Consider the following 71,884-nt stretch of genomic DNA (forward strand, 5'->3'; position numbering starts at 1 on the left):
AATTTTTTATGATTAGCATTATTGCAAGTTTTATTATTTAACTTGATAGAATTTAGTTCATAAAAAAATTTAAATATATAACATTACTCTAACAAAACACTAATCTGAATTATTAGTGTATATTCACTAAATAATTTAAATTTGTCTTATTTAATATTTATTAATTATAATAAATACTAAATAAGATCATTTTTAACTATTTTTTATTTTTTTTGTTACCAAACATTTTGCTAACTAATTTGGTAATCATCAATAATAAATAATAACATTTGAAAAACAATAAACAAATAGTAAAAAATTAAATGATCTTATTATTTAATATTTATTAATTATTATTAAAATTATTATATAATTTTATATATAATAAAATATTATGTATATAAAATTATAAATATATTTATGTTATATAAAATATAACTTTAGAATTCTCTTTCAGACATTATCGAACGATAAATAAATTTAGTGTCTTTCTCTATTTATAACCTAATCCTAGGAAGGCCTTAATTAATTGTTCCCTCATTAATTGGTAAAAAAACAACACATCCATTTCCCTTCTTATATATTATATATTATGCTCACACACACCTCTATTGAAGAGTCATGCATAATATAGCTAGCTAGGACTACGTACTAATTTTATACATAACAACAAATTTCAAAGGTTAAATTGGTCAATTAAAATTTAGAGCATCAAATTAAGTTTTACTAGACTATTTTACTATGCTAATTAAATTAATATATAGAGTAGTAATAATATTGTATCCTACTAATCTTCTGGATATTCTTTGAAAACCTTTCAGATAAATTACTAATTTCTCAAATATATATAATAAATAAGAAAGCTCAAGGACATTTATATATTATTTAATAACTACAACTTAATTTGGCGTTTCAAACTACACCAAAACACACATATCACATACCCATTCATCTTGTTCAGAAGCTTCTGCATGGTAGTGAATAATGGAAATATTATTTGGATTATTCCAATGAGCATATTTATTATTATTTTCTCTACAAAACTTTATTTTTATCTTTTATAAATCATATACTTGAGGCTTTACAATTCCTTTTCAATTTCCATGGTTGGTTGGTATGTAACTATTGAATGTTTAGCCGTAAATTATTGAGTGCCTAATTAATATTTTATAGTAGTGAAATCTAAGGAGCTCAAGATCAAGTCTTAAGCATTGAGCAATTCAACAATATACATATACATATTTATTATTGCTAAACTCACAATGAAATTTTGATCAATTTTGTTACAAAATAATGGATGCATTTTCATTTTTAAAGTATGAAAATTTGAATAAATTGCTAAATTCGTCTCTAAAAAATTACTCTTTCTTTAAATTGATTTTCGAAATTTTTTTTTAATTAAATTCGTCTTTCGAAAATTTTAAGTTAGTCATGTTAGTCTTTTCGACTTTCGTCACTTCTATTGCTAACAACGTCAAAAATTATTTATGTGACACGTCAAGTAATACTATACATATTACAATACATACTTGACATTTTTAATTAGCTACTAACATAATAAATTTATACAATTAGATTAAATCAATCTTAGATTAATGAGTAATGAAATATATTTTGAAGTATTAAAATTTTTTAATTTAAAATTGATTTGTTCTAATTTCATAAATTTTTCATATTAACAATTAATAATTAGGATAGTCAAGTGCATAATATATAATGTCACTTAATGTCTCATATCAATAAATTTTAATGCCGTAAATAACAAAAATGACAAAAAGAATAATCTGATCAACTTAAATTTTTAAAGACAAAATTTAATTAAGAAAATTTTTAGAAAATCAATATAAAAAATGAATGATTTTTTAAAAATAAATTTAATTATTTACTCATGAAAGTTTAGATTTGTATTCGTATAAAACTTTTGTTTGTTAAATATGTAAATTAATCTGAAGTGCGTTGTTGCGTCCAATAGTGTGTTGTTTTAGACTTTTGGAGAATAGTTTGTGTGCCATTATTTTATTTGTAGCTTCAACATACTAATTGTGTCATTATCTCTCAAATTTCTCTTTCAAATATTTTAGTATAATGGAAGAACACGTGTCCTAATACTCTTTAACATCTCTTTTACTATGAGGGTTGCAAATCTAGAGTAATATAATTGAAAAATATTATATAATTTGTCAATAATAAGTTAAATAAAAATTTAGTTTGTTGAGTTATTTATCTATTAAATTTTTTCTGTTAGCTTAAGTTTTAAAATAAATAAATTTATAATATAGTATTAAAATTTTTATGATTAAAAAAAATCTAAAATTTGATTCTTCTTAAACTATAAAAAAATTTAATATAAAACAAATAAAAACTAAAGCGAGAAATAAATTTTATGCAAATTTTATTAAGAAAAATTATTTCATTGTTATCATTTAAAATATATCTATGAGGAAAAGTTTGAATTTTTCCCCTGAAATTATTAGTTATAAGTTTTTATTTTATTTTGATTTTGATTTGCTATGGATATATACTGCTGTAAAAAGATGCATTTGATTTACTAGTTCTGTTTTTTTTATTAATAATGCTCCATATTCATGTAATTTTCGTAACCAAGTCAATCAAGTTGTTTTTCATTCACGCGCTTCCTTTCTATTAATGTAAAGCTTCTTTCTCAACATAGAACTTTTCTTTCTCAACGTAAATCTTCTCTTTGTTCTTCTATCTCAACGTAAACCTTCTCTTCCTCAACGTAAAGCTCTCGTGTTCTTCTCTATTCTGATTTCTATAACATAAAACTTTGTATTCTTCTTTGATTTCTTCTTCATTTTCTTCTTCGACCTATATTACATTTATCTTCTTCCTATTCTTCTTTATTTTTTTTCGATCTGCATTGTATTTATCTTCTTCATTTTCTTCTTCGTTTTCAGATTTCAGATTTCTTCTTCATTTTCAGATTTCAATAGCATATCAAAACATTGAATGATTCAACTTCAAATAAATTGAATGAGAGCGATTTGGATTATTCTTCTTAATCGAATCAAGCGAACGAGGTTTGAATTATTCAATTTTGAATTGAATTGAATGGAATGCAATCGCTAAATCCAGTTGTTTATGAACACAATTTTCTGTTCATTTGGTATTGTACATTGGTTTTGTGTTGATGGTATTTCTCGGTTCATTCTAGACATATGTGTTCTGAATTTGAATTTATATAATGGACAATGTTCGGTTCATTTAGTATTATACAGTGGTTTCACTTTGATAATATTTTCGGTTTATTCTAAACTCATGGTGTTTCTGAATTCGAATTTATATAATGGACAAATGTTCGGTTCATTTGGTATTATACAATAGTTTCGCTTTAATAATATTTTTGGTTCATTTGCAGTTTAAGTTTGTTGTCGATGAATAATTTGTCCCAATGGTTAGAATGACTTTTAAGATAAATTGAATGGAATGGAATGAAATCTAATACAATTAAATAAAGTGATAATAAATAATTTTATTCTTTTTAGTTAAAAAAAGACTCAATCATCAACAAAAATACATTAAATTTATTTTTAGACCCGAATAAACTTCAATTAAACTAAAGAATGAGCTGAAATTACTTAAAGAATAAAGAATTTAGTCAATACTTTTTAGCAGTATCAACTGAACCTCAATTAATACACAAATGAACTGAAATAAACTAAGAAGAAGAAGAAGAAGAGGAGGAGGAGGAAGAGGAGGGAAAAAGAACCAGCGTGTGCGAAGAAGAAGAACGATTTTCATATTAAAGCGCAAAAAGTAACGTTGGAGATGTTGAACGCGTGTACACACTCTTTTAACGAGTGTAATTTTTGTTAGTGTTAGACATGCTTAATTCAACTTGAATGACAAAAAAATTTGGATGCGTAGCTGATCCGTTTCCTTATATATCAAGAGATTCAAGGCTTCATTAAACTAATTAGAAAAAGAAAAAATAAATAAATGTCAAATTATTTATAAAATATTTTTCTCTATCTTTCTTAAATTGATCTTTAAATTTTATAGTCATATTACACACACATGAAAAATCAACAATCAATAATTAATTATATAGTTCTGAGAATCGGACTGAACCGGTCGATTCGATCAGATTAACTAAAAATCGGTCTTTTTATCGATCTGATTGATGGCAAAAATCGATCTATAAAAAATCGGTCAAATCATTGGTTAACTGGTGAATCGGATGAACTAGTCCGATTTTTTGAGGTGCCGGTTTGCTATTTTTAAATCAAAACTGCACCGTTTTGATTAAAAGAAATTGGGAAAACTGAAAAGAAAGTCCAAACGGACAGAGAGACAGACACCCCCCCTTTTTCCCTTCTCTCTCTCTCTCTCACCAAAATTCAACCCTAAAGCCAAAACTTTGCTAACACACACCAAAGTCGCACTGAAGGAGAAGGCGACGAGAGGCAGAAGACGAAGATAGAGCTCACGTAGTGGGGGACAAAGGAACTCGCAGCTTCAATCTCTGGGAGAGGAAGGGTATGCACCGTCGGAGATGAGGGAGACGATCACGACGGAGCAGAAAAGACGGCAGAGTCTGGAGAAGAACTGGACGCTGGTGGCTTCTGCAGAACGGGACAGTGTTGGCCTTCTGGGAGTGTGGCGGACTGGAGGTGGCGACTGGACAGTGAAGAAGAAAGGGTTTTGATCGAACTGAACTAGGTTACAGGCGAGACGAAAGGTTCGAATTGGTGGCGCTCAGTCGCGAAAAAAAAAAAACAATAAACGGCGGTGAACGATCGCCTCGATCACTGTCGAGTGACCAAATAAATTTGGGGATTAGGATTTCTCTGTCCATCGTTGCCTCTCCCTTTTTCGTTGCTTGCTTCTTCTACGTCGTCGACGGTAAGCTCCTCGAGTGCTTCTTCAATTTGATTTCTGGGAGTTGACTGCTGTTTTTCTGAATATGTTGATCGCAAATTGTTATTTTTCTAGGTTATATGCTTGTTATGTGAGTTAATTTTTTTCATTGTTCATTGTTGTTGTGAAGAGAGCTGGATTGTTGGTATTTGTTCTGACTTTTGGACTATTATTGTTGATTATATATAATGTTTTGAGTTATTTTTGTGTCTGGACTATTATTGTTCTGACTTCTGGTATTTGCTCTGATTCTGAATTAATTTATTAGTTATTGATTTGTTGTTGAGTAAATTATTTAGGAATTTTTTATTTTAAAGATGGAATAATGAGATAGTGATCACCAGTGAAAAATTTTAATATATTTATTTTAATATTTAATTAAATCGATTTAATTACGGTTTAACTATAGTTAACCATTAAATCTTTGAATCAGTACCTCTACCAGTTTATTAACCGGTCCGATTTTCAAAACCTTGATAAATATGTATAAATACATGATAATTAATTTAATAATTCACTCTTTGTTATGCGTAGAAAACATTTAAAAAAAAACTTCAGGGGAAGCAGACATCATGACGATGCTTTAATAGTATTTCAACATACATACATAAACAGATAAACACATATATATTTCAAAGATAAAAGAAATGTTTTATATATAAATATGGGGAGGGAAAAAAATCAATGCAAAAAGACAATAAGGATTCCTGTTTAGTGATTGAGTTATTGGGTCTAAAAACTGTTCAAACATGGTGGCCAGAAATTAAAGCAGTGTTGCTCATTGTTTTTTATTAAACCCCACCAAAAAAAAAATGACGGAAAGTGAATAATTGACGAAGGTGATGATGCCTCTTGTTTTATACAAAAAGGATAATACATAAAATCAACAACTTTATTATGATTATAAAAGCAAAGATTCCACACCAAAATGGAAGGTAGAGATAGCGTACAACTTAATGAAATGATGTATCTATAATATATTTTTTTTTTTCATTTTCTTTTTAAAAAATCTTTTAAGGGTGTGATTAATTATGACCTTTTTCTGTTGTTATTAAGCCTTTTGAAGAATTTGAACGATAGTGCTACTTTACTTATATACTAGAGAATTTGCTTATTGTTTATTAAGATAGTTTTCATAAATTTTATTTTTTTATTTATTTTTTATATATAGAAGATAGGTATAGTATTGTGTTTAAGTTAGACTTTCATTCCTAGTGACATATTAATTTAATTTGAGTCACTCTAATAATTAGTTTATTCATCAATTTAAGTAAATATAAAGAGTTTAAATTTTGTTTTGTATATATAATAATTATTAATCAATAATAAAATTTTTAAATAAAATTCAGATTTACATAAGTTCTTTATCTATATAATAATAATAATAATAATAATAATAATAATAATAATAATAATAATAATAATAATAATAATAATAATAATAATAATAGTAGTAGTAGTAGTAGTAGTATAGTAGTTTTATTTATGTTAAAGTTGTATCATTGATTTGGGACTTGATGACAACCCTTTCAAGTTTTTAGCAAGATTTAAAAAATCTCCGCCTTTGAACTTGCTCAATAATAGTGTGAGTTCTTGATTAAAATACAAATATATAGAAGTTTACGTGACTCATAATATCTATCAAAATATGTGTATGATATACTATATACAAAATTCATTGCGTCTTCTCCCAAAGAAAACGTCAATTTTTGTCATGTAATTTTCTTTGGTGCATGCTTGTGCATGATCGACCATGTCCTTTATATATGTCTGGGTAGGATTGGAAGAAGAAATTTGTTGTAGAGTTATATGAGATTGTAAAAAATATAAATGTGATTAAAGTGATTAGTATTAAGAATTCTTCGTATAGTGTTAGTAGTATTTTTATTCGTAATAATATTACGAAAATAGGAATTTTTTAAAATTATGTTGGTCTTGATATTATAGATTATGATACAAAAAATTTATAGCATTAAATTATTTTTACAAAAAGATTGTAAGGGACAAAGTTTTTGTCGACTAAGAAGACAAGGATTTCTGTAGATAAAAAAAATTGAACAATAAATTTTTTAGTTATTATTTTCATATGAAAGAGTTCAAATTTTTTTACTAATAATTAATTTTAATATTTGTTATCTAAAATTTGAAATAATTTAATATATATACTTTTATATTTGATTAGGTGTTAAATTTGTTGCACAAATAAAAATAATTAATTTTTATACTTACTATTTAAAAATAATATTTTTTACTCTTTATATATAAAAATATAATTAGATATTAACATAAAAAAATTATATTGATAGTTACAAAATTAATTCAAATTTATTTTTTAAAAAATAATTGAATCTTGATTCTAACTTTTATTCACAATATTAGTATTTTCTCTAAATTATATATAATAAATATTAAAAAAAAAGAATTGAAAATACATATTAGAAAGATAAGTAATACAAATTTAAAACTAAATAAAAAATATATATAATAATTTTTTTATTTAAATTATATTATATTGTTAAATTTATTTTGTGTAGAGCAGAAATGTAGAGAAAAATAGAGAATGTGAGAAAAGAGAGAGAAAGATAAAGAAGAAGAATAAGAGAGGGAGTTTGTTAATTTTAAAAGTTAAAAAAATTATTTTAATTATAATAAAAAATATCTGGTGACATATTTTAATTTGTCAGATTACAAATATAAAATATAAATTTTTAATTATATATAGAGTGAGAATGATAGATAGAAATAAAAAAAAGAGAGAGATAGATAGGAGAATGTAAGAAGGAGGTTTATTAATTTTAGAGAGAAATATTTTCTCTAAATTTTAATAAGAGAGTGTCATGTGATACATTTTAGTTATTATATTAGTTAATAATGTATAATATAGCTATATTTGAATTTTAACATTTTAATTTTAATTTTAATTTAATTTAAATACAATTAAAAAATATTATATTATTTATTTTAATTGTTAAATTTATAATTAGTAATTGATAATGATATATAAGAGAAATAGAATGAGTGAAGGAATGAGAGAAATAAAAAAAAAAAGAGAAGATGAAAGAATTTTTTAATTTAAAAATATTTTAATTACAATAAAAAATAACATATAATATATTTTAATTATAAAATTAATAATATATAATAAATATTTGTCCTTTTTATTTTATTTTTTTTGAGTGTTGGATGTATAGTGTTTATTTAGTCTCCAAAGTAAAAGTCGATTTTGAAGGCAATAGCCTCTCTATTGGAAATCTGTTTCCAACGTTGTGGGCTATATGCTGTTAAGAAGAAAAAAACATGGCCCAAAAGGAATGATGGTATGCAAAAAATAAACCAAAAAACATGTAATAAATCCATCCTGACCCAAAAAAAAAAAATCCACCAAATAACTTAAAGGTAGACAAATATTAAATAATACTGCATTTAAAAGAGAAATTGAGATCCGGTCCAAAAAAAAAAAAAGAGAAATTGAGATTAAGATATAGAGACTAAAAGATAAAAATTAAGAGATAGAAATTAAATTAAATATTTGTATTGTATTTAAAATCTATTGAACTGAGTTATAGTTTAGTATTATATTTAATTTATGTTAAATTAAATATAGAAATTAAAGGATTGATTTGAAATTTAAAAAGTTAAATGAGAGTATTTTAAAAAAAATGTTATTTAAGTTTCAGTTATCATTTTTAAATATTTTAGTTCTCTGTGTCTCTATTTTTTAAAAATATTGAAGAGATTGTAATTTTTGTGTCTCAAAACTAAAATTTTAATTTCAGTCTCTAATCATTAAACACAATACTCAATCTCAATCTCCTAATCTTAGTCTTAGGCCCAGTTTGGGTAAATAACTTAAATAAGTTCTTTTGAAAAAAGAGCTTAAAGTACAATGACTTTTATTAATAGTTGCTTATAAATAAGTTATTTTATATTTGAATTTTTAATTATAAAAGTACTTATTTTAAAGTTGTATCGTTTGGATAAATAACTCAAAAAATAATTTTTTTTACAGAAGAGAATGAATATTAAAATAACGATGATAACAAATATTTTTCAATATTAAATGTTGATTTTACATGAAAATAAAAAATAAATATAAAATGTGTGTCAATGTATATTTTGCTGCTATTTTTTATTTTTATTTTTTATTCTTATTAGAACTCCCTTCTCCTTTATTGAGGTCAAGAACTTGCTATAATTAACTATGAAAATAATAACAAGCTATAAAATCACATGTGAAAAAAATAAAATTAAAACTAAAATTTCATACCACAGTTAAATACAAATTTAATAATAAACAATATAGTGATAAAATGATAAAAAAATATTTAGAAGTAATATATGCAATAAGTTGTTCAGATGCAATATTGTCTGAAAATGAAAATGGTGGTGGAGGATCAATACTTCCATCAGATGAATCATTACGTGAAAATGGTGAGATTTGGAACATTGCGTGAAAATTGTGGTGAAGGGTCAGCCAGTATTTTTGATAGAGTCAAGAAGGAAAATAAATTTTTTTGGTTTGAAATTAAATTTTTTTTTAAGAAAGTGATAGAATGACTTATCAAGAAGCAGAAAATCATATATTTCTACTTCTTCAAAAAGCTGTAAATTAATTTTTCGGGAAGTCAAAAGTTTTTTTAAAAATTGTGCCAAACACGCATATTATGACTTTTCATAATCCAAAAATAAAAAAAGTTACTTCTGCTACTTTCCAAACGAACTCTTAATCCCAAAAAACAAACGCAACTTAAATGCCTTTAAACACTAGTAAGAGGAAATAGATGCTTCCTCCATACAAATTAGAATGTCAAAATACAATACATTTATAGAAAAAGAAAATAATAATAAACCATAATATAGGTCAGCTAGCTAAAAAAAGCTTAAAAGTAAATTTGAGATTCTATTTTGTTGATAGCAAAAATTTACATGTAATTATTTTTATATAAAATTGATAATTGAGAATTATTAAAAGATAATTTAATTAAATATATTAAATTATTTAACAATTTTTAATTATCAATTTTTATTAAGACAACTATAATTTAGTGTCTGTTGATGATTATAGAGAGGTATTATTTCTTTTTTTTTTGTGAGATTATTACCCCTGTTATTTCTGCTTTGTAGTATATTTTGTTTTTTTTGGACTTTTAACTGAATTGGTTCGATTGATTTCATAAATTGTCCGATAAATTTAAATTTTTGGTACTTATTTAAATGAAAGAGTGAATTGACTATTCAATCAACTCAAATTAATTAAATAATATTGATGTTGCTCATATATTATTGACTTGTTGCTGATTTTTTGATAATTACTTATGTATAATGATTAGATTAAAAATTATTGAATTTAAATATTTAAAATTAATATTTAATTAAACCGATTGAATTTTCATTAAATTCTGATTAACTATTAAACTAGTGAACTAATTATTTTACTGGTTCATTGATCGGTTTCGTTCTTGCAACCTTCCAACCCTAACAAACTCAGCCACCGTCCCATCGCCGAACTCTTTTCCCCTGGTAGAGGGTGCTGTTGCCGCCAACTAGAACAGACTGTGGGTGCCATTGTTGCCTGTGGAAGGTCTGTTCGCTTCTCCTCAATCCTCTTCTCGTCGACGTCGCACGAAGGCTTGCTCGGAGTTGTTGGAGTTGCCGCCACAAAAGGCTGCTCTGTCGTCCCCTCTGCTCGCCTTTCCGTTCTCCATCGCGAGCAACGTCTGCTTGCTTCTTCGAGTGACGTTGCCGTTCTGTTCGTCTCTCTACTACGATTCTACTTGTTTTACTCTATTCTTTATCACTGTTTTTACTTTTTTTTTTTTTTATGATTTCATTTATTTTATTTTTAAAATTATAGGTTAAACTAAACTCAAATGAATTCGTAATCTTCATTAGTTCGGTTCTCGCAACCTTAATTTTTGTCTCCTTATTTATGATGTATTGTTTTTTTCGTACTAAAATTGGTTTTTGGTTAAAGCCTTTTTTCTTTAGCTTGACTGGTTTGATGCCTGGTCCTGTTTTCAAAACCTTGTTGCTGATACAACCTCTGTGATGAAGGTCGAGGAGACCGCAGTACAAGAACAAGAAGTTGCTGCATTCACCAAATAAACAAGAGGACGACAAGTGTAGAGGAAAACGAAAACCCTGATATTGGTACACCTCACCACCAGACGAACCTAATTGCGTTAAATCTAAATTGAAAAAGAAGAATAAGAAGACTATGGAAGTTGCAGTGAAAGAAGAAAATGCCGAGAATGAACCTAATGGCTCAGAATCAAAATTGAAAGATAAGAAGAAGAGATTGTTGAAGGAAGCAGAGAAAGCGGACAAGCGAGGTGTTTGCTATCTGAGTCGGATCCCCCCTCACATGGACCACGTCAAGCTTCGTCACATTCTCTCTCAATTCGGAGATATACAACGCATCTTTCTTGCCCCTGAAGGTCTTCTTTAATTCATGTTTTCACTTGTTTTTCTCAATTTTTGAAATAATGAAATTAAAGCACTCTAATACTTGAAGCGTTTTTTTTATTTTGATTTTGCAGATTCTAGTGCTCCAGTCTCAACTAAACGGTCGCGGGGTGCACGAGACCAAGCGTACTCAGAAGGGTATTTGTTTTCTTTTTGGCAAAATAGCAAAAAACCCTGCACTTATAGATTTTGGGAAGATATAAATAGCTCATAACATACTACGGCTCTTTGGTTTAAGAAAATGGTGAAGACCATACCAAACAGCCTTGAAAATTAGCGTATTTTGACGAGCTTAGTTTTGTTGAGTTCAAATGTTTGTGTAGATAGTTTTCAAATTGTAGTGAGATTTTCTGTGCATCATTTGTGGTCTGAGCCTCTGCGGGAATTTCTTTTCTTTCACATGTACCTTTTTTCAGTTTATGTTGGTAGGAATTGATCATTGGATCTTTCTCTATAACTGTGTAGGTGGGTTGAATTCAAGAATAAAAGTCTAGCAAAGAGGGTTGCTAATATGTTGAATGGTGAACAGATAGGTACGCATGTATGAATTTGAGTTGTCCTGGCTCTTTGTTCTTGATTCTCAAATGGAAAATCATAATGACTTCTCATTGATTCTATAATATCAGATTCTTTACATTACATCCATTGCTATTATATGATATGGTGTTTAGTTTTACCTATAGTAGATAGTAGTGGAATTATTATATACTTTCTATGGAAATAGGAATTTTGTCCTATCAATGCATGTCCTATCAACCTTATTGGTGATAAGCTTAATAAGGTGGAAAAAGAAAGGAGGTCAAGATTCAATTATACATATGCTTAGACCATGCTGAGTTCAGAGTCCTTAGGTTTTTGGAGTCTGTCTGGTGCTCAGTTCATGGTTTCTTAAAGGACTTTACTATTTCTAATTTATCTAGAAATTGGGCTTCTGTTATCCACTTTATGGAGGACATCTTATCCTCCTGCCTTTATAAGTCTCTTCTTTATAATTAAATTTCTTCAGTAAAAATATACAGGAAATAAATAGTATGCGATGTGTTTATTCTGGTGTTCACTTGTAGTAGCAGGAATATTCATTGAGTGGTTTGTTCCTCATAGATTTGGTTGTCAAGTTTCAATTTTCTGATTTGCATAACTTCATGTTCTTTATCCAGGGGGAAAGAAGAGGTCATCGTTCTACTATGACCTTTGGAATATTAAATACCTAAGTAAATTCAAGTGGGATGATCTCACTGAAGAACTAGGTAGGACTATACAATCCGTATCTTGTTTTCATTTTTTGGTTAACATATCTTGTTTTTATTTAGTAAAAGCTTAAACGAGTCTTGTTACAACAGCATTAAAGAAAGCTATTCGGGAGCAAAAGATAGCTTTAGAACTTTCTGCTGCCAAGAGAGAGAGGGACTTATATCTTTCCAAAGTCGATAAGTCACGTGCTTTGAATGCAATAGAGGAGAGGCTAAAGAAGGTACTCTATCCAGTCCAAATTCTATTGAATACAATTTTGAAGGTTGCATTTGGAAAAAAATTTCATGTATTAATATGTCTGACAAGAAACTTATGTGCTAGTTAAAAACTGATTGGTGAACAATCTCACTAGCAAAAATGAGGATAAAATAAAAGTAAAAAAGAAATATGCTGCTGTCTCTAAACTTCATTTTATAAAAGACTCACACCTTTGCCTTACTTAGTTTGTCGTATACTATTTTCTAGTAGAAGAGTAACTGAAGATTTCCATAAGGAAATAAGTTAGAATTAACTTTTTTTTTTTGGTGACTAAGTTAGTATTAACTTATTTCCTCTTGAATTGTTGCTATGACTGGTCAGAAAAATGAGCCAGCATAAAATATATATTGAAATGGTTGTCCAATAGTTGATGCTTTAAATTGAGCAAGCAATGACGTTCACAACTGGAACTAATTTGAAAGTGTCATGCTGCAACAACAACAGCACAACAACGACAACAAAGCCTTGTCTCACTAGGTGGGGGTCAGCTACATGAATCAAACGACGTTATTGAGTTTTGTCATGTATCATGTCTACAGAGAGACCGTTTATATGTAGATCTTGTTTGACCACCTCATAGATGATTTTCTTAGGTCTTCCTCTATCTTTCACTCATGTCCATCTTCCATCTCATCCATCTTCCGGACTGGGTGTTCTGTCGGTCTTCTTCTCACATGTCCAAATCACGTGAGACGCGATTCTGCCATCTTTTCCACAATGGGTGTTACTCCAACTCTCTTATATCTTCGTTCCTTATTTTATCCAATTGCGTATGACCACTCATCCATCTCAACATCTTCATATCTGCCACACCCAACTTATGTTCGTATTCTCCTTTGGCCGCCTAATACTTCGTACCATAAAGCGTAGCCGATCTTATAACCGAACTTACATTTTATATATTCCATCTTGCTACGGCTTATGTGCAGACCATATACTTCTAGAGCTTCTTTCCATAAGTCTAACTTCTTATTTAGGTTTTTCTTTGACTCTTCCATAAGGACGATATCATCGGCAAAAAGCATGCACCATGACACAGGCTTTTGGATGTGCTCTGTGAGTACTTCTAAGACTAAAGTAAAAAGATATGGACATAAGGATGATCCTTGGTGTAATCCTATACCAATAGAAAATTCATCTGTCACACCACCTTGAATCTTCACACTTGTTGTGACCCTATCATACATGTCTTTAATTGTATGAATATATGCGATCCTTACTCTTCTCTTTTCTAAAACCTTCCATAAGATCTCCCTTGGCACTCTATCGTACGATTTTTCCAAATTAATAAACACCATATGTAGATCCCTTTTATTACTACGATACCTCTCCATCCCTTGAAAGTGTCATGCTGCATAGTAAGAAAAATAAGAAAACCGACTAACCAGGTGTGTCCTCTCCTTTTTGAAAGGAGAGTGAAAATGGAATTGTTGGCTGTATGTTGGCTAAAACCTATTGGTCACTTAGATTTTCCCAATTTGTGATGTCACGTATGTTTCACTCATTTAGGTTGTAATTAAAGTTCCTTGCAAGTTCTGATATTTACTACTTGCCTAAGTTGCCTTTAGTGCTATGCTTATGATTATCAAAGTATTTTCAAACAAATTTCAGACAATTTATGCTTTTTTATTAATTCAAATTCAGATGAATTAAAATATTTTACAAGTATGGAATTCCAATGCTTATATCTCTGTTATTCACAGTAAACTATTTTTTGGATCCGTTGGATTTCTTTGAATTTTGGCTTTTATAACTTATCTTTACGGGGACTATTTAGCTCCATAAAACTAGGGTAGATTTACATGCTGGCTATGATTTTCATTTGTAATGTAAGATCATATTTTGGATTATTGATGTATCTAGTTAGTTTCCTTATCCTTCATCTGTATTTGTGAAGAACAATGTACTTGTGGAAGTTTGTTATTTTCATTGCCATACACGCCATGATCTATAATTTCAAAGGGTAATACTATGGTGAAGAGTGTTTTCGAATGAAGAGGGAAGATAGTTCTTTTTACAGGAGTAAAGGTCAAAAACAAAATAAAGATCATGTGCAATGCACGTGTCCTCTATTAATTTAGTGAGAAACTCTACTCTTGGCCCAATTCTCCTCTTCACCAAAGAAATTTTCAATTTCAAATTCACATTATGATTATATATGGAGGTTAATTTCTGATGCCATTTCAATTGGTCTCAACAGAAGCAGAAGATTCAACAAGACTCTGGACAAGTCGCAAAAGTGATTCGCCATTTCCCCCAAACGAAGCCAATAACCGCTACTGCTAAAGAAAGTAAACCTGGACTCTCTGATGATATACTGGATGCTGTAAGAATCAATGTGATTTTGATTTATAACTAAATAATTCATGTTTTGGTGTATCTCTTTCATTTATTTAGGCCGTAGCTTAATGTCTATTACACCCTTTACAGGTATTTGGTGGTTCGTAATCCATGTATTGATACTTCAACATCAGGAGTTCAGAACCCAAAGAATAGCACTATGCCAATTTTGTAACATGCATATAGCAATTTTCTGTATTCAACTTTTTTTTGGGTAATATCTAGAAGATATTGTTCTTAGTGATTGAAGGTTTTTGACGTGGAAAATTGAAGTAATCTAGAAATATAATAGTGTGTTTTTGTATGTAGTGAATTTTGTTATATTGCTATACGCCTTCTAACGGTTAGTTTTAGCCTTGTAGGCTCCAATTATATTAACTGAAGTTCGATATTTGGATTAATTGTTGGTGGAAATTCAGGTACAGTCAACTTCACGTGAAGTGACGTTGATAATTGAGAGCTGTTAAATGAAAATTTAGTTAAATCATTCAAATTATTTAACGGCTCTCAGCTATCAACTTTACATGAAGTTGACTACACATCAATTTTTACCTTAATTGTTATATTGAATTTTGTTGTGTCATGATTTACATTTTACATGTATACTTCAATTTTACCCTTAATTAATAAACATATCAAATTTGCTTGCTAACATTTGTCGAATAAATTATCAGAAGTTTCTAAATTTCTAAATTTCTAAATTTGTTAATAATAAAAAAATATTTTAAAACGTGACTAACAGTATAGACACTAAAAAAATATGTGACTACAATATCAAACTATTAAATATATATTTTCACAACGATTTTATAAACCAGATTTTAATGTGATGTTTTATAAATATAAACAAAAAAAAATTAGAGAACCAATTACATATTCAATAACTTGAACAACTTTTTAAATTTGGAAAAAAAATTCTAGTAAAAACAAAAAATACCTAAAGAACCAATCTAATCTAATGTTCATACACATTTACAGTACGCGCTGAAAAAAAAAAGCGCAAAAACTCTTGTTTCGCTCTAGCCACGTCTGTGCCCTATCTAGTGTCGGCGTTTGCCGCCACACGTAGTACCATCCATTCCCAAAACGTGACTATAGTATCAAACTATTAAATATTATATTTTCACAACAGTTTTAGAAATCATATTTTAATGTAATGTTTTATAAGTATAAATACAAAAAAAAGAGAAAGTTTAGAAAACTAATTACATGTTCAGCCAACTTGAACAACTTTTTAAATTTTGAAAAAAAATTCAATAAAAATAAAAATCCCTAAAAAACCAATCTAATTTAATGCTCACACACATTCATAGTACGCACTAGAGAAAAGAACCACACAAACCCTTGTCTCTCTCTAGCCACGTCCGTGCCTTACCCAGTGTCGCCGTCTGCTGCCGCACGTAGTGCCATCCATTCCTAAAACCAGTGCCGCCGACCCTGCCGCTAACCACCACGACGTTCATGTAGCACCCTCCCTTCGCGAACGTAGTGCCACTGACCACTGCCGCGTAGCACCGTCGCAGGATCCCCTCGCGAACGCATCACATCCGCCACCGAGGAGACCGCCACATGTCCACTACTGTTGTCGTGTTGAGGTCGCGTCGTTTCTTCTTCTTCTTAGTTTTGGATGCTCCTTTTTACTAATTTTAGATGTTTTTTCTGTTAAATTTCGGATGTTTTTTTATCTTGTTTTGGATATTTCTTTTGTGCTTTAGTGGATGTTTCTTTTTTGTATTGGGAGATTTTTTTTTATGTTATATTTTGGATTTTTCTTTTGTGCTTTTAGTGGATGTTTCTTTTTGGCTCGTTTCGATCTTTCTTTTCTGCATTGGGGGATGTTTCTTTTGTAAGGGCTTATGAATGGCTCAGTTCGCAGGTCAAGTGGTTAGTCGCGATCGACATTAAGTGTGCGGTGGTGCGACGAAAGGTGCGGCATGGAGCGCCGTGCGTGTCACGATGGGAGAAGTCGCTCTACGGATTGGTTTTTTCGCTGGCGCGTGCAATCCTAATTTTTAAAACTTAAAAAACTGAATGATTTTGAAAAGTTGTTCAAGTTAGCAGGTACCCTAGTTGGTTACTCAGAGGCATTGATAAAAAAAGATACTTTATATATACAACTTAGTAATTTTATGTCAAGTAGACGATTTTAAAACAAGGTCAGGAGCGCTAAGGTTGCATTTGTGACAGTTTTTCGCATAGAGCAAAAGTTTGGTTTTGGGCAGGGAGGAGTTGGTCGCGTTCATAGTAAAGACTGTATAAGCAAAAACTTACTTGCTGTTTTGTAATCCTATTTTTAATGAAACAATCCTCTCTAATGAGTTTGTATAGATTTGTAACATTCACTTTCAGTTTAAGAAAACCATTATAGGCTCTAAATTGGTTGAAAAAGGATTCTAGTGAGTTATTGATAGATAAAAAATTTTTCAATGATCATGATTAAAGACTTTAGAAAAGAATGTGAATTTCGTCCTACTTGCGTAATGATATTGATTATGTTATGTCTGGCATTTTGGCAAGGATGACGATTTCATCACGCTTGCTCAATACTATAAGGTAGCGTTTGTTTGCAGAGACTAGAACTGAGACTGGGGGACAAGAAGTCAGTATCATGTTTGTTGTGGTAGAGACTGGCACATAAATTTGTGTCTCTGTCTCAAAAATTTCAGTATTTCAGTACCTCCAAAAAGTAGGGACACTGGAGACTGGAATTTTTAAAGACAGAGACAGAAACTTTAATAATATTTTCGTACCTCAAATACCCCTATTGTAATTAACTAATGCCAACTTTACCTTTTCTTGAAATCAGATTAGGGCTTCAGTGTGAGCAGCCCTCACTCCATTTTTATCATTCGTGCTTCAAAGTGTGGCTTCCATCCTCTGCGTCGCCATTGCAAGCACAGCCCCGTCGTCACCACCGTCATAACCACCGCAAGGTAAGTGAGTCGCAGTTGAAGTTCCTCTTCCTAGGCTGTGAGTTCTCATGTCTTCATTTGCTCCTTCACAGGATAACGTACGAGGAACCCAGTTGAGAGAGTCTTCGCTGTTGCTGTCGCTGTCATGTTCATCACAATTCGTTGTTGTTCATCAAATTTCTTTACTGGTTTGGGTCAATTTTTTATTTCGCGAGTTATGCTCCGTGGATTTCGTTATAGAAAGAATCTGGGTTTTTCTCTCTTCACTTCGATTTGGATATTTGTTCTGATGTATAGATGCGTATATGTTTTCATGCCTTATTTCTTTAATTTCGTTTGTGATGTGCTTCTTATGAATTGGTTTTGGTCATGCTTGGTTATTTACGTTTTGCATTCTTATACTTTTGATTCTGAATTCTGGGATGCTCTGTTTGCCTAATTTATGTATGTTTGATGTGAGAATGTGTAAATTGTTTTGTGAAATCTATGATTGTTGTGGCTATAACCAGCGCACTTACTGTAATTTCTAAAATCGTATTGAAGAGGAATTTGTTAGTTTAGTATGATAATATTAAATTTTGGCAGATGATTTGTTCTATTTCTTCATCTCCAATGTTTCTAGCTTGAATGATATCTGGTTGCTGAAGCTGTATTTGTATCATATGTAGAGTTAAAAACCTAATGGACTTATGTACTCAGATTCTGATTATGGAGGAAAAAAATGCAGTTAATTCTTTTGAATTTTAGCTCCTATGCACTTTACACCACTAAAATTTCAAATTTGTGATTTTTGACATCTTGAGGTTGTCAAATAGTGCATAAAAAGCCTTTTTATTAATAAACTTCACAAGCAAAAGTTCAAAGGGGTTAATTGTATATTTGTCTTATTAATTAAACTAGGAAGTATTGTGGTTCCTACAATACCAGAGTTCTATGAGACTTCCACCGTGAGAATAATAAGTATCTGTATCTCCTTAGCTTTTGTGTATTAAAACATTATATTGTACTTTATATTTTGAAGTTTGCTTTCTATGGCATAGGCCAAAATAATAGTATTCTGATGCAAAATAATAATGAGATGTACTGCTTTAAAATCCAATCTTGCTCTGCAATTATCAAGAATCATCAATGCATGATGAGTTTGCAAATCAAAAAATGCTAGCCATAACTTTCCATTCATAGAGATTTGCCTTCTAGTGCTGGTGTTGCTTAAGTTCTATCTTGGTTCATAAGGTGTGAGAATTTTGCATTTAGGACCTGCAAGATGTTTTAGGTGGATATTAAGATTACATGCTATTTCAGAAAATTATTTGGGATCTAAAAAGGCTAGTTCCCATGAATCGGCTACTTTAGGTTGTGATTTTGATTAGCTTGCTTTTGTATTTGAACAATATTATATCCCGTTATAACTGTTTCATTTTTCATTTGCTTCCTATTCTATTAACACATTTTAAGTACCTTTCCTCTTTTCAAGCTGCCATGAAACTGATTTAGGACAGCAGAGCAGTGTAATTATGCATAGTTTCCTAGTTTCTATTCCATTTGTGTTGATATGTTCTGATTGGCTAGTTATTTTTGTTTTATCTCTGTAGTTAGGAAAATATTTACTTTCTGTACTTGGAGTGGCCTATTATGTGTTAGGAGGTTCATTGTCTTGACATATTTTCTCCTTTCAATATTTTCACATACACTGAATCCCCTCAAACCAACTGTTGATTTTAAGTTGATAGTTCATTGTCCTGATTTTGAAATGTAACATTCTTTTTGAAAAATAAGTACATGTTAGACTATGAATGGTGTTTTCTTTTTTAAAATATTGTAATATCACATAATTTAACAGTTACATTGATCAAGTTGTAGGAGTGTGTGTAGTGGTGTACAAGAATTATCATAGATTAAGTTGATTCTAATAGGAGTTTTGTGATAGTACACAGGACGAATTCGGTTTATATCATACTCTCTTTAAATATTAGACTTGTAGTTGTAGCTCAAATACAATTATTATTATTGTTATATCACATTTTTCTATTGAGGCATTAATAGTTGAAATGAAGACTATGGCAGCAGCTCTATCGTTAATTCTAGCCTTTTGTAGAAATTAGTAATTAGTTAAGGAGTATAATTTTTTAATTAATTTAAACATGGTCGGTTGACAGCACTTATCTTCCACTCCAAATCTAACACAAATCAAACAATTTTTATATACATACTCTCTATGCAAAGAAATGCTATATTATATCATACTCTCTTTATATACATACTCTGTTATGATAAACTTCAATATATATGATTAGATAAACTTCAATATATATGATTAGATCTAGATAGTGTTAATTGTCTTTTGGTTTCAGTTTCTTGATTTTGTTTTTGGTCCTAAGATATAGCAGATTTTGCATCAACTATTGTTAGATTTCTTTAAATGTTTATGTATTTTTTGATGTAATGATTTTGATAGGAAGAAATGGAGTGGTCGAAAATTATTAAGCAATGCGTGTCTTTTTATGAAGTGATGAGATCTAACCATGAAGACTTGATGTTGTTCTTTGTGCTTACGCTATTTGGTTACTTTAGGGATAGAACTAGTGGCCAATTATCGTTAGGTGGAAGAATGAATAGTAGAGTTAGACGTGAGGCTTTAGAGCGTATCGTTGGTGAGGGTAATAGGAATTGTATCTGGGAGTTGAGAATGAACACAAATGCCTTTGCTAATTTGTGTGAGTTGCTCCAAGTTCAAGGAGGACTTACCGAGGATGGTCATGTAAGCCTGCCAGAGCAGGTTGCGACTTTCTTAATTATCTTAGCGCATCACAAAAAAAATTGTAGTCTGCAGGTTAGATTCTGTAGGTCCGGCGAGACAGTTAGTAAGTATTTTAATAAAGTTTTGAAGGCTGTGATACGGATTCAAAGCATTTTGCTTGCCAAGGCTACACCAGTTGAAGAGGATTGTCTTGACCCCACATGGAGAAGGTTTAAGGTAGAGCTTATTCGATGTTGTGTATGTTTGGGTATTTTTTGAAGGATTCTATATCTGAGTATCATAACTTTCTATGGATGATAGGATTGCTTGGGAGCATTAGATGGCACTTATATAGAGGTGACAGTCCCCAAGTCGGAGAAGGCAAGATACCGAACAAGAAAGGGTAAAATCTGCACCAATGTCTTAGGTGTGTGTAACCGGGAGATGGATTTTGTCTATGTACTCAGTGGATGGGAGGGATCGGCGTCTGATTCACGGTACTTCGAGATGCAATAACTCGTCGTAATAGTCTTAAGATACCCCACGGTAATGATGCCATCTTTGAAGTTAAGCTTATACAATTACCTTGAGTTCACGATAGTCAACGTCTTACCTTGTTTACATTACTCGTCTATAGGTAATTACTATTTAGTTGATGCTGGTTACACAAATGGTCCGGGGTTTCTCGCACCGTATAGAGGCACTCGATATCATGTAAGAGAGTGGGCCCAAGGAGCATGTGCACCGCGCAATTACCAAGAATATTTTAATAGGGTTCATTCTTCCGCAAGGAATATCATTGAGCGATGCTTTGGTTTGCTGAAAAAGAGGTGGTCCATCTTAAGAAGCCTTAGCTTTTACCCTCTAAAGACACAATCTCAGATAATTATTGCATGTTGTTTGTTGCAAAATTTCATTCGAAAGAGTATGGAGATGGATCCGAAGGAGGAAGGTAGCATATTGGATGAATTTATGCCTGATGGAGACGAAGAACAAGATGGAATGATTGACGTGGTTGAAAACACGAACGAGTGGACTCACTGGCGTGACAATATAGCAACTGAGATGTATGAAGAGTGGCCGTGCAAGTCATATGGAGTAGTTAGAGTAGTGTAAAACAAACCCTGTAAGGGATTGAGTATTGTTGTAATGGCCACATTTGTTTTTGTATGACTTGTTGAGACCGGAAAATTTGTAATAGCACATCTTCATTTGTAATGGCAACTTCTTGTTTGTTATATTGTTTGCTGTTTTATTATCATATGTAATGCCAACTACCTGTTTTAGAATTTTTACTATGTTGTTATTTTTTGCTGTTTCATTTGTAATGGCAATGACCTGTTTTATTATTTTCACTATTTGTGTAATTTTTTGTTGTTTCATTCATAATGGCAACTACCTGTTTCATGTTAAGTAAATTTAATTTAGATAATTTATGCACAGTTTTGATTATCTTAATTTTGGTAGGTGAATATGGAGAACAAGATCATTTGGAGTGATGAAGAGACTAACGCTTTTGTTGGCTTCATGGAGGAGTTTGTCGTAGATGGTTAGAGGGCTGATTGTGGGCAGTTTAAACCCGGAACATTCGAGAAACTGGCTCTGAAGATGCTGGAGGCCTTCCCCGGTTGTACACTGACCACGAAGCACTACAATAATAAGCACAAGCGGTTGAAGGAGAAGTATCAGTACGCCGTTGACAAGCTTGGTTGTAGCGGATTCGGCTGGAACCATGAGAAACAATGTATGGAGGTTGACAGCAAAGATGTCCTTGATGCATGGTTGAAGGTGAGTGTGATTCATATCTTTGTTTAGTCTGAGCCACTTTGTACTTCTTGAACAAGTCTAGTTGAATAATGCTGTAATATAATAATTCAATCTATTATCAAGCTTTATGTTAGTATTCTTCTGGTATAGAGAACTTTAGACTTGGCTTATTTTGTTAACTTGATAATACATCATTTGTGATTTCCACCATTCAGTTTGAGTGTGTTCAAACATGTGTTAGTTTGATATTGAATTTCTATATATATTTAATGGGAATATCATTCTTTTATATTTGTTGTATGAATAATACAATTTCACAAACTCTAATTATAATAAGATCTGGAGTCAATGGATCGAATTGACTGATGAATGAATTTGCGTGACAACATAGGTAGAATTATTTCACTTTTGCATAATATACCCGATCTGGTAGTTAAAATTTCCTCCAGTCTATGACTTGAATGATTTTGTTCGTCCTTTGTTGTTTCACTATTTATTTGGACACTTGTTCACAAGCAGGCTTGTCCTAACTATGATTCACTCTCCTACTTTTTGAATGAGTCGACTTGCATGCTTTTTATGGAGTTTTTTTAATGAATTTGAAAAGGGTAAAAAAAGAAAAGAGAGGTTCAAAGGTAGGGAATAACAGCTTTGATTACTTGTGTTAGGTGTTATTCATCGATGACTCTAGTGTTGGCAAGAGCAGCCTCCTTCTCTTCTTGCTTTCACATGAAGCAATGGAACATGCTCTATAATATATACAAGCCTCAGCCATTCATGTTTTCCTTTTTTTTAAAATATTAACTTCATACAAAATTTGTTAAATGCGGTTTATTTTTTCACAGGCACATCCGACCAAGTTCTACAGTCCTGGCAAGCCATTTCCTCCTTTTCACCGGCCGGAGGGTATATTTGGCAAGGATAGAGCCACAGGAACAGCAGCAGTTAGTGGTTTTGATCCAGAGGAACAGGTTAACGAAGAGACAGAAGACACTGCAGTTGGATTTGATGAGTCTGATATGTCTCCATATCTAGACAACGGCGGAGGGCCAGCAATGCAAGGACAAGCATCACAATCTGAAGCAGGTGCGAGTGCAGGAAGCACAAGGCGATATGAGAGAAAAAGAAAACCACTTGACGTACTGGAGAGGATGGCTGACCATATTCAGCAATCTTCAGCTGACCAAAGGAAGAATGCACAACTGATAGCTGATGTCATTGTTGGTGTGAACGAGAAGTGGAAGGTTGGCGAGAAGCTCACATAGCTTAGGTTCGGTGATGACGAGGTGGTGAGGGCGATTTTGAAGTTTGCTGAAAGTCCTAACGTTTATGCACACTTCTGGGGCTTATTAGATTCACAGATGATTGGCCTTGTCCGCTTCATTATATGAAGTTGACTGTTGGTTAAGGGTATTAGGGTTGGGCTAGGGTATTAAGTTTTTCACTGCAGGGTTTTAGGATTTTGGGAGTAGGTTATGTTTAAGATGATATAACGTACAAACTTATATTTGGTATGCATTTTGGATAGATATTTTGAAAACGCCTTTATTTTGCTATGTTCAGAATAGGTGTAGGTTCTTTGTACAGTTTTATTGGTATTGTGGTATGGCCTTTATTTTGGTGGTTTGAGCAGGAATTTGTTATTAAGTACAATATTTATGGTCATGATCTTGTTAATGACAATTATCTTTTAGTTTTTGGTCATGAACTGTCCCATTCTTATAATTTGTGATTCTCAATAATGCAGTTCTTCTTCTAGTCTTTGCTTTTGTTAATTACAGGATCCCAACACCAAGAACAAGCCTTTTCATTTCTTTATGGAATAAAAAAATTTTATTTTTCATTAACTCTTTAAATATTGGTTTAAGATGAGAATGTCATCATCTCTGTTATTCAAGAAGAAGTAGTGGTAACTCAATCTCTGTTTAAAAGAATCGCAGAAAGAGAATGATAAACAAAGTGACACAAGTGAAAATAAGGATCAATCTTACACTGACAACTTAGCACCATGCTAGTAAACTTTACTTAGGATGTTGCCTCACAGTGAAAATGTTAAAAAAATTCATCTTTCATTGATTTGATTTACATTGTTATGTACATGTCATTACAAACATCTGAAAAAGGCCAAAAAAAGGCATGACTATCATCAACCTCCAGCAAGATTTTGCTATCCGGGGTGACACCTTAAGTACTCAGAATTAGTAAAAAGGAAAATTTACAATTGTATAACTAAAAGTGTTGAGTTAAGAAATTAACTAAATTAATTAGTGATGACAAATATTATTTTTGGACAAAATAAATAATTAGTGTTGATTAATTATAATTACATATTACTAATTATTTATAAAATATTGCAGGCCAAAATGTGAATTACAGCCCAAATGGAATGAGAAATAAAACAATGTTGACGGGCCAACAATGTAAACGAAGTCCATAAGGAAACAAAGCTGAAGAATTCAGAACGGGCCAAGCATATCACTACCCGATCCAAGCCCAATTTTATTTCAGCAAGCAAATTCCCTCCATCTTGCTCTTACCAAAGCAACGTTCCTCTCTCTTCTGTCTTAGTCAAATCAGAGTTTCAGAAAAGTAAGAAAGAGAAAGAGAAAGAGCTTCTTCCACACGCCATTCACAGAAGAAGAAAGAAAGAGAAAGATCAAGCTTGAGAGGCTGAAGTCTAATCATCCAGTTCAAACCAAATCAAGCTTAGGTCAAAATTAAAGGTAAACTATTTCCTCTTCCATGCATCAGATCTTCTTCTCATCTTCCCAACTCCCTGCAAGTCCAAAAATGGCATACAAGGGAAAGTTGCCTTCAGCCCCAATCTGTTGTGTATCCACGGTCTCAAACTTATCTTGGGGACCAAGTTAGTTTTCAAGGGTCCAGATTAAGTTGACCACTAGAAGGCTTTTGTGGTTGCTGTGTTATGGCTTTCGGCCAAGATGAAGGAGTCAGAAGAAAAAGTTTCTACTCTAAGGTTTAATGAGAAAAAGTGAATCTGTGGGTTGGTGAAGCTCAAGGCTCAAGGTACCTTGGAAGAAGAACCAAGCAACATGCAAGGAGATAAAAGAAGTTTGGTGTTCATTCAGAAACCAAGGAGAGATAACCAGAGGATTGAGATTTTGTTCTGAGAAGTGTTCTTTGAGAGAGTTTAACTAACTAGACAGTGTAACCTAATCAAAGGTGCATTCCACCAGTATGAAGAACTGAATCAGAGGCTTGCTAATCTGGTTTTCGCATAGCACAAAGGCTGTTGATGAAGTCAATCTCCTTCATGTTTTACTGATTGTAATGTACTTTTCTAAGTTTATCTTTCTACAATTTCTTATGAGAAAAGGCATTGTGAGAAAGCTCAAGTAAAAGCCATGAGTGAAAAAAAGGCTAAGTGATACACTTGAGAGAAAAGCCTAGAGTTATTTTCTGATTTCTTTAGGTTGGTTAAGCGTCTTGCATCTTGTACCTGTTAGGTATCCCTTTCTTAGTTGGGTAAGCACTAAGAGTGAATAGTTAGGTGTTAGCATAGCCAATGTCAAGTTAGGATAGAACTTGAGTGTGAAATTGGTGTATGTAATACTTTTAACTATAGTGGAAATTCCTCCATTATTGTGGAGAAGACTGGACGTAGGTTGCATAGCATAAGGCAACCGAACCAAGATATATGCTGGTGTTAGCTTTTCTCTTCTCTGCTGTGTTCTGTTTTCTGATATTCATGAGACAAAAATAAATTGTCTCACAAATTTCTGCTGCTGAGTTCAAACAGAATCAGAATTGAAAATTTCGTTTAAAAGGTCATAACATTAACTTAAAAGGAAGGCATAGATTCAACCCCCATTCTCTAAGCCTACCACAACTTTCAAAAAGCTAATGCCCTAATTCTTAGACATCAGTATCGCAAAATTGTCCATCCATTCTGTTTTGAACAGCTTTCATGGCGGCTACTCTAGCCGCCTTGGCAGCCCTGTTAGCAGTTATCACTGCTTTGTTCACCTCATCGTCGACACGCCTAAGGTTAATCGCTCTATCGGCCGTTTTCCTTGCAGCCTGCAATTAGACAAACACATAGATAAGGAAAAAAAACACCCAGCTTATTTGGAGGAAACCGCAGGACGATTGAATGAATTGAATACCTGAAGTGCTCGATGGACGGCATGAGAGTGTGGTGGCAGAGGGTGCTTGAGGTTGCCAGCATTCCATTCACTGCATCTCCGGTCGGCCTTTTGAAATGTAAGTTCCAATACCTTGCCTGCGTCCCTTATGCCATGCTCCTTCATAGCAGTGTCCATTGGCAAAGTAGTATACACCAAATCCATGGATTTTATCTCCAAAATACTCCCCTGCATACCTATCCCCATTTCCACACTAAAACACAAGATAAAAATTGACAAAATTCTATACAATTAAGAAAAAAGCAGAGCAGTGAGAACAAGAAAGTTACCTAAAATGGTAACAACCGAGTCTATGCTTCACGCCAAAAATAATATAATGTCAAAAATAATGTTTGCCATCATACAACATTAACATAATAACTAATAAGTTAACAGCAATAATTTTTAGTGCAAATATTGTTTAGTGAAATTAATGGCACTGAAGTCTACTTGTGAAAATTATTTGGTCCTTCTACCTGTTTAATTTGGTTCTTTTCTAGCTAAAATAAAATGCTAGTGCCTATGGATTTTTCAATAAATTTTCACACTCCTAGTATGTTAGGCAGTAATAATAATACATTCCCAAATCAATATAGCACACCAGGTCATATATTATAATTTCAACTAACTAAATTATATTGATTATTGCAGGTCATATAAACTAATTTTGGATTTAATAAGTTTTCAAAAGTTAACCAGATTTGTTATTCTATAAAATGTTGAATACTAAGTTAGGATCAATTCAATTAAGTGGGTTAGTCACTTGTCTTATGAACCTTTGGGTAGCTACCGATTGGTTACTTATCACTTGGGAATAATGTAAAGTAACCATAAGTTTGAAACTGATGAAAAGTTAAGCAAGAAAGTGGTTCAGTTATAATTTTATCAGGCTAAATAAAATTCAAAGTCAAGAACTGAGGCAGCTAATTATTTCAACCATTTCAACTAAAGATATAATAATACAATGCCATAAAGGAAAAGAAAAGAAAAAGAGAATTCAAAGGGGAATGGGGCACAGACAGTAGTATTTAATTTTCACACAACATCAACACCTGAACCAAATCAACTTGAGCAGTTTTCTACCAACTCCAATTCCCCAATTTTATTGTATTAAGGACCACAAAAGGTCACAGGTTCATGTGAAGATGCAAACAAATTAGCGGACAAAGGAAAATTAGGAAAATAAATATTTCATTTTTCTAAAATAATTTCAAAATTAAAAGCAATTATGAACTTGGGAAAACAAAAAAATAGATTCAAAAATGCAAATACGGCAGGTTCAAATAAGTAACTACGTACATAACTCCAAGGTTCAAAAAATCGAACCGGTCATCGAACCGCTCTAGGCACTGGTTCACTGGTTTATAGGTTCAACCGATTTAACTGTGGTTGAACCGTAAAAACTGTTTTATAATAAAATAATAATTAAAATATAAATAAGCACATGAAAATATAATTATAGTCTAATCTAAACTTTAAAATATCATTCAAATTAAAAGTACTACATAAACCAAATGTTATAATCTCATTCAAATACAAATTCAAAGTTCAAAAGTCAACAAACAACCAATCAAACATAACATAGCAACAGCATCAAAATGATCCAAGTTTGTCATCAATCATCAAAATCCTCCATAATTTTCTGCAGATTTGCCTCATTGATTTCATCACCTTCATTTCCACTACTTGGACCAGAAAAAGCAAGTGGTGCAGCATAAAATGTACTAGTACTACCACCACCACCACCTTGATCTAAATCAGCATCAATCTCATCTAAGAAAATATAACACATTATCAATAAATTAAAGATAAAAGCTATTGTAATTTATTGTCTGATCAATAAACTATAATACTCACGAAGCAAGTCTTCAATATTACTTGGAAGATCAGGCTCTTTTTCAACAACCTCTTCCGTCACCCAAAAATCAACCTTATCAATAGTTTCAATATCGATTGGATCATATTGCGACTTTTGCTTTCTTTTTTTTCTTTCATTCCTAACAAATTAAATACAATAGATGATAAGCCTAGTATATTAGCTATACAAAATCCAATGATATGAAATGAAAGGATGAAATATAGATTACCTGGATTTAAGACGCAAATTATATGTAACATACACAATATCACTTAGCCTATCATGCTCCAATCTATTCCTTCTTGTTGTATGAATTTGATCAAAAAGACTCCAATTCCTTTCACACCCTGAAGAAGCAGATGCTTGGCTAAGAATGCGAACTACAATTTTTTGTAAACATGGAGCAAAACTACCAAACAACCTCCACCATTCATCTACAAATTACAATCCCATATCTCAAGTATTAGTTATCAAATTAAGGAAACCAAAACATAAAATAAGTAAATAACTAAAGCTTATTATCAAACAGATATTATTACCAGGTTGAAGTTTTTTTGCAGCTGGAACAGCTTCAGGCCTACAAAGCTTTTCTTTCGATCTCTATATAAGTGTATTTCTTTCATTACCTCAACTGAATCTAAATTATTAACCTTGCAATGCAATATAACAAGATCAAGTAAAGCTCGCATGACATCAGGTGATTCTCTATAATTTTCAGAAAAAAAGCACTCAGGATTCAAGAAATAGGCTGTTGCGTGAAGATTTTTTTTCAAATGTTTGTCCCATCTTGAGTTGATAATCTCTGTGTAAAGTTGATATGCACTATTCCTATGCTTGAACATTTCTTTGATTCCATTTTCTGACCTCAGCATACCTTCATAAACAATTCCCAATGATGGTTTATCATCGGCATCTACAAACCTCAGCAATTTAATCAACGGACTCACAATTTGGCATACAGTAAAACAATCATCCCAAAATTTATTGTCTAGGATAATTGCACTCACAGCTCTACCATTAGCACTCCTTCCTAATTTGTGTCCGGTAAAGTGTGTATCAACAACCAATTGTTGTAATTCCGATTTGCGCTCAAAGATACTCATCAATGTGAGGAAGACAGTGGCAAAACGAGTTGGACCTGGACAAACAATCTCCTTCCAATTATCTTTTTGTCTTAGCCAGGACAAGAACACCGTATGATTATATACAAACACGGTAATCTTCGAAGCACGTGTTGCAAGGCTAGAAATATGTGGCATGCTACTTATATCTTTTAGAATAAGATTCAAGCAATGAGCAGCACAAGGTGACCAGTGAATATTTTCAAATTTCTTATTAATAAGCCTACCAGCAGCAACATAATTCGCAGCATTATCGGTTACTACATGAACAACATTATCAGGTCCAATCCATTCAATCACCTCTAAAAACAAGTCACACAAGCTAGAAGCATTTTTAACCATACTTGAGGCATCTACAGATTTCACAAAGCACAACCCTTTCGAACAATAAGCCAAAAAATTAATCAACGTTATTTGCCTTTGATCTGTCCAACCATCAGCCATGAGAGTACATCCAGTTTCTTTCCAAGCAGACCTATAGCTATCAACAACCATTTGACACTCCCTTTTGAGATCGGCTAATAAGTTAACCCTCAAAGAGTCATAAGAAGGATCTATATAACCAGGCCCATAGCCAGCTACACCATCCAACATATCTTGAAAAAAAGGTGACATAACCGCATTGAAAGGAATCCTACAATCCAAAAGCCATCTAGCCACTCGCTTATCAACTTCATGAAGCGCCTCTTTGTTATGAAACACGCTTTTCAGACTTCGTTGACTGCCCGGAGTTGTTCTTGGTGCAAACATAGGAGGAATAATGGTTTTTGCTTTCTTTTTTGGATCGCCTCCAACAACCTCCTTAGTTGGTAACTGACTTGGAGTTTTTTGTTCCTCTTGCGCTATTGCTTCATCAATTGCATCCTCACACTCATCGGTACCCTCTTCATTGAAACTTACTTTCCTTTTACTAGTTTTACTTTTCTGAATCTCTTTCAATAAACCTTCCATTTGTTTTTCTACATCATACGGGATCTTAGAACACTTCTTAATGTCTCCACCTATCTTCGCCAAATGCTTTTTCATTCTACTAATTCCCCCGCCCCCAAAAGTACTCAGACAAAATAAGCATTGGTAATGCGGTTTTCCATTTATATTCTGTAAAGCAACGTATCTCCAAGCAGGATCAGTTTTCCCCCAAACACTACAAGTTTGTGATTGATTTTCGTTACTCGCGGGAGGAAGAGAACGTTCATTCGAAGCAGAATTATTTTCAGCATTATTATTCCTAGGTAGGTCTTGGTTGATATTTTCTTCCATACCTAAATATTACCTGCAATCCAACCCAATAATCTCAACTCTCAAGTTCACAATAAATGAACAAACAACATCCAAATTCCAAAATCAAAGTATACAAACAAGTACAACATCTCAGGTTCAAAAAATTCTTTGTTCACAAAATCATCTCTCAAAATCAGAGTATACAAAACCAGAGTTCACAATGACAAAATCATGTCACAAAATCAGAGTTAACACAATCAGATTTCACAAAATCAGAATTCACACAATCATGTCACAAAATCAGTTCATATTTCATCACAAAATCAGTTCATATTTCATCACAGTTTCATCAGAGTTCACAGAGTTCACATATCACTATATCAGTTCATAACAGTTTCAGAGAGTAGACACTCAGAGTTCAGTTCATCAGAGTTCAGTTCATCAGAATCAATGAAATCACAAAATCAGTTCATAACAGTTTCAGAGAGTAGAGACTCAGAGTTCAGTTCATCAGAATCAGATTTCATCACAAAATCATGTTCATAACTAAATTAAAAATTACCTGGAAATGAGGAAATCTATTGCTTTCTCTCAGAGCTCGAAGGACAACGCTTCAACGCTTCAACACTTCTCTATTGCTTTCTCAGAGGCAGAGCTCGATGGAGGTGACATGCGAAGTGGCTGAGGGCGCGACGGAGCTGAGTGCGCGACGGAGCTGACTGCGGGAAGGTGCTGACTGCGCGAGGTATCGGAAGGCGCGACGGACCTAACGGCGCCACGGAGCTGACGGCGCGACGCTGGTGACGGCGTGACGGTGCTGAAGGCGCGACTGAGGTGAGTGCGACGGCGGTGAGTGCGTTGAGGGCCTCGTGTAGTCGTGGGTGTTGTTCTGTTCTGTGGAAGGCTGGAGTGATGAGAAGTTGAGAACTGAGAAGCTGGACGAAGTGGAGGCTGCAAAGGGAAAAAGGGAATTAGGGTTCCCACAACACAAAACGGCGGCGTTTTGCTGCAAGGTTAAAAAACTGGCCGGATCCCGATTCAGTTCGACCGACCGGTAACCGGCCGGTTTGTCGGTTCAAGGCTGGTTTTCAAATTCTGCGGTTTTCCTTATTATCCGAACCGCTTCAACGTCCGGTTCACGGTTCGACCGGTTTGAACCGGTTTTCAGAACATTGCATAACTCTATCTTTATACCTTCTTCATTTAGTTAGGTGGCATTATCAGGAATTGAATTTAAGAAAAATGTGTTGTAGAATGCATGTTCAGAATCAAGACTCAATATAACAAATCAGATTAAGTCAACAGATGTCAAAGTAGATATGAATATTGTGCTTCACGAACTTACCGGGTCCATTGAAAGACAAGAGACACAGGTCCGATACAGTGGCGATAGTGGCGGCGCAAACCCGAAAGCACCCGATCCGCAGGAATGAGAGGACCGTCAGAGGCTTCAAGACGCGATTGTGATGCGCTGGAGATAGGCGCTCCGTCGTCGCTCGGTCGTATCCAGCGTTTCTAGCGGCGACGTGAAAGACCGGAAGATTTAGGGAGAGGAGACAAAAAGAAGTTTGGACTGGGTTCTAGCTACCGTGGGTGCAGGAAGAACTGAAATTTGGATTTGGAATTAGGGTTTCATATAAAATTTAAGGGTATAATTGTAAATTTAACACTTTTAGTATTTAGTTTTAATTCAAACCAAACAGGATACTGAGATAAAATTCAGTCCTGTACACTATTACACCAAACACAATACTAAGATTTTTTTATGTTCCTGTCTCTCAGTCACTGTCTCTCAGTCACTGTTCCTCAGTCACTGTCTCACAAACAAACGCTACCTAAATGATGTGTGGATATGATTGTTTTGTTTCGTTCATATTCTTTCCCGATGTAAGGTATGGTTAGACATTTATACCTGGATCAGTTGACCTCTATGAGATTGTGACAAGATATATTTCCTCCTATTGTAGACTTCTGGTAAGGCTAGCAAAACGGACCAAATTTACCAGGCCGGTTTGCCAAAATCGCCAAAAAAGTGGGCCGAGTGAGATTTTAAACTCGCAGATTTTGGTGGCTAGGCAGATTGGCTTAACAAGCTTGCTATATTATTTTTTAAGGACATTCTAATTGTTAACCTCAATCATATAAATGTTTAAATGGGAGAAAATTAGGATTTCAGTTTCACAATCTCACAGTTTCACTGCTTAACCACACTCTTTCTCGGACACACAATCTCACTCACGGTAGGAATAGATTCCCTCAATTTTCTTTTCAGTTGAGAGAGAAAAGTACGATCTTTAACCTTTTTATGTTTTCTCTCTCATATTTTCTCTTGATCCCACATATAAAATATTTGGTGAGAGATCAAATTTACTCTCAAGTGAAAAAAAAATTGAGAAGATCTAATCCTACTCACAGCCTTGTACCCTTACTCACGCTCTCATTCAGCCATTGTCATGCTCTCTTCCATGGCGGTCGGCCACTCCGGATCTCCCATACGGCTCCCGCTCTCCAGCTGTCGCAGTTCTCCAACGATGTGGTGTGCTCTGTCGGATCTCCTTCGTGTCTCTCTTTGCTCCATCTCTCTCTGTCTCCATCTCTCTCACTCTATGATTTCTTCTCTGTGGCGACGTCTCCCCTTCTCATTTGTCAAGTACGCACCAGATCTCCCCTTAGTAATCTCGCCGTCAGAATTAGATTCTCCACCCTAAAGTCACAGCCCATTGCTCAAAGTCACAAAGTTGCAAATTCGTCGTTGCAAATTCGCTGTTGCAGATGCGCCCCCTTTTCTGCAACAATGTCACGCCTCTTCCTTTGAGGCGACATCAAAGCAATTGCAATTCACCATCAATTTTTTCTGCTCCTGCTTCTTCATCCTCATTTGTTTTGCTTCTTGCTTCTGTTGCGTTTTGCTCATTAATTATACTAAAAAAATTTGATTGTGCAAGAAATTTCAAATTGAGTAAAATACTAAAATAGTACTTGAAAGCTTACAACGTTAACAAAAATAATTCAAAAAGATACTAACAATTTCTGAAAGATTTAAAACTGCGTCAGAAAGTAGATATTAAAAATATATTTTAAAAAAGATTTTAGAGATCATATTTTGATACGATTTTTTACAAATATCATTAAAAAAAATTATTTCCATCCTTAAAATTTGGTAAATTTATATCAAGTGAATTTTAAAAAAAAAAAGATTAATTGTGAATGACCAATTTTTTTTAAAAAATAAAAAATTTAGAGATTAAATTTTACTTTGAATTTTTTTGTGCATTTTATAAATATTTATTTAAATGTTATCACAAAAATTCAAAATAAATAGATAAATTATTTATTAAATATGAAATTTTTTTATCACTTATAAAAAAATAAATATTTAATTATTATTTTTGTCATATTTTTAAATTATTAAAAAATTATTTTATCGATAATATTTTTTAAAAATCTTTTTATTAACGTCTAAATTTTTCGCATAGTGAATTAGTACTTAACTCTTTCTAATTATGTGTTCTGATGATGTGTTTCGATAGTGCAAAAAAAACTAATCATACCAAACTGTTCGCTGTTAATTACCAAACTTCATAAATGATCCATGTGACTTTATTTTGTCAACAAACACTTTCCATGCGGGAGAAAATACTGTTAAATAAAATGGATTTTTTTTTCTAATTTTTATAAAAAGAACACTTTATTTACAACATGTGTAAATGTTTCTCACCATGTGTAAAGAAACTATATAGAAAGTCATGTACACATAAAATATTTGATGGAATAGAAAATTAGTGTAAAATAGTTTAAGATTATTTTATTTTATATTTTTAATTATTGTTTTTCTTTTGTATTAATTAATTACTACTAAAATAATTGAATAATATTAAATGTACTGAATATGTAATTATAAATAAATACAATAATGACGAAATTTAGCGTGGATAATGGAGAGTCATGATCCCCAATATTTTAAAAAAAAAATTAGTAATAAAATTACATAGAACATAATTAGACTTCAGTTGGTTAAAGTCCTATATAACCATCCTAAATACACTATGTTCAATTTTAGTTCTTTCATTTAGTTACTATTTTTTCTTCAAATTGCTTGGACTAATATTAATGGGCTAATTAGAATGATTATGAGATTTATTTAGATTCATACGCAATAATTAGAATACTAATACAATATTAATATAGATAGATAACAATGAGTATATGCCGGAGGAGCTTAAGTTTATCATATGATTTTAGTTGTGAAATATATAAATGCATGAATGTTGGTATTTGAAAACACATTTTCTGTCTAATTTTTTACACGTGATAGATTTATTAGTTGTCAAGAGAATTAAATAAAAATAGAATTTTTTTTCTTATACATATATATATATATATATATCTGTGTGTGTGTGTATAATCATCATATTTTATCCATAAAAAACTCAAATAAAAAATAAAGAATATACATCATTATCTCATCTTATTATATATACTAATCATAAAATTTACGATTCAATAATTTATAGTGACATCTAAAATTCAAAGTAAATTATTGAATTATTTATAAATTTATAAGAATGTCAAAATAAAATACTCAACCAGTTTTATCAGTGACAAAAATCAATAATTAATAAGAATCCACCACACTACAGAAAATTCTAACGATAATATCATATTATTAATTATTTAACATGCATCAATAATTCAATATCAATGAAAACATTAACAACTTAACAATTGGGACCAAGAACTGATTTGTTCATGTTTTGCAAATTGCAATTTGACCGACTATAAATGAAAAATTTAAGAAATTAAAATAAGGAAAAGTTTAGGGATCAGCAGTTTTGTTGAATTTTGGCCAACATGTAACCAGCAGAGAAAAGTGAGTCATTGGATAAAATCTCACACCATTAAATCATCATTGATGATTATTTGCTGGCTACCAATCACAAAAGTTACTGGCCCTAGCATTGCTCTTAAAATAATTCAGGCATGTAATAATTTGAAGGATTAAAATAAAAACTTTGCTGTTTTTTATTCCCCTAAATTATAGTCCCAATCTTATAAACTACTGGTTGAAAATTTTCATTCATTCAATTTTAATTATATTAGTAACATTTAAAATGTATTCCCCTATACAATAATTTAAATCATCGAAACAAAAACAAACTAACATCATAAAATTATTCAACATAAATCAATAATATATACCCACAAAAATCTTTCAAATATATTCTACTACGAAAATTCCAATAATATTTAAATACAACAAATATATGAACGAACAATTAACCAAGAATATTAGATACATATACAAGTGGACAATATAAAAAGCCAAACAAACCCCAATCATAATGTCCACGGTCCTCTGAAAGAAGACACATCTTGAAGTATTTCACGTGTTTGGGCAAATATTATTATCACATCCCAAATTTTTGGCAATATATTTTCATATCATACATTAATTTGATAATAATAGCAATATATATTAATATGTACCTTTTGTGTTTTTTTCTTCAATCTGGTGTATTCACCAGCCTGTGTAGTTTTGGACACTTAACTGGAGTGGCGGAGCTTGAAACGAAATATTGGAGGGCCAAATAGAAGATAATTCTCAAGATGCTTTTGATATGGACCCATTTAAGATAAGTTCGTCTAACCTTATCTCTTTGATTTGGATGATATTGCCAAATTTGAAGCAATTTTTCAGGGTATCGTTCCAATGAATTAAGGTCAAACTCATCAGATGCAACTGTTTAAACTTTTGAAGGTTCTATCTTATTTTCTTCGTGATTCATTAAAGTAGAAGAACTATCTACAAGTGTTGATATTGTAAAAGTTATATGTTTTCCTTCTTGAATATTAGTCTTCCTCTTAAAAAATGTATCATCAACTAACTCTTTGATTTTTTATGATTATTTTATATAAAAATTTGAATATATATCTAGTAAAATATATAAAAAAGAAATTAAAAGGACAAATATTAAAATTTATATAAATACAATAATATCAATACTTATTAAATATTCTAATATTTTTTATCATATAGAAAATTAAATTAAATAAACAGTAAAATATAAAAGAATATTAAATTACATAAATAAAAAATACTTAATTTTTTATATTTGAACTCAAAAGTAGAGAGAGTGTTGCTTATTGAATCGAGAGCTGCGAAATGCGAATACACTCAATTCAGTCCAAATCCAATATATTTTGAATGTTTAAAACTAAAAAATATTGTGCAATAAAAACAAGAGATGAAAATTGAACTTTGATATTTTAAGTCATAATAAAATATTTGAACCAATTGAACTATTTTTTATTTTTTAAAAAAATATTACTAATTTTTCTAAGCTCCCCCACTACTTGACCGGATGTATAGTGAAAATCACAATGTTTTGGGACCTAGCTATATATATAGCTTTACATCAATTATTAATTTATTATTGTGTACAATTTTGCCTTTCTCTTAGAAAAGACAAATAGAAAAGACATTAAAAAATATTAAAATATTATAAAAGAAAATGCTTGTATGGAGACACACAAATTAAATTATAATCATCATTAATCACTGTCAGAAGTTTGTTAATGTTAGGAGAAAAAAATTTAAAATTATTTTATTTAACTCAGCATTTTATGTATATAATATTTATAATTACACATTTATTATATTTATAATTATTTAATTATTTCAACTGTAATTAATAAATATAAAATAAAATAAACAATAATTAAAAAATACAAAATAAAATAATTTAAAACTGTATGTTTTCGATTAATTTTCTATTATCTTCTAAACAGTTTTGAAATTTTTATTATAATATAGAATATATAAAGCAGCACTTTCCACTTAATACTATAAAAATGAATTTTTGATATATTATATATTATTATTTAATTATTTCTTATGGAATAATTCATCACTCATAATGTGGAAAGTGGATGCCAAAATAGGACTACTGTATATATAATGCCATGCATAATACATACATATCAATAGAATAAGAAATTAAACCATATACACTATGGCCATCTTTCTCTATGTATCAATAATTGTATCATCATTTTGCTACATATATTATTTCTTCCATAGGAGATTATGTAAGACTCCTCTCCTAATAGATTGGCCTATCCTTGGCATGTTACCAAAAGTGTTGTGGAACTTGTATCGGATACATGATTTCGTAACCGATATTTTGAAACAACATGGGAGAACCGGTGAATTCATGGGACCTTGGTTCACCAACATGAACTATTTGGTCACTAGTGACCCCATGAATGTTCATCACATTATGAGCAAGAGTTTTGACAACTATGTCAAGGGCTCCGAATTCCGCGAGATTTTCCAAATCTTTGGACTTGGAATTTTCACGGCGGATTCGGAGACCTGGAGGTACCATAGATCTTTGCTTCTCTCGTTGTTCAAGAATAGAAGATTCGAGATGTTTCTAGAAAAGACAATCAAGAAGAAGGTGGAATGTAGCTTAATTCCCACATTGGAAGATATGAGACAACATGGGATTGAGGTTGATCTACAAGATGTCTTCAATAGGTTCACATTTGATAATATATGTTCTATTGTTTTAGGGTATGATCCTAATTGTCTTTCTATTGAGTTCCCTCAAGTTGCATGTGAGAAGGCTTTTAATGAAGCTGAAGAGTCCTTATTCTATAGGCATGCTGTTCCAAAGAGTGTTTGGAAGCTTCTAGAAAGGCTTCAAATAGGTCAAGAGAAAAAGATGAGTGAAGCTTGCAAAGTGTTTGACCAATTCATTTATTCATGCATAGCATCAAAGAGAGAAGAGCTAAGAAAGTGCAACAAAAGTCAAAGAGATGAATCTCAAGTTGACTTGCTTAGTCTTTTGATGATGATGAGAGAAGAAGAACAAGAAGAGAAGGGTCAGGGTCAGGGTCAAAGTCAAAGTCAAACATTATTAGTCAATGATGACAAGTTTTTAAGAGACTCAGCTTTTAATCTTTTTGTGGCTGGAAGAGATACCATAACTTCAGCTCTTACTTGGTTCTTTTGGCTTGTTGCTACACACCCATTAGTTGAAACCAAAATTCTTGATGAAATCAAAGAAAATTTTGGATCAAATAATGATGAAATGAAGCACAAAGTTTTAGGCATAGAAGAGGTGAAAAAGCTAGTTTATCTTCATGGTGCTCTTTGTGAATCTTTGAGGCTTTTTCCTCCTATTCCTTTTGAGAGGAAGCAACCAATCAAAAGTGACATACTCCCAAGTGGACATCATGTGAATCCAAATACAATGATCTTACTTTCTTTGTATGCAATGGGAAGATATGAAGAGATATGGGGAAATGATTGCTTGGAGTTCAAGCCAGAGAGATGGATATCTGAAAAAGGAGGAATAATTCATGTGCCTTCTTACAAGTTCATTAGTTTTAATGCGGGGCCAAGAACTTGCTTGGGAAAAGACTTGTCTTTTATGCAAATTAAGATGGTGGCAGCTTCCATTTTGTCCAATTATCATATTCATGTGGTGGAAGGTCATCAAGCTATCCCAAGTCATTCAATTGTGCTTCTAATGAAGGATGGTTTGAAGGTTAGGATAACCAAAAGAGAAGGCTTTTAATTATTTCAAATGTATGAAGTGTGGTAATTATAAAGCTATAATACATACAAGTAGATGGATCACTTAATAATTTTAGAAAATATGTAAGTGTGGTGGGTATATATACATATATTTGGTGTGAAGAAATAATGGAAATAAATGTTTTTTATTGTTTCAAGAATTATTTTATTTTATAAATAAATCTTACATTATTTATCAGAGAATCAGATTTTATTTTGTTTAGTTATTCGTGATAGAAATATATAATTGTGTTTTTGATAACTGGTTCATGATATAATATTAAATTAAAGTTTGTCCCTATAATTTAAAAACTTAGAGGTTGATCCTTATTAACAAAAAATTTTTTAGTTTAACACAAATATAAAAGAAGTTTACGTAAATTTTGAATTTAAATTTTTTAAAGTAAAGAGATTAATAAAGTGAGGATTTAATTACTATGCATTTTTAATTAATTTTTATCATAAGTGAGTCTTATTATTTTAATTTAAAAGTGATTAATTTTTTACTTTATCACTACTAATTTTTTCGTTCACTCTAGAGGAGTTTGATCTGCAAATTTCATCCAAACTCAAAATAAAATAAATTGGAAGTTAGGACTGACTTAGTTTTAATTTAAAAGATGGGCTAAATTAGGAGAAATAAGGGAAGGTTTTATGTAGCTGCTTTTTTTTATGTTTACTTAATAAAAAAGATGGTCTTCAAATTGAATTTTAGTATTATGCACTATAACATAAAAAAAATAGAAAGCAGATTAAAAATATAAAAGCTCCAACATGATCAATGTATAGTTACGTAGCTACATATTTATGGATACTAAATTACTAATGCAAGTTGTGGGTCCAACACCAAAGCCAATCTGTAGTCAGTACCAGTGATATATCACCATTTTTGGTATTAATGTGCCTGCCAAAATGATTTCATTCTTGGGTTTATTATTGTCTTTTAATTTTCTAAAATTTTTTCGTTTAAATTCTAAAAGTAGATGACATTCAAGTTGTGTCTGTTGAAGAAGATAGAATAGGAGTGGGTAGAAGTTGTGAAGAAATATATAGATTGGTTAATTGAAAGTCACTTTAGAATCACTTCCAGCCTTTAAAAGCAAATACATAGGCGAGGTAAAATGTAAAAGTAGGCATTCCATTTCCTTAATTATTCCTACATTTTGGTGTTCCTAGGAAGTATCTATTAAGTAATTTTTTATGAAAATTTGCTTTGCCCCTTAAAACAAGATAATCTATATTTGAACAATAGCTATTATTATAGGATTTTGAAGAAAATTTGGTGTAATTTTCTAACGAAATGTGCCACAAACTCCAATGATTTTGAAGAAACACTATGGTTTTTCTGGAAAAAAATTTAGTGACTTTTCCATTAAGAAAAGACTAATTTGTTTAGAGTTGACTTTGAACACACTTTTATTAACACTATATTCTTTGTCTTTCTCAAAATTTTCTTTTGGTTAGATATCTACCTTATGTCATATTATTGTCAAGGTGCTTGCTTACATAGTGTTGATGATCATTGTTCTTTCTGTTTTCGTACTTTTTATTTTTATATTTTCATGTGTATATTTTTTTACTCAATTGTAAAAAATTATAAAGTCAAATATTATTTTCAAGCTGAGAATGGACTTTGAGAATGTGATATATTTTCATTATACCGTAAAGAGATCAGTTTATTGTCCAAAATTATGTATAGATGGTCCTTTTGGTTCTACTTCTCAAGACTATATGAAGTATGACATTGTGGTACTAATATCAGAAATAGATGCATTACATTGATCATAATAAACATCTCATATTCTAGTTCGATATGTACTGATCTAGATGATTAAAATGGAGATTCAAGTCCAAAATAAAGCATTTATAAGTTTATGAGGAGTCTCAAGCCATCATGAACAAGCTGCCCTGGAATTTTCTCTCTAATCCCTAAAATAGAGGATTCAATTGTATCAATTGCTAAAATTCACAACATATCTTATAGTACAAAGATAGATATTCATCGTAGGTCTCCCATGACGATGATTTGTCAATGATTTTTTTTATCACTATCTTTAAATCATGAACTTTTACCTTCATGAAAGATAAAATGATACAATCAATTTCTTTGGTACAACTAAAAAATACTTAAGAGATTTGAAATTTGAAATTACAGAGCAAAATATTTAAAAATTTGAAATTCTCTTAAGAATAGATATAAGGATGTATAGTGATCTACTTTAAATTTACATGAGATGTAAAAAAAGAGTAGGCTAAGAACCAAATTAGCTGCTAGAGAAAAATTGATAAAAAAATTTACATAGCTTAAACAAAAGTGAGCATGCATATTAATTAAAAATTTTCAAAATACAAACTCTAAAATCAAAATGAAACTATCTCATCAAAGTATCATATGGTTAAACTGCAAACAAAAAATAAACTGCTCCATGTTCATCAAAATTCAATTTAATTAAACCAAAATATTTTCTAGTTCTTATCAATTCTTTTAAATTATTGTTACGGCCTGGCCCAAAGAGCCAACGGGTTGACCCGACCCGAGCTCCACCCGGCCCGGCTCCGCATCCTTCAAACGACCCGGACACGTGCCCTGTGCGGCTCACACACGGCTACGGGACAGTGTCCTAGAGAACCTGGGCCTGTCCCCATGAGGGGCCCACTACTGACAAGTATATAAAGGGAAGATTGGCTCTTCCCCCGAGGTACGTCACCTTTTCCATATCGTTTTCCCCCGCCTGCACACTAGCTGACTAGAGCGTCGGAGTGTCTTTGCAGGTGGCACCCCCCATTTTCCCTTCCCAACGGGAGCTCGGCTACGTGGCAAATCCGGGCTTAGCGCAACCGCCACCGAGGCATCCTCCCCCATCTCATAACAACCCGATCTGTCCGGTAACCGACACAGAACATTGGCGCCGTCTGTGGGAACGATCAATGGATGTTGTGCTGGGTCCCGGAGACCAGGGCCGGGGAGCCGGGGCAGAAGGGGCGGCATCTGTCGCCTCACAGAGAGGGCGACGAGGGTCCCCCCGACAACACACCGAACAACACACGAGAACCCGACCCTTCGGAGGAACGGGCGACGACAGTGCCATAATAATGCAAGAGCTACGTCACAGGGTTCAAAACCTGGAGCGGCAATTGGCTGACCAGGAACGTGGCGAACGAGTTACCGATCCCAGCTACACCCCATCCTCCGAAAGCCAGGAAGGAGACTCTTACCGGGGCCGTCCGCGGCATGCCCCCGCATCCAGAACGGAAGCGGAGAGCACCCGGGAAGAATCCCCGATTCCAAGGAGGCGGAATGATACGATAATATATTCCCGAGGCAAGGAGACGCGCCGCACGTCGCGAGGCCGCGAAGACGGGAGGTCCAACAGGACACGACAACCTGTGATAATGGGCACCACCCCGTTCCACCATTCCATCCTCGAGGTCCGGCTGCCGAAGCACTTCGACAAGCCGACGGACATGAGGTACGATGGGACTCAAGACCCCCTAGAACACCTCACTGCCTTTGAGGCAAGGATGAATCTAGAGGGAGTAGGGGACGAGGTGAGGTGCCGAGCTTTTCCGGTGACCCTTGCGGGACCCGCGATCAGATGGTTCAACGGCTTACCTCAGGGATCCATTCGCGGTTTCACGGACATCAGTCGTGCATTCCTCGCCCAGTTCACAACCCGAATAGCAAAGGCAAAACACCCGATAAACCTTCTGGGGGTAACCCAGAGACAGGGAGAGTCGACCAGAAAATACCTGGATCGGCTCAACGACGAGTGCCTGGAAATCGACGGCCTAACCGATTCGGTGGCCAGCCTTTGTCTGACGAACGGCCTTCTTAACGAAAACTTTCGCAAACACCTCACCACGAAACCAGTCTGGACGATGCACGAGATCTAGACGGTAGCTAAAGAATACATAAACGATGAGGAAGTCAGCCGAGTCGTGGCTGCCAATAAACGGCAGTCCGGCTACACCCAATCTCGACAACCTGGCAATGGAGAGAGGCTGAAAGAACAAGTCAGGGAGGAAGCACCAAACAAGGCTCCCAGGTCATTTCCCCGGGTCGGGAAATTCGCCAATTACACGCCACTCACTCTCCCCATCATGGAAGTTTATCAGCAAATAGCCGAGAAGGGGATCCTGCCGAAGCCCCGACCACTCAAGGACCGCACGGGAGGAAACAAGAACCTCTATTGCGACTATCACAAAGGTTACGGTCACCAAACGCATGACTGCTTTGACCTAAAAGATGCACTGGAACAAGCGATAAGGGAAGGCAAGCTAGCAGAATTCTCCCATCTCATCAGAGAGCCGAGGAGATGCCATCGCGACCATGACGAAGAAGCCAAAACCCGTTCAGCGAAGCGGCGACAAGAGCCAGAAGATAGGGACCACGGCCTCACGGTGATAAACGTGGTAACAGCCAAAAACACCGCGCCGAAGTCCCGATCGGCGCACAAGAAAGATGCTAAGGTCTTGGCGGTTTCCTCCTCGTTGGCGCGAAACTCTAAGAAGCCTCCGTCCATTTCTTTCGGCCCGGAGGACAAATGGTTCGACGACGCCCCGGAAAACCCCCCCATGGTCATCACGGCCAGAGTGGGAACCGGCCTCGTCAAACGCATCCTTGTCGACACAGGGGCTGATTCAAACATCATGTTCCGCAACGTGTTCGACGCACTAGGGCTGAGGGACGCCGATCTGACGACCCATCAACACGGGGTCATTGGGCTAGGCGACAACTTCATCAAACCTGACGGAGTAATATCCCTACCGATCTCGGTAGGACAAACCCAAGGTCGAAGGTCGACAATGGCCGAGTTCGTGATCCTCCGAGATTCCACCGCCTATAACATCATCTTGGGTAGGAAGACGATAAACGATGTTGAAGCGGTAATCAACACAAAGCTGCTAGTCATGAAGTTCGTTACCGATGAAGGATCTATAGGGTCTATAAGAGGGGATCTCGAGATGGCGGTCGCTTGCGACAATGCCAGCCTCTCCCTGAGAAAGAAATCAAAAGAGGCATCTGGTGTGTTCCTGGCTGACCTGGACGCTAGGGTGGACGACAAACCTAGACCGGAACCAGAAGGGGACCTGGAAAAGTTCAGAATCGGTGACACGGAGGAGAAATTCACGTTCATTAACAAGAACCTCCCGCAAGAGTTAAAGGAGCCCTTGATCGAGATGATAAGGACCAACAGGGACTTGTTTGCCTGGACGCCTGCCGATATGCCGGGTATAGACCCGAAAATCATGTCGCACCACCTGGCCGTCAGGCCGGGAACACGCCCGGTAACACAACGCAGAAGGAAGATGTCGACAGAAAGGGCGGAGGAAGTGGCCAGGTAGACGGCCAGCCTCCTTGAAGCAGGTTTCATACGAGAAATAGACTACTCGACGTGGCTCTCGAATGTTGTTCTAGTGAAAAAACACAACGGCAAATGGAGAATGTGTGTAGACTACTCTGACCTTAACAAGGCATGCCCAAAGGATTGTTTCTCCCTCCCCAACATAGACGCGCTCGTCGACGCTGCGGCGGGCTACCGTTACCTCAGCTTCATGGACGCATACTCCGGGTATAACCAGATACAGATGCACCGTCCAGACGAAGACAAAACGGCGTTCATAACGCCAGGAGGAACCTTCTGTTACAAGGTGATGCCGTTCGGCCTAAAAAATGTAGGAGCGACATACCAGAGGCTGATGAGCAAAATATTCCGGGATCTTATAGGCAAAACGGTGGAAGTCTACGTCGACGATGTCCTCGCGAAAACAACGCGATCAGACGACCTCCTGGAGGATCTGGAGAACGTATTCGCATCTCTCCGGCAAAACGGCATGAGGTTGAACCCCCTCAAATGTGCCTTCGCCATGGAAGCTGGCAAGTTCCTAGGATTTATGATAACTCAGAGAGGGGTAGAGGCCAACCCGGAGAAGTGCCAGGCGGTACTCCAGATGAAGAGCCCAGGTTGCATTAAGGACGTCCAAAGATTGGCGGGGCGGCTGACCTCGTTATCGCGGTTTCTCGGAGCATCGGCAGCAAAGGCCTTGCCATTCTTTAACCTCATGAAAAAGGGGATGGTGTTCGAGTGGACACCTGCATGTGAGGAAGCCTTTCAACACTTCAAGGAAATCCTGGCGGCACCACCTGTGCTGGGGAAGCCAAAGGACGGAGAGCCGCTATACCTGTACCTCGCCATAACAGGAGAAGCCCTGGCCGCAGTTCTGGTGTGGGAAGAAGGAAGGGCTCAACAGCCGGTCTATTTCATAAGCAGAGCCCTGCAAGGGGCAGAATTAAGGTACAGCAAGCTAGAAAAGCTAGCTCTGGCGCTCTTGACCTCCTCACGAAGGTTGAAGCAATACTTCCAAAGTCACCAGGTTGTCGTGAGAACGGACCAAGGGATCCGACAAGTGCTTCAAAAACCCGACCTAGCGGGGAGAATGATGACTTGGTCCATTGAACTCTCCCAATACGACATACGGTACGAACCCCGGCAAGCCATCAAGGCACAGGCGATGGCAGATTTTCTGGTGGAGGTAACCGGGGACCCAACCGAAGAAGCGAGCACACGGTGGAAGCTCCATGTGGACGGGGCTTCCAACCAGACGTTTGGAGGCGCCGGGATCATCCTGGAAAGCCCGGTGGGAGTCGTATACGAATAGTCGATCAGGTTCGAATTCCCCGTTTCGAACAACCAGGCAGAATACGAAGCTCTTATAGGGGGCTTGACCCTAGCAGCAGAAGTCGGGGCAACAAGGCTAGAAATATGCAGCGACTCTCAGGTCATCACCTCCCAGGTAAACGGGAGCTACCAAGCCAAAGACCCGCTATTGCAAAAGTACTTGGAAAAAGTCAAAAGCTTAAGCCAAAAATTTGAGGAGGTCACGGTCCACCACGTGCCTAGAGAAAGGAACACACGGGCAGACCTCCTATCAAAGTTGGCCAGCACTAAACCGGGAGAAGGTAACCGATCTCTTATCCAAGGTATGGCGAGAGAGCCGGCAGTCACCCTGCACATGACAAGACTGAGCCCTTCATGGCTAGACCCCATCACTGGTTTCCTGGAAAACGGCAAACTCCCTGACGACGAGAAGGACGCGGCGAAACTGAGAAGGGAACCAGCCAAATACGCCGTCATCCAGGGACAGCTGTTCAGAAAAGGGCTCAACCAACCCCTATTAAAGTGCTTACACCCCGACCAAACGGACTACGTCCTCAGGGAAGTCCATGAAGGCTGCTGCGGACACCACATAGGAGGCAAGGCCCTGGCAAGAAAATTAGTTCGAGCCGGATATTATTGGCCGTCAATGATGGCAGACTCCAAAGAGTTCGTCAAAAAATGCGTCAAGTGCCAAGAAAATGCCAATTTCCACAGGGCACCGGCCTCCGAGTTAAGCTTGTTAACGTCCTCCCGGCCATTCTCTCAATGGGGAATCGACCTCTTGGGACCCTTCCCTGTTGGTCCCGGGCAGGTCAAGTACCTCATAGTTGCCATTGATTACTACACCAAATGGATAGAAGCTGAACCGCTAGCTAGCATATCCTCATCCAATTGCAGGAAGTTCTTGTGGAGGCAGGTAATAACGCGATTCGGGATCCCGGAAGTCGTCATCTCGGACAATGGCACGCAATTTACCGACAAAAAGTTCATGGAATTTCTCGCTGGCCTGGGTATAAGACAGAGATTCTCCTCCGTGGAACACCCCCAGACAAATGGACAGGTGGAGTCCGCGAACAAGATCATCCTTTTAGGGCTGAAAAAGCGTTTGGATAATAAAAAGGGCGCTTGGGCCGACGAGCTAGCCTCGGTACTTTGCTCCTACCGAACAACGGAACAATCCTCCACTAAAGAGACCCCCTTCCGGCTAACATACGGGTTGGATGCGGTAATACCCGTAGAAATCGGGGAGCCGAGCCCCCGGCTACTTTTGAAGGGAGTAGAGGAAGCCGTGGAAAAGGACTTGATAGATGAAGCCAGAGAAATGACCCATTTGACAGAAACCGCACTGAAACAAAGAATGGCCCTACGCTACAACACCAAAGTGCTCAAAAGGGAGTTCGGACCAAACGACCTCGTCCTGAGACGAAACGACATCGGCCCACCGACCCCTGGAGCGGGCAAGCTGGCGGCAAACTGGGAAGGCCCCTATAGAATCAAAAAAGAGATGGGTAGGGGCGCGTTCAAGTTAGAAAGGCTCGATGGTAAAGAAATCCCAAGGACATGGAACGCGAACAACTTGAGAAGGTTCTACTCCTAACATATGGAGCGACGCGCCGGCCAACTAAGCTAAGTGGTTAAATTGTGGATTTGAAATTTCCAGTATAACCTATGAGTCCTTCATGCCATTACCGAATAAGATATACTTGTGCAAATTTTCTCTCGTGTATTGTTCCCTTTCCTTTTTCCCAGGCAAATCACCCCATCACAACCCGACAACGATGCGCGGCCCCGGGACTGATCACCCCGGGAGCCCGTCTACTATCCCGGTAAAAAATGGCCACGCAAAGGCCACGACCTGCTAATATAAGCGACGGCTATAAACCAATAACGGTTAATAGAGACGATAACACGACCAGACGAATAAGAAAAAGTTAATTACATTAAAACGGACAAACGACTAAGAAGTCAAATTGTTCACAAGCCAAAACAAAACGGCCACATTACAAAATTTCAATCATAAAGTTCATTTCTTGGGGACGTCAACAATCTTGCCGTCCTTAATGACCTTGAAAACACTAATTGCCGACGTGTCGAACTCGGGGGCAACAATTTTAACATGAGCTTTGAGGGCCTCCTCGGTCGCCAAAATCGCACCCTTCCCTTGTTTGACGACGTCTTTATACTTTGCCTTCCATGTTGCCAGTTCGGCCTCCACGGCCTGCTTCTCTTTCTCGACTTCGGCCACCCGCTTCTGCGCCGCGCCGACCTGACTCTCCAAAGCCATTTCACGCTCGACCAGACGTGCAACCGTCGCGTCCGACTCCTCCAGTTTTTTCTCAACAGTAGTGGCCTTCTGTTCGGCAGTAGTAGCCTTCTGTTCGGCAGCAGTAGCTTTCTTCTCGGCGGCGTCAAGCTTTTCCTGAGATTGGGTCAATTGCTCACGAAGGGTCTCAACTTCACTTTTTAGCCCATTATTGGCCTTCCCGGCAGACTCCAACCTCCTGCGGAGGGACTCCATCCCAGACAGCTCGAACTCGGCCTTCCGGGCTATCACCGCGCCACGCAGGAGGGTACGGTACATCCACCTCGCCTGCCCGGCAAGGGATGACTCATGAAAGTACTCTTCAGTACCGGGAATTAGCTGGGAGTCTATAAAGTTCCCGGCGTCAAAGTTCCTCTCCATGACGGTAAGGACCCCCTCAGGACTAGACGACGCCTTCCTCTTCCTCTTGAAGCTGGGGACTTCCTCCACCTCTTCATCAGCATCCGGTTTAGGTGTGGAATCCCCAGTGCCGATCACCTCACGGAAAGGGGAAGCATGGACCGCCTTGTCGCCTTCAATCACGGCACCTTGAGCCGAGGTGCCGATCTCGTCGGCTGCAGCCCTCTGTTCGGGAGCAGCCTTGTCCTCCGGAGGAGCAGCAGGACCCTCAGTGGCGGACTTCTCGTTACCCTCCTCTTCATCACTACCACATAGGAAGGTTTGGAACAAGTCGGGAAGACCCGTTACTTCGGCAGACATTCCCACTGCAAAAAAGAGAAAGGGAGAGAGACGGGGAAGTCGGTTAGTCGCAACAAACTATTAATAAAACAAGAAAAAACAAGACGGAATGAGCAGAGGCTTCTCACAAATATAGCTACGACCGGCCTCCCGATCGCCCATAAGAAGGTGAGGGTTCACATGATTCCGCCCGAAGACCGCCATCAACACGTCGGCGATCTTTCTATCCACCGCCGACATGTCCTTATAGGTTACCTTAACGAAAGCATTGGATCCCGCCCCGAAACTCCAATAGGTCGGGATAAGCCGTACCCCCTCTAATGACAACCAAAAGGGATGACGACCTTTGACAGGACGGACCTTGAAATATTTGTCCTTAAACCCATGATAGGAGTCCTCAAACAAACCAAAAATCCTCCGACCCTGGGCAGATCGGAAGGACATGAACCCCTTTTTATGTTTCCCTTCCTTTGAAGGGTTTGTAAGGTTGAAGAAGAAAAGAAAAACACTCACGGACACCGGCAGCTCGAGGTATTCACAAACCATCTCGAAACAGCGGATCGAGGCCCAACTGTTCGGATGCAACTGTGACGGCGCCACGGAAATTCGACTTAGAAACGCCATTTGGAAGGCCGAGAGCGGAATACGAACTCCGACTTGGGTGAACATGGACTTGTAGAACCAAATCCAGTCGGCAACTCGTGGGTGTTGGAAGTTGATCTCATACAATCGTTCGTGAGGAGCCGGGACAAAAACGTCATAATTGGCTTCCTCATCAGTCCCTCCGCACAAGTACTCGGCTTGTCGGAACTCGGTGAGCTCCTCCTCGCCCATTTGATTAGGCGAGTCCTTCACGTCGGAAACGACCCAAGCATAGGGATCGTACGCCGCAGGAGAAGGGGAAGCCCAGGAAACCGTGCGAGCCATACCTACATGGGGGGACCATCCAGTCAGTCTAAGAGATCGGTTGCTCAGGCCGAATACAAACACTACCCCCACGACTTCCCGACTAAGGCCCAAAAAGGATTAAAACACGAAAGGACCAAGAAAAACCTACCCTGGAATGGTACTTTCCCCCCTGACACATCTAACCGCCATTAAAAGGCTACGCAACAACAACAAAAAACAAACAGCAAACATGCAAGAACAATGCATAAAAGGGAGAATAGTTCGAAAATTACCTGAATTAGCAGAAGAAGGATGGAGCAGTTGGTAATGGAAGATGCGAAGGGAGAGACGCGCAGGGGCACTACAAAGAGATGTTGAGGTTTGGGAGCACGAAGAAGGTGGAAAAAGGGGGATATGAAAGAAAGAAAGGAGTACCAAAACTGGCTGTTTAAAAAACTACCCTCTAGAAAGCGCGAAACATCAGAGGGCAGAATGGTCTTTTCAGTCAGGGTTTTTCACCCCATTATGAGCATTTAATGCTCGGCACTAGGAACGATGCGACGAAACGGTTGCTTGTGCAACCAAAGGACACACGCGTTGGGGGCATGCCCCCCCACGAACAGCCGACCAGACGAACCCGAATGAGAGGTGAGACGACGCGCCATTGATAGCTCCCACGACTACCATTGGCGCGTGGGGGCACTGTTACGGCCTGGCCCAAAGAGCCAACGGGTCGACCCGACCCGAGCTCCACCCGGCCCGGCTCCGCATCCTTCAAACGACCCGGACACGTGCCCTGTGCGGCTCACACACGGCTACGGGACAGTGTCCTAGAGAACCTGGGCCTGTCCCCATGAGGGGCCCACTACTGACAAGTATATAAAGGGAAGATTGGCTCTTCCCCGAGGTACGTCACCTTTTCCATATCGTTTTCCCCCGCCTGCACACTAGCTGACTAGAGCGTCGGAGTGTCTTTGCAGGTGGCACCCCCCATTTTCCCTTCCCAACGGGAGCTCGGCTACGTGGCAAATCCGGGCTTAGCGCAACCGCCACCGAGGCATCCTCCCCCATCTCATAACAACCCGATCTGTCCGGTAACCGACACAGAACAATTATGAAACATATATTTTTCAAGTTGATTGAATGACAGAAAAATGTCGGCAATTGAGATTTTAATCAAAAGAAACGCATTATACTTAAAAGAATGTCAAAATCCAGTAAAAGCCTCAGTAGGAATTACATACACCTTCCTCAAACCACTCTAACCCATCAAATATAAAATCTAAAAAAATTAATAAAAATAGAAGCACTTTTATTCAATTAATAGATAATGAAAAATAAATATTAATATTCTACGATAGATACAATACCTTTAAAGAGTAATAAGATAAGTTTCAAAAAACCAATTTATAAATAAAGTAGATTTTTTTTTCAATAAAATTTACTTGAACGAAGTCATAACATATAAACATATGAAGACAAAAGAATTATTTTATAGAAGATCGTACTAATTGTCTCATTTACTTAATTCCATTGGCAACAATGAAATAGTCTATAGTTTCCAAATCTATGAGAAGTTACCACTCCCCAAAGTACTTCTTTTGATCAAGGCAAAAAATTAAACTTTATATCTTCCTCTGTTCCCTTGTTGAAATTGTTTCAAATTAATTAGTTACATATATATATGAAGAACAAAATTACGGTAGATACGGCAACACTAATAATATAACTATATTAATGTGCGGTAAGAAAAGTTTAGAAAATGTTCTGTGTCGGTTACCGGACAGATCGGGTTGTTATGAGATGGGGGAGGATGCCTCGGTTGCGGTTGCACTAAGCCCGGATTTGCCACGTAGCTGAGCTCCCGTTGGGAAGGGAAAATAGGGGGTGCCACCTGCAAAGACACTCCGACGCTCTAGTCAGCTAGTGTGCAGGCGGGGGAAAACGATATGGAAAAGGTGACGTACCTCAGGGGAAGAGCCAATCTTCCCTTTATATACTTGTCAGTAGTGGGCCCCTCATGGGGACAGGCCCAGGTTCTCTAGGACACTGTCCCGTAGCCGTGTGTGAGCCGCACAGGGCACGTGTCCGGGTCGTTTGAAGGATGCGGAGCCGGGCCGGGTGGAGCTCGGGTCGGGTCGACCCGTTGGCTCTTTGGGCCAGGCCGTAACAGTGCCCCCACGCGCCAATGGTAGTCGTGGGAGCTATCAATGGCGCGTCGTCTCACCTCTCATTCGGGTTCGTCTGGTCGGCTGTTCGTGGGGGGGCATGCCCCCAACGCGTGTGTCCTTTGGTTGCACAAGCAACCGTTTCGTCGCATCGTTCCTAGTGCCGAGCATTAAATGCTCATAATGGGGTAAAAAACCCTGACTGAAAAGACCATTCTGCCCTCTGATGTTTCGCGCTTTCTAGAGGGTAGTTTTTTAAACAGCCAGTTTTGGTACTCCTTTCTTTCTTTCATATCCCCCTTTTTCCACCTTCTTCGTGCTCCCAAACCTCAACATCTCTTTGTAGTGCCCCTGCGCGTCTCTCCCTTCGCATCTTCCATTACCAACTGCTCCATCCTTCTTCTGCTAATTCAGGTAATTTTCGAACTATTCTCCCTTTTATGCATTGTTCTTGCATGTTTGCTGTTTGTTTTTTGTTGTTGTTGCGTAGCCTTTTAATGGCGGTTAGATGTGTCAGGGGGGAAAGTACCATTCCAGGGTAGGTTTTTCTTGGTCCTTTCGTGTTTTAATCCTTTTTGGGCCTTAGTCGGGAAGTCGTGGGGGTAGTGTTTGTATTCGGCCTGAGCAACCGATCTCTTAGACTGACTGGATGGTCCCCCCATGTAGGTATGGCTCGCACGGTTTCCTGGGCTTCCCCTTCTCCTGCGGCGTACGATCCCTATGCTTGGGTCGTTTCCGACGTGAAGGACTCGCCTAATCAAATGGGCGAGGAGGAGCTCACCGAGTTCCGACAAGCCGAGTACTTGTGCGGAGGGACTGATGAGGAAGCCAATTATGACGTTTTTGTCCCGGCTCCTCACGAACGATTGTATGAGATCAACTTCCAACACCCACGAGTTTCCGACTGGATTTGGTTCTACAAGTCCATGTTCACCCAAGTCGGAGTTCGTATTCCGCTCTCGGCCTTCCAAATGGCGTTTCTAAGTCGAATTTCCGTGGCGCCGTCACAGTTGCATCCGAACAGTTGGGCCTCGATCCGCTGTTTCGAGATGGTTTGTGAATACCTCGAGCTGCCGGTGTCCGTGAGTGTTTTTCTTTTCTTCTTCAACCTTACAAACCCTTCAAAGGAAGGGAAACATAAAAAGGGGTTCATGTCCTTCCGATCTGCCCAGGGTCGGAGGATTTTTGGTTTGTTTGAGGACTCCTATCATGGGTTTAAGGACAAATATTTCAAGGTCCGTCCTGTCAAAGGTCGTCATCCCTTTTGGTTGTCATTAGAGGGGGTACGGCTTATCCCGACCTATTGGAGTTTCGGGGCGGGATCCAATGCTTTCGTTAAGGTAACCTATAAGGACATGTCGGCGGTGGATAGAAAGATCGCCGACGTGTTGATGGCGGTCTTCGGGCGGAATCATGTGAACCCTCACCTTCTTATGGGTGATCGGGAGGCCGGTCGTAGCTATATTTGTGAGAAGCCTCTGCTCATTCCGTCTTGTTTTTTCTTGCTTTTATTAATAGTTTGTTGCGACTAACCGACTTCCCCGTCTCTCTCCCTTTCTCTTTTTTGCAGTGGGAATGTCTGCCGAAGTAACGGGTCTTCCCGACTTGTTCCAAACCTTCCTATATGGTAGTGATGAAGAGGAGGGTAACGAGAAGTCCGCCACTGAGGGTCCTGCTGCTCCTCCGGAGGACAAGGCTGCTCCCGAGCAGAGGGCTGCAGTCGACGAGATCGGCACCTCGGCTCAAGGTGCCGTGATTGAAGGCGACAAGGCGGTCCATGCTTCCCCTTTCCGTGAGGTGATCGGCACTGGGGATTCCACACCTAAACCGGATGCTGATGAAGAGGTGGAGGAAGTCCCCAGCTTCAAGAGGAAGAGGAAGGCGTCGTCTAGTCCTGAGGGGGTCCTTACCGTCATGGAGAGGAACTTTGACGCCGGGAACTTTATAGACTCCCAGCTAATTCCCGGTACTGAAGAGTACTTTCATGAGTCATCCCTTGCCGGGCAGGCGAGGTGGATGTACCGTACCCTCCTGCGTGGCGCGGTGATAGCCCGGAAGGCCGAGTTCGAGCTGTCTGGGATGGAGTCCCTCCGCAGGAGGTTGGAGTCTGCCGGGAAGGCCAATAATGGGCTAAAAAGTGAAGTTGAGACCCTTCGTGAGCAATTGACCCAATCTCAGGAAAAGCTTGACGCCGCCGAGAAGAAAGCTACTGCTGCCGAACAGAAGGCTACTACTGCCGAACAGAAGGCCACTACTGCTGAGAAAAAACTGGAGGAGTCGGACGCGACGGTTGCACGTCTGGTCGAGCGTGAAATGGCTTTGGAGAGTCAGGTCGGCGCGGCGCAGAAGCGGGTGGCCGAAGTCGAGAAAGAGAAGCAGGCCGTGGAGGCCGAACTGGCAACATGGAAGGCAAAGTATAAAGACGTCGTCAAACAAGGGAAGGGTGCGATTTTGGCGACCGAGGAGGCCCTCAAAGCTCAAGTTAAAATTGTTGTCCCCGAGTTCGACACGTCGGCAATTAGTGTTTTCAAGGTCATTAAGGACGGCAAGATTGTTGACGTCCCCAAGAAATGAACTTTATGATTGAAATTTTGTAATGTGGCCGTTTTATTTTGGCTTGTGAACAATTTGACTTCTTAGTCGTTTGTCCGTTTTAATGTAATTAACTTTTTCTTATTCGTCTGGTCGTGTTATCGTCTCTATTAACCGTTATTGGTTTATAGTCGTCGCTTATATTAGCAGGTCGTGGCCTTTGCGTGGCCGTTTTTTACCGCGATAGTAGACGGGCTCCCGAGGTGATCAGTCCCGGGGCCGCGCATCGTTGTTGGGTTGTGATGGGGTGATTTGCCTGGGAAAAAGGAAAGGGAACAATACACGAGAGAAAATTTGCACAAGTATATCTTATTCGGTAATCGCATGAAGGACTCATAGGTTATACTGGAAATTTCAAATCCACAATTTAACCACTTAGCTTAGTTGGCCGGCGCGTCGCTCCATATGTTAGGAGTAGAACCTTCTCAAGTTGTTCGCGTTCCATGTCCTTGGGATTTCTTTACCATCGAGCCTTTCCAACTTGAACGCGCCCCTACCCATCTCTTTTTTGATTCTATAGGGGCCTTCCCAGTTTGCCGCCAGCTTGCCCGCTCCAGGGGTCGGTGGGCCGATGTCGTTTCGTCTCAGGACGAGGTCGTTTGGTCCGAACTCCCTTTTGAGCACTTTGGTGTTGTAGCGTAGGGTCATTCTTTGTTTCAGTGCGGTTTCTGTCAAATGGGCCATTTCTCTGGCTTCATCTATCAAGTCCTTTTCCACGGCTTCCTCTACTCCCTTCAAAAGTAGCCGGGGGCTCGGCTCCCCGATTTCTACGGGTATTACCGCATCCAACCCGTATGTTAGCCGGAAGGGGGTCTCTTTAGTGGAGGATTGTTCGGTTGTTCGGTAGGACCAAAGTACCGAGGCTAGCTCGTCGGCCCAAGCGCCCTTTTTATTATCCAAACGCTTTTTCAGCCCTAAAAGGATGATCTTGTTCGCGGACTCCACCTGTCCATTTGTCTGGGGGTGTTCCACGGAGGAGAATCTCTGTCTTATACCCAGGCCAGCGAGAAATTCCATGAACTTTTTGTCGGTAAATTGCGTGCCATTGTCCGAGATGACGACTTCCGGGATCCCGAATCGCGTTATTACCTGCCTCCACAAGAACGTCCTGCAATTGGATGAGGATATGCTAGCTAGCGGTTCAGCTTCTATCCATTTGGTGTAGTAATCAATGGCAACTATGAGGTACTTGACCTGCCCGGGACCAACAGGGAAGGGTCCCAAGAGGTCGATTCCCCATTGAGAGAATGGCCGGGAGGACGTTAACAAGCTTAACTCGGAGGCCGGTGCCCTGTGGAAATTGGCATTTTCTTGGCACTTGACGCATTTTTTGACGAACTCTTTGGAGTCTGCCATCATTGACGGCCAATAATATCCGGCTCGAACTAATTTTCTTGCCAGGGCCTTGCCTCCTATGTGGTCCGCAGCAGCCTTCATGGACTTCCCTGAGGACGTAGTCCGTTTGGTCGGGGTGTAAGCACTTTAATAGGGGTTGGTTGAGCCCTTTTCTGAACAGCTGTCCCTGGATGACGGCGTATTTGGCTGCTTCCCTTCTCAGTTTTGCCGCGTCCTTCTCGTCGTCAGGGAGTTTGCCGTTTTCCAGGAAACCAGTGATGGGGTCTAGCCATGAAGGGCTCAGTCTTGTCATGTGCAGGGTGACTGCTGGCTCTCTCGCCATACCTTGGATAAGAGATCGGTTACCTTCTCCCGGTTTAGTGCTGGCCAACTTTGATAGGAGGTCTGCCCGTGTGTTCCTTTCTCTAGGCACGTGGTGGACCGTGACCTCCTCAAATTTTTGGCTTAAGCTTTTGACTTTTTCCAAGTACTTTTGCAATAGCGGGTCTTTGGCTTGGTAGCTCCCGTTTACCTGGGAGGTGATGACCTGAGAGTCGCTGCATATTTCTAGCCTTGTTGCCCCGACTTCTGCTGCTAGGGTCAAGCCCCCTATAAGAGCTTCGTATTCTGCCTAGTTGTTCGAAACGGGGAATTCGAACCTGATCGACTGTTCGTATACGACTACCACCGGGCTTTCCAGGATGATCCCGGCGCCTCCAAACGTCTGGTTGGAAGCCCCGTCCACATGGAGCTTCCACCGTGTGCTCGCTTCTTCGGTTGGGTCCCCGGTTACCTCCACCAGAAAATCTGCCATCGCCTGTGCCTTGATGGCTTGCCGGGGTTCGTACCGTATGTTGTATTGGAAGAGTTCAATGGACCAAGTCATCATTCTCCCCGCTAGGTCGGGTTTTTGAAGCACTTGTCGGATCCCTTGGTCCGTTCTCACGACAACCTGGTGACTTTGGAAGTATTGCTTCAACCTTCGTGAGGAGGTCAAGAGCGCCAGAGCTAGCTTTTCTAGCTTGCTGTACCTTAATTCTGCCCCTTGCAGGGCTCTGCTTATGAAATAGACCGGCTGTTGAGCCCTTCCTTCTTCCCGCACCAGAACTGCGGCCAGGGCTTCTCCTGTTATGGCGAGGTACAGGTATAGCGGCTCTCCGTCCTTTGGCTTCCCCAGCACAGGTGGTGCCGCCAGGATTTCCTTGAAGTGTTGAAAGGCTTCCTCACATGCAGGTGTCCACTCGAACACCGTCCCCTTTTTCATGAGGTTAAAGAATGGCAAGGCCTTTGCTGCCGATGCTCCGAGAAACCGCGATAACGAGGTCAGCCGCCCCGCCAATCTTTGGACGTCCTTAATGCAACATGGGCTCTTCATCTGGAGTACCGCCTGGCACTTCTCCGGGTTGGCCTCTACCCCTCTCTGAGTTATCATAAATCCTAGGAACTTGCCAGCTTCCATGGCGAAGGCACATTTGAGGGGGTTCAACCTCATGCCGTTTTGCCGGAGAGATGCGAATACGTTCTCCAGATCCTCCAGGAGGTCGTCTGATCGCGTTGTTTTCGCGAGGACATCGTCGACGTAGACTTCCACCGTTTTGCCTATAAGATCCCGGAATATTTTGCTCATCAGCCTCTGGTATGTCGCTCCTGCATTTTTTAGGCCGAACGGCATCACCTTGTAACAGAAGGTTCCTCCTGGCGTTATGAACGCCGTTTTGTCTTCGTCTGGACGGTGCATCGGTATCTGGTTATACCCGGAGTATGCGTCCATGAAGCTGAGGTAACGGTAGCCCGCCGCAGCGTCGACGAGCGCGTCTATGTTGGGGAGGGGGAAACAATCCTTTGGGCATGCCTTGTTAAGGTCAGAGTAGTCTACACACATTCTCCATTTGCCGTTGTGCTTTTTCACTAGAACAACATTCGAGAGCCACGTCGAGTAGTCTATTTCTCGTATGAAACCTGCTTCAAGGAGGCTGGCCGTCTGCCTGGCCACTTCCTCCGCCCTTTCTGTCGACATCTTCCTTCTGCGTTGTGTTACCGGGCGTGTTCCTGGCCTGACGGCCAGGTGGTGCGACATGATTTTCGGGTCTATACCCGGCATATCGGCAGGCGTCCAGGCAAACAAGTCCCTGTTGGTCCTTATCATCTCGATCAAGGGCTCCTTTAACTCTTGCGGGAGGTTCTTGTTAATGAACGTGAATTTCTCCTCCGTGTCACCGATTCTGAACTTTTCCAGGTCCCCTTCTGGTTCCGGTCTAGGTTTGTCGTCCACCCTGGCGTCCAGGTCATCCAGGAACACACCAGACGCCTCTTTTGATTTCTTTCTCAGGGAGAGGCTGGCATTGTCGCAAGCGACCGCCGTCTCGAGATCCCCTCTTATGGACCCTATAGATCCTTCATCGGTAACGAACTTCATGACTAGCAGCTTTGTGTTGATTACCGCTTCAACATCGTTTATCGTCTTCCTACCCAAGATGATGTTATAGGCGGTGGAATCTCGGAGGATCACGAACTCAGCCATTGTCGACCTTCGACCTTGGGTTTGTCCTACCGAGATCGGTAGGGATATTACTCCGTCAGGTTTGATGAAGTTGTCGCCTAGCCCAATGACCCCGTGATGATGGGTCGTCAGATCGGCGTCCCTCAGCCCTAGTGCGTCGAACACGTTGCGGAACATGATGTTTGAATCAGCCCCTGTGTCGACAAGGATGCGTTTGACGAGGCCGGTTCCCACTCTGGCCGTGATGACCATGGGGGGGTTTTCCGGGGCGTCGTCGAACCATTTGTCCTCCGGGCCGAAAGAAATGGACGGAGGCTTCTTAGAGTTTCGCGCCAACGAGGAGGAAACCGCCAAGACCTTAGCATCTTTCTTGTGCGCCGATCGGGACTTCGGCGCGGTGTTTTTGGCTGTTACCACGTTTATCACCGTGAGGCCGTGGTCCCTATCTTCTGGCTCTTGTCGCCGCTTCGCTGAACGGGTTTTGGCTTCTTCGTCATGGTCGCGGTGGCGTCTCCTCGGCTCTCTGATGAGATGGGAGAATTCTGCTAGCTTGCCTTCCCTTATCGCTTGTTCCAGTGCATCTTTTAGGTCAAAGCAGTCCTGCGTTTGGTGACCGTAACCTTTGTGATAGTCGCAATAGAGGTTCTTGTTTCCTCCCGTACAGTCCTTGAGTGGTCGGGGCTTCGGCAGGATCCCCTTCTCGGCTATTTGCTGATAAACTTCCATGATGGGGAGAGTGAGTGGCGTGTAATTGGCGAATTTCCCGACCCGGCGAAATGACCTGGGAGCCTTGTTTGGTGCTTCCTCCCTGACTTGTTCTTTCAGCCTCTCTCCATTGCCAGGTTGTCGAGATTGGGGGTAGCCGGACTGCCGTTTATTGGCAGCCACGACTCGGCTGACTTCCTCATCGTTTATGTATTCTTTAGCTACCGTCTGGATCTCGTGCATCGTCCAGACTGGTTTCGTGGTGAGGTGTTTGCGAAAGTTTTCGTTAAGAAGGCCGTTCGTCAGACAAAGGCTGGCCACCGAATCGGTTAGGCCGTCGATTTCCAGGCACTCGTCGTTAAACCGATCCAGGTATTTTCTGGTCGACTCTCCTTGTCTCTGGGTTACCCTCAGAAGGTTTATCGGGTGTTTTGCCTTTGCAATTCGGGTTGTGAACTGGGCGAGGAATGCACGACTGATGTCCGTGAAACCGCGGATGGATCCCTGAGGTAAGCCGTTGAACCATCTGATCGCGGGTCCCGCAAGGGTCACCGGAAAAGCTCGGCACCTCACCTCGTCCCCTACTCCCTCTAGATTCATCCTTGCCTCAAAGGCAGTGAGGTGTTCTAGGGGGTCTTGAGTCCCATCGTACCTCATGTCCGTCGGCTTGTCGAAGTGCTTCGGCAGCCGGACCTCGAGGATGGAATGGTGGAACGGGGTGGTGCCCATTATCACAGGTTGTCGTGTCCTGTTGGACCTCCCGTCTTCGCGGCCTCGCGACGTGCGGCGCGTCTCCTTGCCTCGGGAATATATTATCGTATCATTCCGCCTCCTCGGAATCGGGGATTCTTTCCGGGTGCTCTCCGCTTCCGTTCTGGATGCGGGGGCATGCCGCGGACGGCCCCGGTAAGAGTCTCCTTCCTGGCTTTCGGAGGATGGGGTGTAGCTGGGATCGGTAACTCGTTCGCCACGTTCCTGGTCAGCCAATTGCCGCTCCAGGTTTTGAACCCTGTGACGTAGCTCTTGCATTATTATGGCGCTGTCGCCGCCCGTTCCTCCGAAGGGTCGGGTTCTCGTGTGTTGTTCGGTGTGTTGTCGGGGGGACCCTCGTCGCCCTCTCTGTGAGGCGACAGATGCCGCCCCTTCTGCCCCGGCTCCCCGGCCCTGGTCTCCGGGACCCAGCACAACATCCATTGATCGTCCCCACAGACGGCGCCAATGTTCTGTGTCGGTTATCGGACAGATCGGGTTGTTATGAGATGGGGGAGGATGCCTCGGTTGCGGTTGCGCTAAGCCCGGATTTGCCACGTAGCCGAGCTCCCGTTGGGAAGGAAAAATGGGGGGTGCCACCTGCAAAGACACTCCGACGCTCTAGTCAGCTAGTGTGCAGGCGGGGGAAAACGATATGGAAAAGGTGACGTACCTCGGGGGAAGAGCCAATCTTCCCTTTATATACTTGTCAGTAGTGGGCCCCTCATGGGGACAGGCCTAGGTTCTCTAGGACACTGTCCCGTAGCCGTGTGTGAGCCGCACAGGGCACGTGTCCGGGTCGTTTGAAGGATGCGGAGCCGGGCCGGGTGGAGCTCAGGTCGGGTCGACCCGTTGGCTCTTTGGGCCAGGCCGTAGCAGAAAATATATGAAGTGACATGTATAAATTAAATTAAATATATATAAATATGTAGTGCTAATTTTTAATGTGAACAAAAACTTTTGCAAAACCTAATCTAATTCCAAAATCTCAGCTTTAAAAAGCTTGACAATATTGGGCTGAGATTTAATTTTCTTGGTCATCATGATGAGTCATAGACCTAACTCTTCATAATTACATGTCAGGGCTACTTCCAATGCAACACTTTCGCCTTCTCAACTTTAGAAAAAACTTGACAATATTGGGCTGAGATTTATTTTCTTGGTCACCATGATGAGTCATATAGGCCTAACTCTTTAATTATATAACAATCCTGCTAAAAAATTAATAGGAGTTTAACTAACAACAAATCAACAAATATTTTTAAACTGTATTTTATATTAATTAATTAATTAAAAATTATTTTTAAATTGCACTCTATACTTAAAGTGATAATGCCAAAGTTGATTAATTCATCTCAGCGTACTTTTATTTCATGGAGACAAAGTACGAACATTATAATGGTCCAAAAAATTATTCATACTATAAAAGTAAAAAGGGGCCTATTAGTTATATGGCGGTGAAAATTGATTTTGAGAAGGTTTATGATGACCTTAACTGAAACTATATCACATCTGTTTTGCTGATGATATTGTGCTTTTTGGTGAGACATCCATAGAACAGGTAGATCTAACTAGAGATAATAACGCACTCTTAATGCTTATTGGTTCGTAGTACAATAATTGATTTTAATTACATCTCTATCACGCAGTTAGGATAAATATCGTTTGTGACTTTGTGGACTCCATGAATTGCCTAGTAAACACATCATCTTTATATGGACCACCTCTACAATAATTGATATTGATTAGTAAAAAAAAATTGACATATATATATATATGACATGCGAGAATATATAAGAACACAAAACATACAACCAACTCATCAAAACACACTTATCTTTGTTGATTTTATGATGATAACAGCAATCTTTTGCTATGTAGCAATAATTGCATCAATATTTTGCTACTTATTATATTATTTTTTCCATAGGAGATTATCTTGCAAGAGTCCTCTCCTAATAGATTGGCCTGTCCTTGGAATGTTACCACAATTATTGTGGAATTTGTATCGGATCCATGATTTCTTAGTTGATATTTTGAGACAACATGGGAGAACCGGTGAATTCATGGGACCTTGGTTCACCAAAATGAACTATATGATCACTAGTGACCCCATGAATGTTCATCACATAATGAGCAAGAGTTTCGATAACTATGTCAAGGGCCCTGAATTTCGCCAGATCTTCCAAGTCTTTGGGGATGGTATTTTCGCCACAGATTCCGAGAGATGGAGATACCACAGACTGTTGCTCCACTCTGTTTTCAAGAATAGAAGCTTCGAGATGTTTCTAGAGAAAACGATTCAAAAGAAAGTGGCAAATGATTTGATTCCTGTATTAGAACATGTGGTACACCAACATGTTGAGGTGGATCTACAAGATGTGTTCAATCGCTTCACATTCGACAACATTTGCAACATCATTTTGGGGTATGATCCTCATTGTCTTGCTATTGATCTCCCTCAAGTTATTGCATATGAGAAGGCTTTTAATGAAGCTGAAGAATCCATATTCTATAGACATGTAGTGCCTAAAGGTGTTTGGAAGCTACAAAAATTGCTTCAAATTGGTCAAGAGAGAAAGATGACACAAGCTTGCAAAATATTTGACCAATTCTTATATTCATGCATAGCAACTAAGCGCAAAGAGTTAAGTAAGTATACAAAAATTGATGAGTCTCATGATCATGTTGACTTGCTCACTTCTTTAATGAGAGAAGAAGAAGAAGATCAACTACATGATGATAAATTCTTAAGAGACTTAGCATTTAATCTTTTTGTAGCCGGAAGAGATACTATAACTTCAGCTCTTACTTGGTTCTTTTGGCTTGTTGCTACAAACCCATTAGTAGAAGCTAAGATTCTTGATGAAATCAAAGAAAATTTTGGGTTCAATAATGATGATGAAATGAAGCACAAAGTTTTAGGCATAGAGGAGGTGAAAAAGCTAGTTTATCTCCATGGTGCTTTTTGTGAGTCTTTGAGACTTTTTCCTCCTATTCCTTTTGAGAGGAAGCAACCAATCAAAAGTGACATACTCCCAAGTGGACATCATGTGAATCCAAGTACAATGATCTTACTTTCTTTGTTTGCAATGGGAAGGTTTGAAGAGATATGGGGAAAAGATTGCTTGGAGTTCAAGCCAGAGAGATGGATCTCTAATAAAGGTAGTGTTGTTCATGTGCCATCTTATAAGTTCATTAGTTTCAATGCGGGTCCTAGAACTTGTTTGGGAAAGGACATATCTTTTATCCAATTGAAGATGGTGGCAGCTTCTATTTTGTGCAATTATCATATTCATGTGGTGGAAGGTCATCAAGCTATTCCTAGTCTTTCAATTGTACTTCTAATGAAGCATGGTTTGAAAGTTAGGATAACTAAAAGACGGTGCAAGTAATTAGATGAATATAAGTTTTAATTTGTGATGTTTAATTTTAAGAGTTGTAAAAGCTGCTAGATTGTTACTATATAAATGTGTTAATTAGATAATAATTTCGAAAATCCTTACATATTTATAGAGTATCTATCTAGTTCATGTTTGGAGAATATGTAGGATAATTTATTCTGAATTTCTATTTAATTTCTCATGAATTCACAACATGTTCAAAAGTTCTAGAGAGTAATCAAAGTTAGTATTCAGAGCACGAATTAAAACAACGAATAATTGAGTTCATATTATCATATACTGTACATGGAGTTTATTGATTTGATATTAAATATAACAAAAATATTTGATAACAAAACAAAAATTAATTAAAAATAGTCAAAATTTATCTTATTTAAAATGTATTAATTATTACAATAATTAATATATTTTAAATAAGCCAAGTTCTATTTTTTTTTTCTCTAATATTGCCGTATATATAATCGAAAGTTAAATTAGGTGGGCTAACATACCAGACCAAAAAGCCAAGAAGGGAAGTGAGCATTAGATGATGTTTTTTTGTTTTATGTTACTGGAAATTAATTAAATATTGAAGGGATAGGGTGCTTTTCAATTTCTCTTTGTTTTTTCCCTTTAAAATATGGTGAATGCTATGGTACCTATCACTTTGTACCTAAGTTACTAAAAGAGGTAAATAATTAATATTTAATAAATTTTATATAATTTACTTTTTATTTTAAATATTTTATTTTTTACTTTAAAAGAAAAGTTAGACAATTTAGACACCATAACAAAGGCACCATAAAACTCATCTTAAAATATATAACTGCCTTGCTTTCATGTTTTTGAGGTTTTATAAAATATATTTTCTTTTATTTTTTTAGTTTTACATTATTTTTCAACTCAATAAGATAAAGATGAATCTATTATAGATTAAAATTCAATTTAAAAATTTATAGTTAATTAATAAATTACTATATATATAAAAAAGAAAAATTTAAACTCTCAATATTATATTAAGAGTGAATTTGAATTTTTAACACTTATTTAAACAAATAAGTGAGTTAACCAGTTGACCAACCTAAATTGGTTAATATTTTTTTTCTTTTATTAAATTAACTGATAATTGAAAATTTTGAAAATCAGTACTGAGTCTGCAGAAATGGGCCTGATGGGATTGTAGAAAAAAATCTGGTAAGTCCCTTGGATTGAAGCCTCATCATAATGGGAGACTCGCAGTGGAAAGAGTTGCATTATTTGCCAAGTCATTAATAAGGTTCCAATTATACCATTTTTCTTAAAAGTTTAAGTGGATAAGAAGAAATAATATTATAATTATATTTTAAATATATATTTTTAAGTAATAGTTTTTATTTTAAGATTTGTTTGATTATTCTTTTTGCGTATATATTTTTTTATTTGTCTTCTACTATTTTTTTTAATTAATCAAGAATCAAAATTTATATATTTTAAATACAAAATTCTAATACTATGCCATAAAATTATACTGGCTACTACAAGCGACGATAGAGTGGAATGACACTGGTTACTACAGGTGACGATAAAACGGTCAAACTATGGCAATTTAACCTTCAGTTTATAGTCGGTCAGTTTTGCACTAATTTTTTATATCTATAAAATTTAAGTTGATGGGAGAATGTACATAAATGGTTGGTTGTATACAATCTAAAACTCGAGTATGTAAGTTGTAAAGTATTATTCGTTAAATGTTGAATAGGATGATTGATGTGTATCTGGTGGAGAAGATTCTTGTGTTACATGAAAGCTATGATGGAAGATGGCACATGATTGTACAAACCTTTTACTGTGACTTAAAATGCTAAAGCAAGAGAAGAGTGAATTCACCCTATATATATGACATCTCAACAAATGTTTAGAATGGAAAAAGTTAAGAACCAAGTACACTAATGAGTGAAAATTGAACTGCAACAAAAACCAACAATAACTCACTAACCCCCTTATCCCTACACACCCCACTTAACTAAGTCACATTATATTCATTCGCTGTTTGATCATCAAAACAGGCACATGGTTATTACACCAACAATAAATTGAATTCGCAACATGTGGCGGTTCCTCTAAGATCCACAAGATTTTATAATAAACCGACACAATAAAAATTAAAATTTTAGAAACAAATCAAATCAATAATTTCATGCATGCATCCATCCGTCCTTCTCTCCCACCAACCATCTTATTACAATACATGCTTATTTCGTGGTATAGCTCTTCTCCAAGTAAGAACAAATTATGTAAATTTATTTGTATGTATCTTCTTTGAGATCTTACTATTTAAATATAACAATTGACCAATCATAAACATGGGTCCTGAGGATAATATGAATTACCAATTTACAAGCAATCCAAATTACTTATGGTGTGTTTGTTTGAGGTGAAAATGGGAGGAAGAAAAATGAAAGGAAAGAAATTAGAAAGAAAATAGTTATTTTTCTTTGTTTGGTTTATGAGAGAAATGAAAGAGAAAAGAAAATGGATGAAAAAATTTTGGTAGGGTCTACTAATTTTTTTTTCCTTCCAACAATGGAGAGAAAATAAAGAGAAAATTAATTCTCTCTCTACTTTTAATATTATCCATTTACTTTTTTTCAATATATTTTATAATATAAAGATAAAATTATCTTTTTATAACATTTCTTTTCTTCTTATTTTCCTTTTATCCAAACACACTTAAAAAAAATAAAAATCCACTCAAATTTTTTTTTTCTATTTTTTTTTTCTATTTCTTTTCTTCTAACCAAACATAATTTTAGTGTTTTGAACAAATAATGGTATCTGTAATAATAGTTAAATGAGAATATGATGTTATAAGATAATGGCGGCAGGTACAAGGAAAAAAATTCGAATGATAAACTCTAATCTAAAATAACACCTAAAAAATATTATTGACTTAAATATCAGAATGTTTTATAACTTGTTTCCGACTTAATTATGATTTTATCAAAATTAAAATTTCCGATCTTTTTAACTCACCAATTCGTAATCTCTCCGCCTAATATGAACACTTAGATCATTCATAATTGCTAGGTAATACAGTAGTATATTATACCAAATAGAGTAACGTAGGTGATCCAAGTAATTTAATTGAAGATAACCAATAATTTAGGTCTCTGTATTAAATGCTGGACTCTTTGAATGTTCCAGCGAATGACTTTTCTTTCTCCTTTTTCTAATCACAGGCCTCACTACCAAGGTATCCATCGATCAATTAATAAAATCGATTAATTTTTTTCGTTACAAAAGGTTTTTTTAAAGAGATAAGAGAAACATGCCGAAACACTTAATCACATAATAAACAAAAATTGAACTCCTAACCGTTCCTTAATAAAATAAAATAAAATTGAATTAATCACATAATATAATAATTAACCTAAGGCACAAGATTAAGTAATATAGTATTTAACTATTTATCATATATGTCTAGTCACCAAAAATTTATCATATATGTCTCACTTAAAACATCATTTGTGGACAAGATGAATTGTCTAGTAAACATCGCACTTTTAATTCATAGGGCCAGTATAGTACACTTAACGATTTAGATTTGTTTTCCAATAAAACAAATCCAACAATAACGAGTTTTGCCAAGCCACATCATCATATGAAGTAGGGGTGCACATGGACTGGTCTGGTCCGAAGATCTGGTCCGGTTCCGAATACTTTAGGAACTAATTTATTGTGATTTCACCGGATTTAGGATCAGGTAAGGATTGTAAAAATAGACTCGGTCATTATTTTGGGTCGGGTCCGAGCCATAGCTCGGATCACCCGAAGTTGGCCCGGTGATTCGGTCATCATACACAATTAATATTTTGTGTTATTAGTGATGGATCATGACTATTCTTATGTGAAATTTAAGTATTGTAAATTTTAATATTTTGTGTTATTAGTTATTATAAGACTATAAGTTAATGTTTTATGTTTAGAATGCATAAGATTTTAGACTAATGCATAATATTGTATTATTTGTATTGATTTAAATATTTGGTGTTATTAAATAATTATTAGTATTAATTGTGATTATGCTTTAGTATTGATTGTGGTTATGCTTTAATTTTGAAGAAGGGTTGGTTCTTATTATATTTTTTTAAGTAAATTTTACCTTGTCAATTAATGGTTGGAGTATTGAAAATTTAGATATTTTTATATGCTAGTTAACAAGAAGATATCAACATAATGTAATGTTACTGATCCGGTTTTTACCCAATTTTCACCCGGTATAACTATGGCCCGAAAGTGTGTTGGTTTCATCGGGTTTAGGGTCGGGTTCGAATATAATAAATAGACCCGTGTATATTTCGGGTTGGATCTGGATCACATCAAACTCAACTTCACCCAACCATGTGCACCCCTAATACGAAGGAATGTGGAAGCTTTTCCAATATCCAATATATTTAATCTAACGTGTGCTTTAAAATTACAAAAATGTTATATGCAAAAAAAAAAAATTTACTAATGAATTTTAAAATTAACCCAATAAAATAAAAAAAGATTATATCTCAAATTATCTCTTAAACCTTAATATTAAGATAATTATATGCACATCTAGTGAACTAAACATCCAATCATTGTTAATTGTGCATGAGTAAATCGAATCAAATGAAATAATCATCCAATTAAAAATAATAAATATAATCATCTGCATACATATTAAATTAAACATTCGACATATTAATTATTCATATGGTATAATATTCTCATTGTCTATCTATACTTTTTCAAAAAATAATTACTATATATTTATATAAATATATATTATTTTATTTATTTTTAATATATATTTTATATTATATTTAATATTTTACACTGATAATTGATTTGATAAAAACTTTAAAGCACACATTAGATTAAAACTAAGTCTCAAGCAGCTTCTTTTGCCGAATTCAATATAATATCCATCATTTTTAATCAAAAATGTTATTTATTTTTTAGAATTTTGTCTTTTGGTCAATTTTTAAAAAAATTTATTATTATTTAATTAATTCAAATATTTATTTTTACGTATGAGTTATTTAAAAAATTAAAAAATTATTATTTTTTCTAAAAATTAAATAAAAGACAATTTAAAAAATATGTAATTGGACTGTTTTTGAATACCCTAGAATATTATCATTATATTCTTTATATATAGGGATACAAGAATAACATCACTACTACAAAGACAAACACAAACAGCAAACAACATAAACATTCTCAAATTATTTTGTGATGGCCATGTTTTTCTATTTAGCAACAATGGCAGCACTACTTTGCTTCCTCTTACACTTCTTTCATAGGAGACTATGTTGCAAGAGCCCCCTCTTAATAGATTGGCCTATTGTTGGCATGTTACCAATAGTGTTATGGAACTTGTTCCGGATCCATGATTTCATAACCGATGTCTTGAAACAAGAAGGCAAAACCGGCGAGGTCATGGGACCATGGTTCACCAATATGAACTATTTGGTCACTAGTGACCCCATCAATGTTCACCACATGATGAGCAAGAGTTTTGACAACTATGTCAAGGGTTCTGAATTTCGTGACATCTTCCAAATTTTTGGAGATGGTATTTTTACCACGGATTCGGAGACTTGGAGGTACCATAGATCTTTGCTTCTTTCTTTGGTTAAGAATAGAAGCTTCGAGATTTTTCTAGAGAAAACGATTCAGAAGAAGGTGGAAGCTAGCTTGATTCCTGTATTAGAACACGTGCTACAACAACGTGTTGAGGTGGATCTACAAGACATCTTCAATCGCTTCACATTCGACAACATTTGCAGCATTGTTTTAGGGTATGATCCTAATTGTCTTTCTATTGAGTTCCCTCAAGTTGCATGTGAGAAGGCTTTTAATGAAGCTGAAGAGTCCTTATTCTATAGGCATGCTGTTCCAAAGAGTGTTTGGAAGCTTCTAGAAAGGCTTCAAATAGGTCAAGAGAGAAAGATGAGTGAAGCTTGCAAGGTGTTTGACCAATTCATATACTCTTGCATAGCATCAAAGAGAGAAGAGATAAGCAAGTACAACAAAAGTCAAAGAGATGAAGCTCAAGTTGACTTGCTTAGTGCTTTGATGATGATGAGAGAACAAGAACAAGAACAAGAAAAGGGTCAAAGTCAAACATTATTAGTCAATGATGACAAGTTTCTAAGAGACTCAACTTTCAATATTTTTGTGGCCGGAAGAGATACTATAACTTCAGCTCTTACTTGGTTCTTTTGGCTTGTTGCTACAAACCCATTAGTAGAAGCTAAGATTCTTGATGAGATCAAAGAAAACTTTGGATCCAATAATGATGAAATGAAACACAAAGTTTTTGGCATGGAGGAGGGTAAAAAGCTAGTTTATCTCCATGGAGCTCTTTGTGAATCTTTGAGGCTATTTCCTCCTATTCCTTTTGAGAGGAAGCAACCAATCAAAAGTGACATACTCCCAAGTGGACATCATGTGAATCCAAGTACAATGATCTTACTTTCTTTGTTTGCAATGGGAAGATTTGAAGAGGTATGGGGGAAAGATTGCTTGGAGTTCAAGCCAGAGAGATGGATCTCTAATAAGGGTAGTATTGTTCATATCCCATCTTACAAGTTCATTAGTTTTAATGCGGGTCCTAGAACTTGCTTGGGAAAGGACATATCTTTTATTCAACTGAAGATGGTGGCAGCTTCTATTTTGTGCAATTATCATATTCATGTGGTGGAAGGTCATCAAGCTATTCCAAGTCACTCAATTGTTCTTTTAATGAAGGATGGCTTGAAGGTTAGGGTAACTAGAAGATGCTTGTTTTGATGTATGATCTATTTGTTTTTTATTATTGTTAAATTTTATTTCTACATAAATAATAATAAAAAGTATCTTAAGATATTTTTAACTCAGTCATCTTAGAAAGATAAAAACAATTAACCTAAATAATTTTATTTTATTTTATTTATTATTTATTTATTGTAACGTACATTAAATAAAATCAAAAATAATAAATTTTAATAATTTTTTATTAATATTTTTTTGTTACTTATCGATATAATTAATTATCTTTGTAACTTTCACGTCAAGTTAAAACTCCATTATGGAACTTATTTGGCTTATTGATTGTAGTGTGGGACTGCCCTAAGTTAAAAGTTGAATTTAGTTATTTAGGTATTGTGTACCCTAGAAGGAAGTGTTACAATAATTGGTGTACATTTTGATACTATTTATTAATATCTAGCTAGCTAGCTTTAATAAGAAAATAATTAAAAGGTAAGTCTCAAGTATTTTTTGCTTTTAAGCTACATGAAAAATTGATGGAAAAGTTGAATGGCATTGCATCATTGTAAACCCTTCCTACATCAAATTACATGGTGTATATTACTCTTAGCACTCGTTACTATTTTACTTAATGTGGACACGATCCAAGTAAAATTTAACATCCCATGCATATAACGTAACTATGGATAGAGTGCTATTGATATGTCACATATTACCCTTTATGTATATATACAATTCACTTTTTTTATTATTATTATTATTGTTCAAAATTATATATTTAGGTAAAGAATCTATATATAGGTTTTGATTCACCAAATGCATTATTAATTGGTCATTAATCAATAAGGGGTGGCCTTGGGACAGTTTATGAGCAACAACCCCACCTTTGGTTAATTGGTTTCCACAAATTCAATATGCTCATCAATTGATATTATCATCAGTGGTGAATGAAATTGTCAAATTGATTCAATATATCATTTAGTCTTTTTTTTTTTTTGCCATGTTCATTAATTAAAAAATATAAAAAATTAATTTTTAGTTAATCAATATTAACTAATTTTTTTAAAGTTTATAATTTAAAATCTAAAATTAAAGTTTATGCTTTAAACTCTAAAATTTAAAATAATTAACTAATATTAACTGAAAAAAAAAAGTTATAAGAAGTCTAATCTCTAGTAGTGACAACGTGTCTAATCTCCAGCCACTTTATTTTTAGGTCTTGAATCTTCAACGAATTAAATTTCTTCAATCCCCATTATTTATCATAAAAGAAAAAAAAAATCTCACTTGATCAACTACCCTCGCTACAATAAAAGCTAGATGCAATCATCCAAAGTGAAGAGAATTTATTATTCCTTTGGTTATAAATTGATTTCATTTTTACTTTTAAAATGTATATCTATATATTAATTTTTAATATATTAAAGTGATAAAATAATAATTACTTTTAAACAAAATAAATTATTTAATTTATCTTTGTTTATCATGTTAAACTTTTAAAATAAATAATTTTACGACAAAAATAACACTCAATTCATGCAAACTTGTGTGAGAGAGATGTAAATAAAGAGTATACCATAAAATTACTTATTGCAAAATTTATTAAACTATTATATAGA

The 71,884-nt window shown here is 36.7% G+C and overlaps 7 protein-coding genes across 7 annotated transcripts; 6 read left to right on the forward strand and 1 right to left on the reverse strand.

Moving 5' to 3' along the window:
- Positions 1 to 10,310: 10,310 nt before the first annotated feature.
- Positions 10,311 to 15,527, forward strand: LOC130979488 (pre-rRNA-processing protein ESF2-like). The gene is made up of 8 exons (XM_057902945.1): positions 10,311 to 10,609; positions 10,915 to 11,297; positions 11,400 to 11,463; positions 11,791 to 11,858; positions 12,483 to 12,572; positions 12,666 to 12,796; positions 15,035 to 15,160; positions 15,265 to 15,527. Exons 2-8 carry the CDS (start codon positions 11,078 to 11,080, stop codon positions 15,280 to 15,282), a joined length of 717 nt encoding a protein of 238 aa, XP_057758928.1. The 5' UTR covers positions 10,311 to 10,609; positions 10,915 to 11,077; the 3' UTR covers positions 15,283 to 15,527.
- A 2,165-nt stretch (positions 15,528 to 17,692) lies between these two features.
- LOC130981200 (uncharacterized) lies at positions 17,693 to 21,339 on the forward strand. The gene is made up of 4 exons (XM_057904812.1): positions 17,693 to 17,727; positions 17,981 to 18,107; positions 20,542 to 21,081; positions 21,145 to 21,339. The coding sequence occupies exons 1-4, from the start codon at positions 17,693 to 17,695 to the stop codon at positions 21,337 to 21,339; spliced, it is 897 nt and encodes a 298-aa protein (XP_057760795.1).
- Positions 21,340 to 21,375: 36 nt separating this feature from the next.
- Positions 21,376 to 21,939, forward strand: LOC130981201 (uncharacterized). Its single transcript, XM_057904813.1, has one exon. The coding sequence runs from the start codon at positions 21,376 to 21,378 to the stop codon at positions 21,937 to 21,939; it is 564 nt and encodes a 187-aa protein (XP_057760796.1).
- Positions 21,940 to 28,350: 6,411 nt separating this feature from the next.
- On the reverse strand, positions 28,351 to 30,974 carry LOC130981203 (uncharacterized). Its single transcript, XM_057904814.1, has 5 exons — positions 29,133 to 30,974; positions 29,015 to 29,027; positions 28,823 to 28,973; positions 28,593 to 28,732; positions 28,351 to 28,508 (listed from the first exon to the last, which is right to left on the reverse strand). Exons 1-5 carry the CDS (start codon positions 30,972 to 30,974, stop codon positions 28,351 to 28,353), a joined length of 2,304 nt encoding a protein of 767 aa, XP_057760797.1.
- A 6,974-nt stretch (positions 30,975 to 37,948) lies between these two features.
- Positions 37,949 to 39,630, forward strand: LOC130979053 (alkane hydroxylase MAH1-like). The gene has a single exon (XM_057902404.1). It carries the CDS (start codon positions 37,949 to 37,951, stop codon positions 39,518 to 39,520), a length of 1,572 nt encoding a protein of 523 aa, XP_057758387.1. The 3' UTR covers positions 39,521 to 39,630.
- Positions 39,631 to 61,934: 22,304 nt separating this feature from the next.
- Positions 61,935 to 63,607, forward strand: LOC130979864 (alkane hydroxylase MAH1-like). Its single transcript, XM_057903411.1, has one exon. The coding sequence runs from the start codon at positions 61,968 to 61,970 to the stop codon at positions 63,510 to 63,512; it is 1,545 nt and encodes a 514-aa protein (XP_057759394.1). The 5' UTR covers positions 61,935 to 61,967; the 3' UTR covers positions 63,513 to 63,607.
- A 5,094-nt stretch (positions 63,608 to 68,701) lies between these two features.
- On the forward strand, positions 68,702 to 70,490 carry LOC130982712 (alkane hydroxylase MAH1-like). Its single transcript, XM_057906784.1, has one exon. The coding sequence runs from the start codon at positions 68,748 to 68,750 to the stop codon at positions 70,305 to 70,307; it is 1,560 nt and encodes a 519-aa protein (XP_057762767.1). The 5' UTR covers positions 68,702 to 68,747; the 3' UTR covers positions 70,308 to 70,490.
- Positions 70,491 to 71,884: the final 1,394 nt, after the last annotated feature.

Source organism: Arachis stenosperma, chromosome 5 (assembly GCF_014773155.1).
Source record: "Arachis stenosperma cultivar V10309 chromosome 5, arast.V10309.gnm1.PFL2, whole genome shotgun sequence".
In the NCBI taxonomy this organism is placed as follows: Eukaryota; Viridiplantae; Streptophyta; class Magnoliopsida; order Fabales; family Fabaceae; genus Arachis; species Arachis stenosperma.

Excerpts from the sequence above, each read along its gene's own strand:
- LOC130979488 (XM_057902945.1), top strand. The coding sequence starts at position 11,078 with ATGGAAGTTGCAGTGAAAGAAGAAAATGCCGAGAATGAACCTAATGGC. Across the intron at positions 11,464-11,790 it reads GACCAAGCGTACTCAGAAGG|GTGGGTTGAATTCAAGAATA; the intron begins GTATTTGTTTTC and ends ATAACTGTGTAG. Across the intron at positions 11,859-12,482 it reads GTTGAATGGTGAACAGATAG|GGGGAAAGAAGAGGTCATCG; the intron begins GTACGCATGTAT and ends TTCTTTATCCAG.
- LOC130981200 (XM_057904812.1), top strand. The coding sequence starts at position 17,693 with ATGACGATTTCATCACGCTTGCTCAATACTATAAG. Across the intron at positions 17,728-17,980 it reads CGCTTGCTCAATACTATAAG|ATTAGGGCTTCAGTGTGAGC; the intron begins GTAGCGTTTGTT and ends TCTTGAAATCAG. Across the intron at positions 18,108-20,541 it reads ACCGTCATAACCACCGCAAG|GAAGAAATGGAGTGGTCGAA; the intron begins GTAAGTGAGTCG and ends TGATTTTGATAG.
- LOC130981201 (XM_057904813.1), top strand. The coding sequence starts at position 21,376 with ATGCCATCTTTGAAGTTAAGCTTATACAATTACCTTGAGTTCACGATA.
- LOC130981203 (XM_057904814.1), bottom strand. The coding sequence starts at position 30,974 with ATGGAAGAAAATATCAACCAAGACCTACCTAGGAATAATAATGCTGAA. Across the intron at positions 28,733-28,822 it reads AATTTGCGTCTTAAATCCAG|GAATGAAAGAAAAAAAAGAA; the intron begins GTAATCTATATT and ends TTAATTTGTTAG. Across the intron at positions 28,509-28,592 it reads TAATATTGAAGACTTGCTTC|ATGAGATTGATGCTGATTTA; the intron begins GTGAGTATTATA and ends ATATTTTCTTAG.
- LOC130979053 (XM_057902404.1), top strand. The coding sequence starts at position 37,949 with ATGGCCATCTTTCTCTATGTATCAATAATTGTATCATCATTTTGCTAC.
- LOC130979864 (XM_057903411.1), top strand. The coding sequence starts at position 61,968 with ATGATGATAACAGCAATCTTTTGCTATGTAGCAATAATTGCATCAATA.
- LOC130982712 (XM_057906784.1), top strand. The coding sequence starts at position 68,748 with ATGGCCATGTTTTTCTATTTAGCAACAATGGCAGCACTACTTTGCTTC.